We start from the raw sequence: 72,089 nt of genomic DNA, 5'->3' as shown, positions 1-72,089 counted from the left end.
GAGTATGTCCGAGGCTTCTATTCTTATTAAATTTCTTATAGCCTCTTCTTTGGTTTTGCTCCCCATACCCTGTAGTTCCAGGAGATTATTTTCATTATTTACCTTTGCTTTGGTGGGCTCCCTTGGAGTCTTGATGCTAGTTTCTGGCCATCTTCGGTTTTCTTGCTAAAAGCTTCTCCAATGTAGGTTGGCTGCCCTGCAACTTGTCCTTATATGTTTCATGCTCCCTTTTCTCCCGATCTGTTTTGCGCCCTCTTGTAGATCTCCTTACAGAGGCTTGGGAGTCTCCTATTTCTCCTTCCTCCTCCGAGTATTCTGATTCTTGGTCCTCTTCCTCAACTTCTTCTGGGGTTCCTTTTGAGCTTTCTGCAATGCCTGAGTCCTTGGAAAGGTTGGGCTGACCACCTTTCTATGGAGTGACTGATTTCTAGGCCATGACTTCATGGGTGTCCTCTGGTTGAGAGTTGAGGGGATCAAACCTGTTTTCTGGGGCAGTCTTAGACAGGATCTTCTGAGTAGGGCCCTGATGAGGATTGCCATTAGAACCTCCCGCCTTCTGAGCCTTAAAAGAAGTTTTAGTTTGTTTGACTTGATTCCAGCCATCCTCCTTCCCTTGCACAGATTCAATGTTGGACGGACAGCTTCTGGTGAAATGGCCATAAACATGGCATTTCCGGCATTTAAAGGGCAGCTATTCATAGTCTAGTTTCTGCATGTGTGTCCAGATTCCCACCTTGATTTTAATGGCCTCTGGAAGTCCCACCTCCAGATCTACCTCCACGCAGATCTTGGCACAATCATATTGATCCTCGTTATTCAATATTCGCTCGATCTATAAATTTCCCCAGGGCATTTTCTATGTGCATCAATGAATCCCAATTCCAGCAATGCACTGGAAGGTTTGGCAGCCTGACCCACACTAGGACAGCTTTGGGTACATCTACTGCTAGATCGAAGTCCGGAGTCCATTTGTTCAGATATAGACCCTGGGGGCCCATGAAGTAGGGGTCGTTTCGAAAGATCAGGTCTTTATCGTCCTTTGAGGTAAACTCGAAGAGGAAGAATCCTCGCCCTAGAAAGTAAGAGGTCACACTTTCTTGGATCAACGACGCCCAATTTCTTTTGACCCAATTCTTGGTGGATTTGGGAGATGGCCATAGTCCAGTGAACTGGCCAACAAGAGCTCGCTCGAACAAGGACAATGCAACCTGGATCAGGGTTTCCGGAGGGAGGGAGATCTCAGGAATATCGTCCAGTTTCTTGACGAATTTCGCAGCTTCGACATTCTTCTTCTTAGGGAGACCTTCCAGGAGGCGGTTAAAAGCCTCAGCTGATGAGATCGGCGAGGGGGGAGGGGAGATAGCCGCCTGGGGAGTGCCCAGCACCTCCATGGACACAAGCTCTGAGGAGAGCCTGCCAAACTCGATCCGGGCCTGCTCAAACCTCCATTGATCTGGCCGACCGCATGGCAGGGGGAAAGCTTCGTGCGAGCCCTCCCGCAGAGAGCTGGGCGGCGGAGTGCGGGCTTGCGCGCAGTCTGCAGGACGCGCGGGGAGCGGATCTGGGCAGAGCCGAGGGCGATCTCTCAGAGCCGCAGCAACAATTTTTTTTCCAACCACCAATTTCACTTCACTAACGTTTTGGATTTTTTTTAATTACTATTATTATTATTATTATTATTTTATATCTTAATTAATTATAAATTAAAATATTATTATTCTTAAACTACTCATTATAATTATATTATTTGATTTTAATAATCATTATTAAAATATTAATTTTCATAAACTCGCTGTTATATGATCTTTTAGTCTCTACATCACTCTCTATTTAAACTTGTGCCATAATCTGCATCTTCATCTAACCCTGATGATAAATCACACTCGCTCATCAAAACTACTATATGTTTTTACAAAAAACACTCTTCCAAATATGTTAAAAAATAATTAAAAAAATAAATTCGTAAATTAATTAACTTCCCCAGCATGGACGGATATCTACCAAAGACATATTAAAAAATTAAAAAGCAATTAATATCCATAGATTAAAGTTATATTAAATCATAGGACATAAATGTGATATTTACTACGTGTCCCACTAAAACATTAAATACATTTCTGAGAACAATATCTTCTACGAATCCAGTATAATAATTTTAAATTAAACCGTTTTCAAGGTTTTCCTCCCCATTTGGAAGGTCTATGACCTTTGATTAATTTACCATTTCGAGATCTTCACTCCATTTGAAGTATTTAAAGCCGATTTTGTTATCCACCATTGAAAAATATATTCAATAGGATAACCCATCCATCAGACACTTCGAAATGCGAAGAGTATATTACACGCTTCTCAATGTTGACTTTAAGTACCAAGGTTTAAATGTTGACTTTTAAGTCTAAAAATTGACATGTTTGAGGAAATGGTCTGTTTATGAGCTGGTACATTGGGTGGGCATAAAAGAATATAAAAGCACTAGTAACACAAATTCTATTCTTCTTCTCTTTTCCCTGTTTTTTTTAATATTTAAGAATATTTATTTATTTTTTAAAATATAAAATTTATCATAATTTATTTTTTAATTAATAATAAAGATTATTATTATTAATAGCTAATTTTTTTTTTTTTTTTCACATTACAATAAGTGTTTTGAACTATTTAATGTGGTTTATTATCATGATTAAAATAATTTATTATTTAATTTTTGTGATTCATATTGATTTTTTATTTTTAAAATTGTTTTCGATAAATTACACCAATAATGTTGTTTTTAAAAGAAAATCGTATTATTTAAAAAAAATTGATGGTGGTTTAGAAAAAATAATTTTTTATTTTTATTGGTCTTCTTTAAGTCTTACGCCTTGAACCTCTTTTGAAAACAAACACTTAAACAATAAAAAATAGTTTTAGATCTTACTTTAAAACCATAAATACATTTCAACTTAAATATTATCCATAATAAAGTAGATTCCCCTTATGACTTTCATGAAGGTTACTTACAATTAAATTATATCCTTTTTCAACCATAAATATATTTCAACTTAAATATTATCCATAATAAAATGGATTCCCCTTATGGCTTTCATTAAGGTTACTTACAATTAAATTATATGTTCTTTCATTACATGTAACTTTCATCTCATCAATCAAATCAAATACTATAATGCAATTTTCAAATCAAATCCTATAATGCAATTTAACAGGTTTTACCTAGAGATGTACACATTATTATTATATTTAAATGTTATTAAATGTTATTATTATATTTAAAATTTATTAAAAAACATTTAAAGGAGAAACAAAATTCATCTTAAGTATAAAAATGACTTAAAAAAACAACTATAATTACATTTTTAGGAAGTTTCAAATATATAATTTAATGATTGTTAAATATATATTTTTAAGAATATATGTTCAAATTTATAGTTAGGTAGAGTATGTACATCTTCATAAGCTTTAATAATCTAGGCCTTACCTCCCACAAACAAGTGGGTCTTTACACCAAAAGAGTTTGATAATGACCTTAAAATTAGATTATTATTACAAAAAAAAAATATATATAATAAATTATATTTTAAATGTAGTGTTTTTCCCAATAATTTAATTATGGAAAGTTTTCCTTTCATTTTGATGATAATATTTGAAATAAATCTTAATTTTAAATTGTACTCAACCAAAATAACAACTAGGTTTAAAGTTATTCTAATCATATTTCATATTTTAATCACTTAGCATTCTAAATGTAATATTAAGTTTTGTTGATGTGATTGGATTTTAAAGATTTTATTTTGTAGAGGATAATTGGAAGGAGACCCTTTTTTTTTCAAATACCTTTTTAGGATGAATTCAATTATGTGAATCTTCTTTTAGGTTGTTATGTGAATGTAAAAAGTAAAAATCATGCTTATTTGTGATCAAAAGAATACCTTAGAATTAATTTATAATGTGTATGTGTGTGTGATTTTAAAATGATTAGCCCACATTTAACTTATACAAACATAATTCAAGGAAACATGATTGAAGTGTAACACGAGTAAGTGGAAGTGCACTGCAAGTAAGTGTAACACTAATGCTCATAGGACATATGAGCACAATAGGCAAAGAGTGCTTGGGATGTTGACAACACCAAGAGTGTGGATGGACACAATAGACCAAGAGTACAATAAAAAGCATGTTTGGTGAGAATGCCCATACGGAATTCAAAATATATAAGAGCATATCAAAAAAAGTTAAGTGCAAAGAAGTTTGACAGAGTTGTCTTTATAGTTTTGGGATCCAAATATTCTTAATTCAAGGAAACATGATAGAAGTGTAACACAAGTAAGTGGAAGTACATTGCAAGTAAGTGTAACACTAATGCTCATGGGACATATGAGCACAATAGGCAAAGAGTGTTTGGGATGTTGACAACACTAAGAGTGTAGAGGGACACAATAGACCAAGAGTACAATAAAAAGTATGTTTGGTGAGAATGCCCATAAGGAATTCAAAATATATAAGAGCATGAAAAAAAGTTAAGTGCAAAGAAGTTTGAGAGGGTTGTCTTTATGGTTTTGGGATCTAAAGATTTTGAGGTTGATATTGGAGACAATAGGGTCTTTCTAGAGAGCAACACAAAAAAACTTTAAATTAGATGGTTGCTCGTCATATTCTAATTCTTGTTTCTACCTTTGAAGGTTCATTAGGGGAATCATATTTGAGTGGGTGACTAGAGTAAGGTGTAGATGGTTGGATGTAAAAGCTGGCCCTTTTGATGTTTTTTCTAACATGCCCATGGCCAAACTTTTTGGCAATGCCCTCCAACGAACTTGGCTTGGGCAAAATGAACTAAAAATCTAGGCTCGAGGGAAATGTGAAGGAAAGACCATTGTTTTCCATTTAATAATTATGTGCTAGGAGCCACGTTGGTCAACAAAAAGGTAGAGACTGCCTCTTCTTTAAATTCAATTGAGCTCTATATATTAACCAAGGTTAGGGTTTTCACATCTTCATTATGGGATAGTAACATTGTTAATCTCTGTGATACATCACAAGTAAGTTGTGGTTCCTTTATTCTTGTGCGAGGCAAATCATATTTAATCAGTTTTAATGTGGAGAGGGAATGGAGTCTACTTTCTAATGATTTGGAGGTGGTGAATATACCTTCCTTTGTTTTAAAGATAGCAATATTTCAATTTATGATTGAGGAGATAGATATTCAAGTGCATGTAACAAGGTTGCAATCAAGGTTTTTTCATGGAGTTGGTGTGTTTAAATGTGTTTGGGAGTGCATGGGGGCTATGCAAGATGAATGACATATGGATAATATGAATTATAATCTAATAAATGTTCCTCTATCACAAGCTGTAGAGGTTAAAACAAAGGCATCCTTATAAGGACCATTTATGTTGCAACATAATGGGTCATAAATCATGGAGAAAGGAATTTATACATTAATGACTTTTTGTTTTTAATTAAAAGGGAGAAGCATGGCAATTTAATGCTTGATACATGTTCAAAGTACGAGTAGAGACATAATTCATATTGAAGGTAGTAGGAAGGAGTGTTGGGTTCTAAGAGTTCTTAATGATTACGCACATTTTCAAAAAATTATTTGAAGTTATATTTTTATCAATAAAGCACTTGCCTTTTATTCTTAGGATAAAAAATGTGTTGAAATAGCAACAAGAAATGCTAAATATAGAAGTGCTAAAAATAGAACTGCCATAAATAGCATTTTGGGATACCTTCCTATTTTAGTTAGTCCCTGAACTAAAATAGAAAAGTAAAATTCGAATTTGGTCTTAGAAGTTGTTTGTAAAATAATTAATTACTTCATCTTGAGTTAATTAATTGTAGAAAATCAAACATGAAGTCTATGTGGGGACATGCAACAGTTATCCCATTGACTGAGGAATTTATCCCTCAGTTAAAGAGATAAGGATGAGTTGTAACATTGAGTTGTAATTAGTTAACTCAGTTAACTGAGTTAAGTCCAGTCAAATTAGTTCAAATAGTTTTTTGAACTAATTGTGAGTTCAGTTAGTTAATGCATGCATGCATGTAACTGCTGCACTTCAGATAACTGAATATTCTCTCATAAATAACTCATGCATGTTAGTTCAGACAGAGACCCAGTTGAGATCAAATGATGGGACAATGTACTATACGTTGCAGGAATATTCCATGGAGGATATCTCTTGCATGTAGAAGGAATTCATTCCTTGGAGATTGTGCAGTTACTTCTTCAGTTTAGCGAGTGTGTGATGAGGCCAATCACACAGGTGACATCATTGGACCCCAAGAAAAACTGCGCAAGGAAATAGGAGGCTTGGAGGGTTGAGGGAAGGCATATCTTGTGTCTATTCAGTCTGTGAGTTGTATTGTTTGATTGTAGAGAGAGCAGGATAGCTTGTGAGCTGATTCTTTTTGTAATCTGAACATATTTCCACTTGTATGATAATACAGAGATTGGGGTTTTAGGCTGAGGCTTTCCTCGGGTTATTTTTCTATGTTCATGTGTGATTGATTTCTCATTCTCAATTATATGTGTTCTAATTGATCTTGCTCATATTCGATTAAGCTTCCGCAAAGTTTGTTGTAGAAGTAGATCTTGTATTTTGCTTTAGTATATTGCATAATCTGTTGATCTACAGTGGGAATTTCTACATGGTATCAGAGAAAAGGTGATCAAAGCGAAGAACAGTATACAAGAAGGGAGAAGTTCAAAGTTTGAGGTTCCTGAATATAGAAATCGAGTTCTTATCACATCTCAATTTCACCAATGGAGTTCAACAGTTTAAGACTTGAGTATGCCTTTGATGGCAGCTTGAATTATATAGCCTGGAAGGATCGCATGGAAGCAGTATTAGAGGATAACGGTCTAAAGGACTTCATTGATCAAGAAGTCCCTAAGCCGGCAGCAGTTGATGCTACAGAATTGGCAGAATGGAAGAAATGTGTGGCTAGAGCAAGGAGAATCCTCCTGGAGGGAGTTCGAGACCACATTGTCTCGAGCCTCCATGGGCAGGAGACACCATTTTCAATGTGGAAAACATTGAAAGATCTATATCAGAACAACAACGATCAAAGGAAGTTGGTGCTGAAAGACAAGCTTCGAAAAATCAAGTGTGAAAAGGGCGACACGATCTCTACATATCTGAACATGCTCACCACCTACAAGGATGAGCTTGGAAGTGTAGGAATCGCGACAACAAATGATGACATGGTGAGTCTTGCACTCCTCGGTCTTCCTAAGAGCTGGCATAGCTACCAAGACTTAGTTAATGGAAGAGAAAAACTACCAGATTAGGAACGACTTTGGTCTGATCTGATGCCGGAGGAGATAAGAAGAAGCACCAGAGATGGATCCTCATCAAAGCAAAATGATGAGGAAAATCTAACCTTAACAGTAAGGCGAGGAAAGGGAAAGGGAAGGTGTCCCATCCCAAATCCGATTCTTCCCATGGTGGGAAGAAGTTTGAGAAATCGAAAGTGCGATGCTTTCATTGTCATGAAGTGGGCCATTCTGCTACGAATTGTCCACAGAAGAAATCCAAGAAGGGATCCTCGAAGGGATCTGATGGTGAGGCACTGGCCTCACAGTTTGAGTTGGATTTCTCTCTTATCGCATGCATGGTTTCATCCATGGTGGGATGTGTGTGGTACCTGGATAGTGGAGCTTCATTCCACATGTCAGGTGACAAGAATATTTTCAGTACCTTGGAGGAGAAGGATATCCAGATGCGGATCGAGATGGGCGATGATGGAAAGCACTGTGTTTCAGGTGAAGGTATGGTTGTGTTTTAGAGGGAGCATGGAGCTCCTCTCACCTTGACTAATGTAAAGTATGTAACAGGTCTGAAGAAGAATCGTGTGTCCATTGTTATGCTAGAAGATAAAGGCTATGATGTAGTATTTAGTAAAGGAAAGGTATTCCCGAGGCATTTCGGCATTGGACAGACCAAGTGAATCGGGATTTGAGTAAAGAATCTCTACACGCTGGAGGTAGACAACTGTGCTGCATTGAGTTCCAAAGCTGAGATGGTGCAGAGCCAAGATGTTGGCGAGCTATGGCATAGAAGATTGGGCCACTTGCACCATGGAGCCCTGAAGATCATGCAACAGATTTCTATCGAACTTCCCAAGGGAAAACTAGAGCAAACGAATACATGCAAAGGTTGAACCTTGGGTAAGTATGCAAAATATTCCTTTCCGGATCAAGACAGTAGAGCTGGAGCAATCCTGAAGCGAGTTCACTCAGATGTTTGTGGACCCTTCTCTACAGCCTCCACCGCTAAACAAAGGTACTATGTTATTTTTATTGATGATTTTTCTCATAGATGCTGGATCTACTTTATGAAAAAGAAGGATCAGACCTTCTTGAGGTTTTGTGAGTTTAAAGCCTTGGCAGAGAAAGAATCTGGAAAGAAAATAAAAGCCTTGTGTAGCGATAATGGTGGAGAGTATGTCTCCCAACAGTTTAAGGACTTTTGCGCTGCAGAAGGAATTAAACGGGAGTTGATGACACCCCATAACCCACAACAGAATGGGGTGGCTAAAAGGAAGAATAGATCGATTGTGGGAGAAGCTCGAGCGATGTTGCATGACCAAAGCCTACCACTGCATTTGTGGGCTGAGGCATGCAATACAATAGTATACTTGTAGAACAGAAGCCCGCACCATATACTGGGAATGAAGACACCTGTGGAGGCCTTTTCCGGGAAGCAACCAGATGTGAATCACTTTCGAATCTTTGGATCATCAATTTATTGTCATGTGACCAAAGATGTTCTGAAGAAGCTAGGTCCAACGACTAAGTTGGGAATACTTGTGGGGTACATTGATACACCTCACAACTATCGGGTGTACCTGCCTACCAGTCAGAGGACAGTGGTATGCAGGGATTTAAAGTTCAACGAGCAGAAAGCCATGTGAGTATCACTTGAGAGGGAGCTCAAGTTGCATGCAGAGGATGAACTTTTAGTTCCTAAGGAGGAGGAGCCTCAGATTGATGCAAAGCAACTGCATGCAGAGGATCCGGGAGTGGAGGCATCCACTCATGCTGAGACTTCCAGAGATGGGCGGAAACACTCAAGGGAAGCTGATAGGTTGATGTTGGATGCACGGGAGAATGTGGGATAGCCATCTTCTCAGTGCAGACAGAGGAGGTCGCTCGAGCGGTACACTAGGTACATGGCCCTAGTTGGGGAGTGTGTAGAGTCTGAACCTTCTTCATTCGAGGAGGCAGTGCAACAACCAGTTTGGGTTGATGCAATGGTAGAGGAATACAACTCTATCATTAGGAACAATGTGTGGGATGTTGTCCCAAGACCTCAGGACAAGTCAGTGGTTAGTTCCAGATGGCTTTACAAGGTAAAGCAGGCAGCTGATGGCAGTGTTGAGAAACATAAGGCAAAGTTTGTTGCCCGTGTTTTCTCACAGGTCGAGGGGATCGACTAGGATGAGACCTTTTCTCCTATAGCAAGGTACTCATCTATTAGATCAATGTTGGCACTATCAGCTCAGATGGGTTGGAAGATCCATCAGATGGATGTGAAGACATCATTCCTCAATGGGAAGATTGAGGAGGAGGTGTACATTGAGCAGCCAGAGGGTTTCGAAACCTTCGATCGTGCGTCGCATGTGTGCTGATTCAAGAGGGCTTTGTATGGGCTGAAGCAAGCACTCGTGCTTGGTACACTAGGATCGACAGTTATTTCACCGGGTTGGGCTTCACCAAGAGTGAAGCAGATGCGAACCTTTACCACATCATGGTAGAAGGTAAACCATTGATCATTGTTCTTTATGTCGATGATCTGATTTTGACAGGCGATGATCAGCTGATCCAGTCTTGCAAGGAGGACCTTGCAAGAGAGTTTGAGATGAAAGACATGGGTCTTATGCACTACTTTCTAGGCATGGAGGTATGGCAGAAAGATGGGGAAGTATTTGTGTCTCAAGGTAAGTATGCCAATGAGATACTCAGGCACTTTCACATGGAGAAGTGCAAGCCCATGCAGACTCCTCTAGCTGGGAACTAGAGGAAGGAGGATGTTATTTCAGGTGAGGTAGTAGCTGCTACTGTTTATCGGTAGCTTATGGGTTCACTTATGTATCTGGTGAACACACGACCAGACTTATGCTTTGCCGTGAACCAGCTGAGTCAAGCTATGGTTCAGCCTACCAAGCTGTTTTGGAAGGCAGCGAAGCATGTGCTGAGATACCTCAGAGCCACATCTCAGTTTGGATTGTGGTACATACGAACATAGGGAGTGAGGCTTCAGGGCTTCACAGATGCAGATTGGGCAGGGAATCCATTAGACCAGAAGAGAACTTCTGGAGGAATCTTCAACCTTGGTTCAGCTGTAGTTTCCTGGTACAGCAGGAAACAGAGGTCAGTTGCACTTAGCTCAGTAGAGGCTGAATACATGGTTGCTAGTCAGGCTGCATGTGAGGCCATTTGGATACGGAAGATTCTAGTGGGATTGTTTGGTCAGAGGATGGATCCAATTGTGATCTACTGCAATAATCAGAGTTGTATCAAACTCTTTGAGAATCTAGTTTTTCATGACAGGTCCAAGCACATTGATATCTGATATCACCATCTTCGAGATTGTGTGGTCAAGAGGATCATGTTGTTGTTGTATGTTTCGACTGAGGAACATGATGCAGATTTTTTGACTAAGGCATTGTAAAAATGCAAGTTCGAGTTCCACAGAGACATGATTGGGGTTACTGATAATCCATTTCTTATTGAGAGAGAGTGTTGAAAATAGCAAAAAGAAATGATAAATATAGAAGTGATAAAAATAACACTGCCATAAATAGCATTTCAGGATACCTTCCTATTTTAGTTAGTCCTTGAACTAAAATAGAGAAGTAAAATTCGAATTTGGTCTTAGCAGCTGTTTGTAAAATAATTAATTAATTCATCTTGAGTTAATTAGTTGTAGAAAATCAAACATGAAGTCTATGTGGGGACATGCAACAATTATCCCATTGATTGGGGAATTTATCCCTCGGTTAAAGAGATAAGGATGGGTTGTAATATTGAGTTGTAATTAGTTAGCTCAGTTAACTGAGTTAAGTCCAGTTAGATTAGTTCAAATAGTTTGTTGAACTAATTGTGAGTTCAGTTAGTTAATGCATGCATGCATGTAACTGCTGCACTTCAGATAACTGAATATTCTCTCATAAATAACTCATGCATGTCAGTTCAGATAGAGACCCAGTTGAGATCAGATGATGGGACAATGTACTATCAGTTGCAGGAATATTCCATGGAGGATATCTGTTGCATGTAGAATTAATTCATTCCTTGGAGATTGCACAGTTACTTATTCAATTTAGTGAGTGTATGATGAGGCAATTACATAGGTGGCATCATTGGACCCCAAGAAAAACTGCGCAAGGAAATAGGAGGGTTGGAGGGTTGAGGTAAGGCATATCTTGTGTCTATTCAGTCTGTGAGCTGTATTGTTTGATTGCAAAGAGAGCAGGATAGCTTGCGAGCTGATTCTTTTTGTAATCTGAACATATTTTCACTTGTATGATAATACAAAAATTGGGGTTTTAGGCTGAGGCTTTTCCCGGGTTATTCTTCTGTGTTCATGTGTGATTGATTTCTCATTCTCAGTTATATGTGTTCTAATTGATCTTGCTCATATTCGATTAAGCTTCCGCAAAGTTTGTTGTAAAAGTAGATCTTGTATTTTGCTTTAGTATATTGCATAATCTCTTGATCTATAGTGGGAATTTCTACAAAATGACTCAAACATATATATAGAAATATATGTGGACAATCATTTTTATATAAATAAATTTCTTTCTATTAAATGGATATCAGATTATATAATATCGAAATCTTTTTGTTTTGATTTAGAAACATAACTATATATCTATATAGACGGAGTGATAGATTCCAAATAAAATAAAAAATCACAAATTAACTAAAACCATAAAAAATATAAAAATATTATTAGTGTTTTATATAAGCCACCCTCCTTCCTTTCAATATTTTTTAACCCAACAAAATATCTTTATATAACTTATTAATATAATATACTTAGGTTAAAAAATTTCAAAATCAAATATTTAAAAATATTAATAATAACCCATTAGACTAGTCTTTTCATACTTTTTATCTAGTATAATTGTTTTTATTAATAATAAATTAAAATAAATATAATAAACTTGAACACACTATAGGTACCTAACTTATGCATACCTTACCAATTCACAAAGTTCCTGGTTTGACATCACATTGGGCCTTCGCCTAAGATAACGAGGATCATAATGTTAAAGTAGATCCTACTTCCATGTGATTTATCCTTACAATAAGTAACTTAATATTTGATTCTTTCTCATGATTATGATTATAATGTTGAGCTTTAAACCTGCAAGCATGTCGTGTCATGGGGTATTATATTTTTGATTTTCAGGTAATTGATTGTTGTCCAGTTGACCTTTAATTATTATGCGAAAGTTTTTTATTATTGATTACAATTTTTTTAATAAATATACATGTTTTAAAATAAATATTTGTAAACGTAATTTATCAATTTTATTAGGAAAATAAAATTTTAATATAAAATTGATACAATATAAAATTAAAAATAATTATGAAGCAATTTTTTCTTAGATATATTACATTAGTTTTTAGATTGACGTATTTTGAATCTTTATTAAGATTCTCCATCAGGGAAGAATGGAAAGAGAGATCAACATACCACACATTTGTAATAGAGATGTAACAAGAAGAGACAAAAAAATACTTCGGAATATAGGGATGGGATCCACGAGGTAGTGATCCTCCACACATCATTCCTATTAAGAGTATTAATTTTTTTTTCAATTTCGAGGCTTCCCTTAATTTACAATGATGAAAACGATCATTCCTAGCAAGGACATGAGAATCCTCTAAACAAATGTGGCATTTAGTATTTTCTGCATGTTTAGCTAAAGCAGAGGAACGAGTCCTACAATGTGTTACGTCAGCCGCATGTTCTTGAATCACTGATTTATGGACCAACCTGTTTCACCAATGTAGGGGTACCACAAGAACATGGAATCAAATAAACACCATCCATATTTCTAGGCTCCACCAGGTCTTTCATTGATTTTAGAGAGCCACAAATGGTTTTCCACCTTTAGTCCCTTGAAAACCATTCATGGCTCCGTAAAACCAGTCAAAGATCCGGTGGAGCCTAGAAACATGAAGGGTTTTTATTTGATTCCATGTTCTTATGGTACCCCCTACATTGGCGAAATAGGTTGGTCCACAAATCAAAGGTTCAAGAACACGTGGCTGACCTAAGACACTGTAGGACTCGCTCCTCTACTTTAGCTGAACATGCAGAAAATACTAAACACCACATTTGTTTAGAGGATTCCCAGGTCCTTGCTAGGATTGATCATTTTAAGGGAAGCCATCGAAATTGTAAAAAGTCTAATACACTTAATAGGGATGATGGATGGAGGATCAATAGCTCGTGGATCCCATCTCTACATTCCTTAGTTTTAAAATATTTTTTTAATCACATCCATATTTTCAGTTTTATTTATTTATCTATTGGTCCCATCCCATTGCATCTCTACTATAACTACCTGGTACATTGATCTCTCTTTCCATTCTTTTCCTGATGATGAACCTCATCCCATTGCATCTCTACTATAACTACGTGGTACATTGATCTCTCTTTCCATTCTTTTCTTGATGATGAACCTCATCCCATTGCATCTCTACTATAACTACGTGGTACATTGATCTTTCTTTTGATCTCTCTTTCCATTCTTTTCTTGATGATGAACCTCATCCCATTGCATCTCTACTATAACTACGTGGTACATTGATCTTTCTTTCCATTCTTTTCGTGATGATGAACCTTAGTAAGGGTTCGAAACCATCTCTACTATAACTACGTGGTACATTGATCTCTCTTTCCATTCTTTTCCTGACGATGAACCTCATCCCATTACATCTCTACTATAACTAAGTGTAACTAAGTGGTACATTGATCTCTCTTTCCATTATTGGAAATATTAAATTAAAATATTAAGTTTTTTTTATTGAAATATAATATAATTAGTAATATTGTGATTTCTTGTTATTTATTTATATAAAATATAATTTTAAATATATAAATAAATTTTACACTTTAAAAAACTCTTCAACTTTACAAATTAAGTAAATAACTTAAATTTATGATTTTTTTTTTTTTTACTAAATTTTAAATTAAATCAACTATAAAAAAAACCTAAGATAAGCTATTTCATCCGTTAAGTAAACTAAACGAAAAAAATTTAATGAATAAATTATTAAGTGGATAATATGATTAGAAAAATTAATGGCAATGGATTATGATATTGACCTGTATATATGCTTCCATGTGGCATTTATGGCTTAATGTTTGCACAAATTGATTTCATTTGTTGTGTAGTTGGTACTACCTTTTCGGTGTTCGCAGAAAAGGTGGTTACAGTTTTGAAATTTGAGGCCTCCCTTCCATAATTTTGAGATTATATTTTTTATTCTTTACCAATTATATATATATATATATTTTGAAGCAAGTACGAGAAATATTTCTTTGTTAGGTAGACAGTCAGTAGCGAGAAATATTTATTTGTTGGATAGACAGCCGGGAGTAGTATTTTACACGCTGAGAATCACCGCGGTTTAGTGAGCTCATCTACCGCCACTTTGGAAAATTTTTCGTCTCACGCGCTTAATTTCAGGTCTGGGAGTCGGCACTCAAATTTGGTCATGTAACCATCACATCACCGACTCAGAAAAGAATCCAACCCGCAAATTGATACTGAATGAATGGCCATTGCGCTCCAATCATTGTTCATGTTGATATTTGGAGAGGAGCCAGTGTCATGCAATAAATTACTGTAATCCATATCCAAGATAACACGGAAGATTGTCCCAGAAATACCAGGAAAAACTTGATGTCATCCCAATAAATATAAAACGGCAGTAGAAGTAGGAACAGCTCTGCTGTTTGCAGGTTTAGAAACTAGACAAATAAAACAAAGTACTCTTCCTGTTACCTCTGTAAGAAGAAGAAGAAGAACAATGAAGGAAGGAGAAGTGGTAAAAGAGAAGGAGAATTTTCTCTTGGGCAAAGGGAGGTACAAATTCTGGGCACTGGCCATAATCATCCTTTTGGCATTCTGGTCCATGCTCTCAGGCAGTGCAAGCCTCAAATGGTCTGCTGGGAACCTCATGCTCTTTAGTGACGAGCTTGACAAAAGATTGCTGGATGACTTTGATGTTTTGGTAAGTTATAGTTGCTTTATTTTCCATATTTATTCACAGATCTATGCTCAAGCCAAGTTTAGTCTCATGGATCTTGAGCTTTCAAGCACTTGTGTATGTATGTAACAAAATTCATACAGTTGGGTATGAGTGGTAACATGATTACGATTATTGGGTTTTGCTGTAAAACGAGTCTCGGTAGAGTTTAGCTGAAGGGGTTTATTGATATTGAGTACAGCAGCGTATAAATGATAAATCTCGTTGAACCTCATCGTAGTTACAGGTTTTGGTGTTTTTTGTCATGCAAATTTAAGCACAATGTACTTGACTTTGGTAGTGAAATTGATATGGGATTTCCGTGTGATGGGGGTGGCAGGAGATAGAGGCCAGGGAGAAGATAGTTCGTCATATGTGGGATATATACATACACAACCCTCGTCTGAAACTGAGCAGTTTCTGGCAAGAAGCATTTCAGGCTGCATATGAAGAACTGGAGAACGAAGCTCCAGGAGTCAGGGACCATGCCTTTTCAGAGATCGCCAAGATGTCTCTCAGATTGGTTGAGAAGGACCCAGTGCCTCCGAAAATGGTATGTTTTTCAATCACCTAGTCAGGCTTTTGTACTCTGATTCAATGCTTTCTGTTCATGGGTATCTCCTTGTTTTTGGTGATAGAGATGTTTGTTAGGGCATCTCTCCATACATTGTAAGATTAATCGGTAAGTTAACATTGGTATGCTGAGTGGATGACCTGATGCAATGCGACTAAGTCACTGTGAGAACATGGGTGCCCTTAACAAGCACGGAATTATTTTTGAGCCCTGAGCTTTGCCAGGGCAAAATCGGAATAAAAGGAAATAAAAAACGAAAACACACTACTTACCCAAATTTAGCAGAACTCAGTTTCTAGGAAGTGGCCCTTAGAGTGGTCAATGTTGACATGGTATTTTTCAGTAATGCTATATCCACGCTTTCTTGACTCTTCTTTCTATTTCTTATGCATCGTTGCTACTCTTTGTCATTCACCGTGCACATCTCAAAGGCAAACTGTGTAGTATGCACAAGGCAATCCCTAAGTGTTCAACCTGGTTGTTGGTAAAGATGGTAATATATTATCACTTGGACCTTCCGTGGGGACTTCTTACGGACCCTTGCATGCTATGTCTCATCGTGTTTTCATTTGCGATTATTCAACAAGGCCATGGTTTCTTCAGCCTTTCTGTGGCAGTTCTTCTCTATTTGGCCTGTGGCTGCAGGGATCTTTCTTTATTTGGTTTATACCGAAGTGTTTTCAGTTAAAATTCACAAGACCGGTTTCTACAGCAAAAATTTGTTCAAACCTGTAATTTGTTTCAGTTATAAGGCTCTGATAAGTTCAGAGGATTTATCTTTTGTTCATCTCAATGTATGTAATATATCTACTGTTTCTTGTGCTGCTTTATGAAGGATCTGGTTGAAGTTTTTTTCTAAAGTGTTTTGAGCTTCTTTCTTTTCAATGATGCATGTATACTTTCTAAAATGAAAAATATTATTCTTCAAATGTCTGAATCAATTGATCCATGGGTTTTAAAATTTTACAGCTACTGCTGTCTGATACAGTCATGAGACAGAAGGTATAAATGTTACGAATCAATGTTTTCTAATCAACAGATTACGATAATGCTTCATTGTCCCATGTAATATAGGTTGTTGTATCAACTCTAAGAACATGATGACAATGTGAATATAACTAATTGGTACTTTGGAGATAAGGCTGTAGTTGTTGGATGGGTGACCTTTGAGAAGTAGAGCTGATGTGTGGTTCAAGATGCATTAGACGAAATTTTCGTAGTTAGTTGTATTCACTGCAGAGTAAGATGGAGGTACAGTAGTATTATGATGTATGGCCTCTTAGAAGGAGTGGGTTAATGTGATGTACATGGTATCCTAGTAGTTCATTGATATTTTTTTCCCATTCACATGATCCTCTTATTCAAATGTAAGATTGGTAAGCAGGGTGAACCTGTTCTTGGACATCAATAGATTTGCTTATGGCATCCTTGAGGTTATCAATAGTATTCTTCAATTGGTGTTCTCCTCTCAATCGGGCATGTAGGTTAGATGGATATGGAGGATGAAAGAAACCTTGGAGGTAAAATAAACTTGCCCAAGTAAAGATTTTTTGTTTAGTTAGAGTAATGTGAAAAGGTCTTGACAATTATCTAGTTATTTATCCAAGGTTTCTTTTTTTTTCATGGCCTTTATAATTTTTTTCCTTGGTTTTAAATACTACATTTTTTTTCTTTTATTATTGTTTGTAAAGAAACAATACCAAGGGCTTGACAAGTATCATTGAATATCACTAGTGACTATCGAGTACTGTTGCTAGCATATTATGATAGGATATGCGCACAACTAGTATACTATTGAACTATTGTTGGACTATAGTGAGGTAAACACATTAAAATAACAAATAGATGTTAGTCATGGTAATAAGTTAAGATAATTTAAAATAAATGACCACAAAAGTAGGAGGTTATTGGGACTAAGACAATACATTTAGAGTAGCTACAAAGTGGGAGTGCAAAAGCATCTCTTAGATCAAAGCATAAAAACATGAAGATCTAAGTCCATATCTGGAAACAAAGTGCTAAATGTGTGGCGAAGAGAGAATATAGGATAAGGTGTAGGTATAATAAATATTATAGGGTTTGAAATCTTAGTGTCGGGCAAAGGAGAGGATGTCAAGGCTTGTTGGAAATGGTTGTCAAGGATGATTGGAAGGGCCACAAAGTAGGCTTGTCATTAGAGTCATCAAGCACTATGAAAAGGTTGATGTATTGGCAGATGATATCCTTCAAGGAGTGACCTAGGTTTAGGGGGCTTGGTTGCATGATCCTAGGGCAGCGCAAGAGCGAGGAAGAGCAACTCTCCTAACATAGAAAACTACGGGGAAGCATTTATGGATAGAAACCTAGTTGCTTGATTGAACCTAGGCAATAGTGTGTTGGGTGGGGGAACCCACCTCTACATATGTGTGAAATTTTAATATTGTTGCAACTATTGATTCTTCTTCTTCTATCAATTTGATTATATATCTTCTGCAATTTGTTTGCAGCAAATGCTGAATAAAATACTATTGCAACTTCACAGAAAATAAATAAACCATAGGAACTGAGAAACTATTGCACACACACAAATAATGAACACCAAAATTTTTGGACATGTCCCTGGAAAAACCCCAATGCAGGGAAAACTAGTTTTGCAAATGAGTATTTTATTTATTCTTCAGCAAAATTCAATGATTGAATAATTACAATTATTTGTCGTAAATTAGCAAACCTCCAAAAATGTATTTTTGTCACTTTTGAAAGTCGATCTGACCTCCTGGAGACAACTCGGCCCCTCTAATTCAATTCAGCTTCGCTTTGGTTCACTGAATCAAATCACACGTGCGGCCCTGGCAACTCGGCCCTCTTTGGTAAACTCGTATTGGCTGAAAATAAACTCGGCCTCCTCTGGAATTCAGCTTCTCTTGGTAAACTTGGCTTCCTTTGTGCAAATCGATCACTTTGACAAATTTCTCCTTGCTCCTTCAACTTGGCCTCTTTGAAGCAATTTGCATTGTTGGAAACTCATCTTCTCTTTGCAGATAAAATCGATCTCCCTCTAACTTTGGGAAACTAGTAATCGCCATGAAGAATTCCCTCTGGCAACTCTCCCTTCAATCATTGTTGATCTTGTTCTACTAGTGCACTCACGCTATCATTGCGCCCTTGCTATCTCTGCAAATTTGTGTCTCGATGTGATCTCCAAATGCCGATTGATTTTCTCTTATAATCTCTCGTTGACGAATCAATGACCAAGATCTAATCACAATCAATGGCTAAAATCATCTCGACCCCATCACATGACTTTTCTAGAAGAATAGAAGAAAATTGATTTACCTCAATTAATTTCGTTTAATTAAGCCATTTCCCTAAGTTAGACTTACGAAAAATATTAACTTGGCTAATTAATTCTAATTAAGATAATTTTCCTTAGATGTTTTTTTGGGTATTGGAGAAAATTAACCCACTGTGTTCCTTATCCTCATGGACACCATCTGAGACTAGAACACCTATTCGAGCTACATAAACTAACAATATGTTCATAACCGATTCCTGCTGGTTTGTGGTCTATGCCTTGTCATTTGGAATGAAAGCTCCTCATGGTTCTCAAGGAGTTTGGTTGACCCCCTTAGGGGGGTTGAGAAGAAGTATGAGGTCTCATCAATGTGGAAGTATCATGGGTTTGTACTTGTTGCTTATTCCCAATTGCACAGGCAACTGAGAAGTATGAGGTGATTCTCCAAAAATCCTCTAGTTGAGATGTGGCATGTAAGATGAGTGTTTGAGCACTTCTCTTATGAAGAGAGTGATGCATCTTTGGTTGCGGTAGGGAAAAAGAGTGGAGAAGAAGTTGCCTAATTCTTAAAAGAAGCAATAGTATCAAGATAGATCTCATAGTAGATGGGACATCAAGAAATGAGTTTTCTTAGTTTTGGGCTCCTATGGTAGTAAAGCTTATGAATCCTGCTCAACCACAGAATGTGGTTGTCAGTGTCTACTCGAGCTCTATGAGAGACCACCCAAAACCGACCTAGGGGAATCCTAAGGGCATGCATTTAGTGTTTGCACATATTTGGGGCATTGAACAAGAAGGCCATCACTTAACTCCAAAAAGTGTTCAAAATAGAAGGTCATCTTAAGGCAAAGACCCTTAATAGGTATTGTCTAGGTGATCTAAATACTAATGTAAATGTCCCCTTTGATTACTTTGTTCAAGTCCCGCTTAGATGAATGGAGATGCCTTGTTGCGTCTAGTGAATGCTTGAAAGGGGGAGATTGGTTGAAGAAACAACCATAGATTGAAAGAGTTGAGAAGCCTTTAAGAATCAAATGTGGGCATGCCTTGGGGGGCTAGTCGAGGTGATGGCCTTGGAAGAACAAAGTCCTTGATAGGGATATCAATACCTCCTAAAGGTCGAATTCCCAAGGATCTAAATTCTATGAAGGAATGAGACTAAATGAAAGATGATCTCCACACAAATTGGATGGTCCATGAACTCTCCTCTAGTAATGCATTGGGGGTAGTTTACTTTCATTGGACAATGTGCTTGAGATGGACGTGCTTAGTTCTAGCCCAATTGGTCTGACTGAGTCAACCTTGGTTCCTAGATCTTCAAGCCATAAAGGATTGTAGGTCCAATGATTGTGTCCAAGAGGTGCATTTTGGAAAACATATCTTGGAAATTGTTTTGAAATCATCGTCTCTTGAGAAGGGTAACAGAGTCATACTCCTTGTTGAGTAAAGTTTGGAGGGCCTATCACATGTTGAAAGATAACCCCACAAACTAGACCCCAAATAAGTGTAAGCCATAGTTATGTCTATCTCTTCCCCCCAAAAGTAGAACTGAAAGTTAGAATTGAAAGATAACCCCACAAACTAGACCCCAAATAAGTGTAAGCCATAGTTATGTCTATCTCTTCCCCCCAAAAGTAGAACTGAAAGTTAGAGATAACATTCTTTGTTGTTTTGAAGATAGTAACCTTGTAATTATCTAGGTTAACTGTTAACTGTAGAAGGCAGTAAATGTTGGAAAGGACACTGACTTGTCTCTATAGACCCCTAGGTGAGGAGACCAAAAGGATCAAGTCTTCAGTTATCAAGGACATTAACACATGGTGTAGAAGACAACCATCCCTGTACTTAAGATGCTCATGGAGGAAGGACTCCATCTCATCAATGTAGATCCCATAGAGGATTAATGAGAGGGGGCATCCTTGCTTGACTCCAATGGTGCATTGGACGAAATCATAATTGGTGTGGGTTGTATGTTTATGACCAAGATCCGACTCATAAAGTTTCTTGATAACAACTAACATGGTTTCTAAAATGTCGATGTCGTTGAGCCCTTGAAACAAGGCTTCTATTGGATCATGTGAAAAGCCTTTTGAAAGTCTACAAAATAGCAAAATACTCTTGAGGACTGATAATAGCCCTCCTCAATAATGGCATCGAGTGTGAAGATATGATTAGTGGTTTGGTAATCCTAGTAAAAGCTTGCTTGTCCTCCAGCCTTAAGGTGCCTCCTCTCAAGCTCATTTGAAACCCATAAATAAACTATATTGTAGAGCTTGGAAAATGTGTGCCCCACCATGATGGTTCAATAGTTATTTAGATTTGAGTTGGCCTTTGATATCAGGATCGAGTGGATGATGTATCAAGACTAACTTGGCGGAAAACAAAATAGATAACATGATGATACAAGTCAACCATATGGGAGTAGAGGAAGTGGATGCCATGCTTGATCTACTAAGCTTGGAAGCCTCATTAGCTAGCCTGCTAGTGTTCATAACTTTGATCGCTCTCTCTGCTCTCTTGATGTCATAGATAAATTTTAAAATATGGCAAGAGGGGGTAAGATGTGAAACAATCATACAAGTAGGGATCTATGTGGGGACATGATAAAGGAGGGTATCTATATGAAAAAACATGGATTGAGGTTCTAAGTTTGGGGGGGGGATGTATTATGCTTAGTGATAAATGTGCACTAGAAGGCTTTGGGGGGATGGTGAAGGGTTACACAAAGCTCACGTTTCTACTTAGAAAGGAAATCATGCTTTTTCTTTTAGAGGCAATGATAGTATTTATGAAGGTGGGGAAAAGAGTGGGGGTTGTGACTAAAGGTGAAACAAAGATGCTTATTATAAAGTTTGCTTTCCTTGTCGAATTGGTAATTCACGGGGAAAAGCTAGGAGTATGGGTGATGGGCCTTCTAATTACCTTTCTAATTGCTTAGAGAGATAGCCAAAAGACTGTTCATTCAATTGCAACCTAGGGTTTGTAGGGAACTTGCAAACTGTCGGGCGCCATCTATGCTAGTATAATTGTGTATGTGTCTGAAGTTGTAGTAACAAAATGATTGTCATAGTTCAAGATATAAAGATGCTTTTACAAGTCACTGTTTAATTGTAATATCCCTAGAGAATTTTTGCCCTTAGGGTTATAAGAACATAAGATAAATTGTACTAATTTCATAGTATTTCTTTCAATTCTAGGCATAGATGATATAGAATACACAATAATGTAATCAAGCAGTAGATTTCACAATGCGTCAATAACTCACATTAGATTTCAATTTTACAACCACTCTTACTGCTATTACACTAGCATACTTGGTTGTATAACATCCATAATAGTGGCAATCCCTCTACTACAAACACTAGCAATTTATATATGATTACAACATTAGTCAAGTACTCCTAGTAATAAATGCGACTCATTAACCAATTCACAGAACTGTTTGTATCCGTGGTGTCTCAAGAGACATATTAACAGTGACATTTACAAACTTTGCTATTTCAGTGATGCCCTAACAATCCTTTTTGTCTTGTTGTCTTCAGTTGCATGTTTGGATGCTTTGTTTGGTGCTAAGTTACTCTATTGAACCTTGTTGTTCAAGGGCTTATGCTACACCCTAAATCTTCTTCGTTGCCTTAGGATTGTTCCGCCATCCAAACAAAGCCTCAGGAGGAAGTTTGCAACTTCCTTCAATTCCGTAAAATATTTCTACTGCTATAAGTGAATTCTTGAAATTATTGCTGTCACAAAGGGGTGACCCATTGTCCAAATTTACCTTCAAAACCCTGTGCTATGCTAGGTAAATGCTTGGAAAGTGCCACTGTCTCAGATGGTGGACTTGGGAGGGGATTCACCGCTTCTGAGGTTGGTTCATAGCCCTAACAGAGGCCTCATGAACCCTTGCTACCACATAATTGTTTTGATGCCACAATTAATCTTCAAGACCATGTGTTGAATTGCCTCATTGCCCTAGATATTAGCCACACAAATCGTAGAGTGCCTTTTCAAGTCAATTACCCACAAAATTTTCCGTTGCTTGCGAAAACCAAATGAGAAGTGCCTCATAAAATTATGCCAAACAGATGTGAGAAAGAGAGGGAATTAGCTAGGGTGGAATCTTTCACCACTGAAACCAATCAAAAGAAAAAGGGGTCTTTAAACCGTCAGAGCCTTAGCTCACAAAACAAAAACATCCAATTAACCATGATGAGAAAATGGTTCTCCTCTCTTGTTTATAGATTTCCTTTTGGGTCTCTTCTCCTATTTTTAATGAGGGGTTAACAAGTTTTCCTCCATTTTGCCTCAAATTTAGATTCTTTCACAAGTTTTTCTTCAATTATTTACCAAATGTTACCCAAATAAAATTGAATAATGGCCCCCCCCTTTATAATTGATTACAGCCTATGGGGTTGGATAGGCTACATCGTCCTCCCTTGGGCAATTAATTAGAAGAGGACATTATAGTAATATGAATTAGACCTTGAATCCAATCCACACTTGTAGGAATGTAAAGGCACAATGTCCAATCTATGTTGTAAGAAAGTAAATCTCACTTGTAGGAAAGTAAATCACTCTTGCTGGAAAGTAAATCTCACCAACATCTAAGGGTGACTTGCTCAAGTATTAAAATGATCTTGGTTGTTGTAACTAATATGTAATTGCATGTGCAATGAAATGCATTCAATCACAAACCATTAATTCACACTTGTTTATAAAGGAAACATAACCATAAACCAAATGCTTGACAAAATAATCAATCCAAACTTATAGTAGAAAGTTAAGGGTGAGGTGTAATTTTGAGCACACATACCCCATACAACTTCTCTAGACATCACTTATTACAATTTATTTTCAGAATTTATTCAATTTTTTGGCCTGCGAGAAATTAAAAAATTAAAAAATTGACCTCTAAACCTAATAAAATTCCACGAATTTTTTTGTGTGATCTAGTATGGTAATATACAATGACCCTAGACACTAGGACTCACCCAAGGCCTCACCATCAAGTCGCACTCCGACTTTGGGGTTATGCTTGGAGGAAAAAACTCAATTAATTATTAAGTCCTCATAAGGAGATGATAATTAACCAAGTGAAAAAAACCTCCCAGAGTAATACTCACTTGATGACAAGGTCCTAGGCTACCCATGCCTGTTACATGACTTGACTCCTCATACTAGCATCACTTTTACATTGTCCCCACAGGGATTGTGGAATTTGAGTACAACAAAAAATGATAAGAAGAAGAAGTAGAGTTGAAAAACTCTGGTAATATGATGATCTCTGATGGTACAAGTAGCCTTTGGTACATCCTTGGGCATGGAGTCTTCAAAAAATCTTTAGGTGCCACTCTAGTGGTCAACAGGGCCAACCTTGTTTGAGCTGTAGTTGGTTCACTTGTTTACCTTGAAGAAAAAAGGGGTTGTCTTATTGATGACGTTTGTTGCTATTATTGGGGGTTGATGTCTCTGCATTGTGAGGATCTTGCAAGCTTGGCATGACATATTTGGAGGAGCTTATTATTTCCATGTTCACTTCGAACCCTCACAGCCACCATTGAAGGAAGACTTGGGGATTTCTTCTTGCATAATGGGTAGAAGAGATCCACCATTTGGGGGTTTCAGAGGCTAAGCATGCACCGTGGGAGCCCACTTGCCCACTTTGGAGGACACTTAGAGAATGTACTTGCTGATTTCATGGAGGAAAGAGGCCCTTGGCCTTTAGAGGCCATATGTGGTATCTTGAAGCCCCCTCTTTCCAACATTTGTTGATGTATCCTTCTTTGGGATGTGGATTATTGTACATGTGGATTGTATAAGCCCGTTCTTTTGTATTATAAAATTGATTAATTGGAGAAGAGGGATTTTTGCGCATAAGCTAGATTAGAGGTTTTTACTTGAGAAATTAATATTTTAGTGTAAAGCAAGTTGAGTATCTCCTATAGATATGCACTTCCTCATCATTTTCTAATGGTTGGGTTGGGGGAGAAATCCCTTTCCAAATTTGGAAAATTCTAAAATTTTGTTAGATTTCTCATCTTGGATTTGGTGCTATGATGGGCATTGGGACACTAATGCACATCATTGAGGAGGTATTTTGTGGATGAATTTTGTAGTTTCTTTATGATTCCCGGCTAGGGTTTATGCTTGGGCAATGATTTCTTGAGTAAGTGGACTCTCTTAAGTCTTGTGGATTTATTTGTTGAATGTATTAAGTGCAAATATGCATCTCTAGTGGTGAGGGTGAATTCCCTTTGTATTGTTCTTGGATAGATCCTATCTTGTAAACCCTAGGAAGAGTTCTAGTGGAGAACCTTCCCTTGAATTTATTTTAGAGCTTGTCAAAGCAATAGGAGGTTCCACTACGGTTAGTGGTTGACAACCCTAGTCACCACCCTTCTAAAGGATATATATATATGAAAAGACACTAATCTCTGGTCTTTCCATCAACTTTCATACCCTAAAATTTGTTCAGAACCATTCCGCTAGGTTTACTTTTCATATCACTTCAAAACTCTTTGCTTAAAACCCTAGCAACCTTGACATAGGGAAACCCCTCTTGAGCCAAAGGAGAGCTGGCCTAATGTGAGAAGAGGGTTGGTGAGGTGACAGTGACCCCTTTTTGAGGTACGCTTGGATCACACTTGAACTTTCAAACTTTATCCCAAGAAGTGCGTGTTTGTGTGATAATATCACAGACTAAAAGGAGAGGAGTGGATTATGTTTCAACTTTCTATATATTTTGATGTATAAACTAGTAGTATATTCCTACATGAAGAACTTGGCGAGTAAGGGGAAGGAGATTTGGGTTTGCATGACTTAAAAGTAAATAAAGACATCACTGCCTTTAGAATTGGAGATACATCATCAACGCAACCACCTTTTCTCAAATTTTTATGGTACTCGTGAACTAGCATATCACTGTGTTCAAAAGTTGGATTTCACAGTGGAAAATCACAGGTGAAGCAGAAATTAAGGGAAGATTGTTTTTAACCTTATTAGGAGTAGCAATCCGTTGGTAATGGTACATTTTCACATCAAAATCCCTCATTGAATTAGTTACAAAAAGTTATGTGGGATAGATTATGGATATCAGAGGACACCCTGCCCATTTCATCAGCACCAACAAGTGATATGGTAATTGCTTGATGATTGGTACAAACTACACTAGATGAATGTAAATCTTTTTTTTACAGAAATGGTCACTATTCTATTATAAAGGTGGTTCCGACCAAACTGTCCAACAATTTAATACAAAATTAAAGGGTGACTGTATCTTGAAGACTTGAGAGCTCTTCAGGATTTAACAAAAATGCTTTTAGTATGCACCATTCTTAAAGTTCTATCTGTACAATTGACTATGTGGTTTGCATATAGCCCAATGTTGTGAAAATCACGATCGGGATAAAATCAGCAAGGGTCCAAAAAAGGAAAAAATCATTAAAATTGGTAAAAATCGGCAGAACATCGGCAACATAAAAAAATATAAAAATATATAAAAATACTCTTTTTTTTTTTAATAAATTTTTTCAAGTATCTAAAGCATCCACGATTTTTTGGTGATTTTTACTGTTTTATCGTGATTTTTACGATTTTTATCGCGATTTTTTCATTTTGGAAAAAGTCTTGGCGAATTTTCACGATTTTTACGAATTTTTGGCGATTTTTTCATTTTGGAAAAAATCACCAATTAAATCACCATTCCAAAAAAATCACGATTTAATCACGATTTTCGCAACACTTATTATAGCCTTACATGTTGTCCTAACAAAAATACTAACATTCAAAACATGAGAAAAATTCAATGATTTTTGGGCTCATACTCCCGGGTGATATTTTGCTTGCTGCCTGCCACTGTGAGAGAGTTGTCTGAGGATTGCTTGCCTGCTTGCTCACTGGTTTGCTGTACGCTGTCTTATTCCATAATTTCCATCTGGCCCTAGTTAAGAGAGCCTACTGAGAGAGTCGGAGTCCTTGATTATTTTAAGTCTTGATAACCTTGTTGTTGCTCCAGTTCCAGTTTAAGTACTCAATCTTTCATACTTAAACTTTCTCCTCTTCTTCCTCCAATCTATCACTATTGCTTTGTTTTGTTATGCCTAGCATTATGGTGATCACTTACCTTTGTATCACCTTCATCTCTTTAGAATTTTAATGCTCCCAGTTCTTCATCTAGCCCTCCCACTTCCTTACATACAAGGAAAGGCATTCTTGAGCATTGCATAATACCTCTCACACCTCTGAACTTCTCTTATTAGCTCAGAATTTTCATAGAAGATACACTTGTTCAGATGACCAGGTGGATTGGCTGTTTTGTTGGCCTGAATCTTGTGCAGATAGAGATTGTTGCTTCATCCTTTAGGTGAATATACCTACATCCAAAAAAGAAAAAGGCTTCCAAGTGTTTAGATAAAGAATTGACCTTTGGCAAGGCAACCAACTTCCAAACTTGTGAGAGATTCTAGACTTCCATTGAAAGTGAAAACTTCCACTCTGATGTGAAATTACAGATGATGGAGCTTTACCCAGAACTCTGGTTCTGATGGTGGAGGATTACAGTGAGGTTGGTGGAATTAAACTCTCACAGAATAAACATTATAATACATACTCCCATCCATCGCGTCATGATAGTATTCGTCCAGGTTTCATCACACGAAATGAGATATGTAATTGCACAACAGTTTAGACCCAAATAAGGCATTTAATGCAGTGGGTTCAAATTTACACTTCTCCAATGTTTGAAGTGGTGTGGTTGGTGCTTATAACTTCAATTAAATATCATGGGAGGTGACATATTGACAAACCCTCCTGTTTTTCCATATTGTTCCTATTTGAAGGTTGTAAGCTTCATTAGCCATTTTGTTTGCAGAGGTATTGAGCCCCTGCAAAACATGAACAAATTTCATGTATTGAAAACCTTCTATTAGTCTTTGGACTTTGAAGACTTTTCTTCCTAGCTGTGCATCTTGAGGTAACATTGAGTAACCATATGATGGGCTATTGCCATGAAGTCCCCAACCACTCTTATCGTTTTAACTCCCAATTGCTTCATAATTAATCCTGCTTGCCAAAGAGCCAATGTTTTGGCTTTATTTTTGGTGGTCTTTTCTATTCCCTAAACAAAAATTGTTTGTTGATTTCCTCTGTGGTTAAGGATGACACCTTTACACCTGCCACCTTTTGGTTACCTTTTGGTGCCCCATTGAAGAATAGAGTGTATTGCTGCCTGTCTGTTAAAATTGGCAACCAGGGCAAAACTTTATGTGGGTCATCTTATTCATGGCTAATAATATTTTTATTAGATTCCTCTCATCGAGAGGTGTAGGATTGATATAAAGATCATCCAATTCCGATAAGTATTCATGGAGATATGAATTTATTTTGATTATGGAATTATTATCAAGCCGACCTACAACTCATGTAGGGTCAGAAGCCCAACAGTCGCATCTATTCACCCACCAACGTTGTGTATAAATATAAGAGGACTTTTCCTCATTTGGATTCACTCATCTCATCACATCTCTCTCTCTCTACTGCGCAGATATGAGTCTCTTCTCTACTACGCTGAAATGGGTCTCTCTCTCTCACACATGTGAAGCCGGAAGCTGTTGAATTTGAAGCTGCAACTGCAGAAGTAAAAATTGACTTGCGTGGCCTAGAAGATCTCCTCTTTGGAACTGCGCTATAGGTTCATCTGAACCTCCTTTGAAAGCCGCAACTTTTGGTGGTGGAATGAAGTCAATCCGACGAACGGTTTGCAAGATATCGACTGCCCTAGTTTGAAGCTGGAAACTGCTGAAACTAAAGCTGCAACTGCAGAAGTAAAGATTGAATTGCGTGGCCTGGAAGATCTCCTCATCTGAACTGCGCTGTAGGTTCATCTAAACCTCCTCTGGAAGCCGAAACGTTTGGTGGTGGAATGAAGTCAATCCGACTGTCGGTTTGTGAGATATGGTCTGCCCTAGTTTGATAATGAAGCCGCTAATGCTGATGCTACTGATCTAGGGTTTGCTACTGCTGATATGAATCAGATTTATTGTACTATTTCTCTCTGTTGAATTATTGAAGATAAAAGAAGATTTGATCAAAGGGTTTCCCCACACATTGTGGGGTTTGTCCCTGGCTAGCCGCCACATCTTGTGTCTCTTGTCTTGGCTTGTTTTCTGTCGATCGTTTAATGTTCTATCTGCACTTTACTTTATGTACATGTGATTGCTAATCGGTGGAATATAATAAGAAAAAGAAGTAAACTGTTATAAGCATAGAACATACCATAACTTAACATGGTATCAGAGCTGAGGTGAAGACAAAGCCCAAGCAAGAGCAAGAGCAATCATTGAAGAGAATATTGGCAAGGTTATCCTAAAAGAACTATGGGGTCCTAAACACTCTTTCCTGCCGAAGACAAGATCCGTGAGAAAGCTGACTATCACGGATGGAAGATGTCTATCGATCTAATCCTTGAAGATCAAGGAGTGCTGGACCATGTAAGAGGCAATATTGTTGAGCCTTCATCAAATGCATCTGTTGCTGCCTGGAAAAAGTGGAAAAATGGAGAAGTCAAAACAAAGAAGATCATCCGGGACTCTATCGACAAGCGCTTGGTGGCCTACATCTCTGATCTAGACACCTCCAAGGAAATCTACGACAGACTGGTGAGTTTATTTAAAGTTAATGATGCAAATCAAGTTTTGTTTCTTAGAAATAAGTTGAGGGAAATCAAGAAGGGTAAAGATGAAAGTATGCAAGCATACTTCTTAAGAATCAGCGAGATCAAGAACGATCTCCTATCTATTGGGGAAACCATTATTGACAGAGAAATGGCACTCACAACTCTCGGAGGATTACCATCTGAATGGTATGTGTTTAGGACTACTCTTCTGAACAATAATGTAATTCCTAGTTTCGAGGAATTAATGGCTAGATGCATTCAAGAACAAACAAGGGTAGAAGAGCAGGAAATGCCCTTGCCTAAAGGTCCTCCTGCTGCTTTTTCTTCTCAAGCTAAGAAAAGAAATAATTCTGGGTCTAAATCGAAAAGAAAGGCTCGATTTAAGGGTGGAAGAAAAGGACGATGTTTCATTTGCAATAAAGCAGGTCACTATGCAAGGGAATGCCCTGATAGAAAGGACTCTCACCGTGACAATGATCAAAATCCCTCTCATGGTAATCGAAGGAATGGAAATTTAAACATCAAAGGAAAAAGGAATGCGGGAAATCAAGGAAGAGGGCAACCATTCAAGAAGGCTAGAAATTCCAGGTATGAATCTAACACTATTGACGATAAGCAGGCTGAATATTATCTACCAGCTGCTCTATCAACCTCCGCTCCTTCGGACTCAATGGGAATTTGGCTCATTGATAGTGGTGCCTCAAGACACTTCACTGGTTACAAAGAAGTACTCTATAATCTGGTAGAGAAAGAAACTAACCTGGAAATTGTCCTTGGAGATGACATGAAATACCCAGTGAAAGGTGTAGGCAATGTTTCTCTTAAACTGAATCAAGGTAATATGATTCACTTACAAGATGTATTATATGTACCTGATCTCAAAAATAACCTGGTATCCATCTCGGCAATGGAAGACAAAGGCTATAAGGTAACCTTCAGCGATGGTAAGGTACGCATATGGAAAAATAATGTTAAAGATGCTTTCACTCTTGGGTTTCGAGTTGATTCTTTATATCAAGTCGGTGGAAGTCCGCTAGGTGTCATGTCTTGTGACACATCGCTTCAGTTCGAACTTTGGCATCGGAGCTTTGCCCACCTTCATTACAAAGCTCTACCCGATGTAAGACAGATGGTAACAGGGATGCCTGAATTCCAAGTAGAGAAAGAAGGTGTATGTCCGGGATGTGCCGAAGGAAAGCTCAAGAGGGGACCATTCCCTTCAAGTCAAAGCAAGACCTCTGATATATTACAACTAGTTCACTCAGACATATCAGGTATGATGCCTGTGAACTCCTTGGGAGGATACTCATATTGTCTCACTTTTACAGATGACCATTCTCGAAAGACCTGGATATACTTCTTGAAAAAGAAGGATGAAGTGTTCCCTTGGTTTCGACACTTCATAGCCCTAATCGAGAATCAAACCGAAAAGAAGATCAAGATCTTAAGAATTGACAATGGGACTGAATATGAATCTAATGAGTTCCATGATTTTTGTAAAGAGGCTGGCATCAAGAGGGAGACTACTACACCATATACTCCTGAACAAAATGGTGTGGCAGAAAAGAAGAACCGCACAATTATGGAAGCTGTCCGGGCCATGCTACATGATCAAAGTCTTCCTAAGTTTCTATGGGCTGAAGCTGCAATCACTGCCGTATATGTACAAAATTGATGCCCTCATCAAGCATTAGGTTCCAAGACTCCTGAAGAAAAATTCACCGGTAAGAAATATGATGTTTCTCATTTTAAAATTTTTAGAAGCCCTGTATACTTTCATGTGCCGAAAGAGAAAAGAAATAAATTGGGAGCATCTGGAAAGAAGGGAATTTTCGTGGGCTATGGTGAAAATACTAAAGGCTATAGAATCTATGTAGCCGGTCAGAGGGAAGTCATAATTAGTCATGATGTCACCTTTGACGAAGATATGCCTCTTAGCAAGGTGATCAATCTTCCAACTTTGAGGAGCTCTCAAGAAGCCGACACCAGGGAACCGAAAGAAAAGGATGATGAATCAATGCCTGATGTAGAAGAACCCATGGATCCGATTGATCCTCCTCCATATGAGCCTTCCTCTTCTAGGAAGAGGCCTTCATGGCTTAAGGGGTTACTTGATGATGCTGAAGGACATGCTGCACCCCGAGGAACCTTTCGTGAAAGTAAGAAACCTCATAGGTATCAAGGATACCTGACCATCATGAGCACGATCATACAAAATGAGCCTTCTTCATTCTCAGATGCCGTCAAGCATCAAGTATGGAAGGATGATATGACTGAAGAATATGAGTCTATCATAAAGAATGATGTTTGGGAAGTAGTTCCCAGACCCCAGGACAAGACTGTTGTTACTTCCAAATGGCTTTACAAGATAAAGCATGCAGCAGATGGAAGCACGGAAAAGTATAAGGCTCATTTTGTTGCTCGAGGTTTCTCCCAAAAGGAAGGTATAGACTATGATGAGATATTTGCACCTGTTGCCAGATATACGACCATCCACTCGATCATAGCCCTTGCCGCTTCACAAGAATGGAACCTACATGAGATGGATGTCAAGACTGCGTTCTTGCATGGCTCGATCAAAGAAGAGGTCTATGTGGAGCAACCCGAAGGATTTGAGATTTATGATCGAAAATCTCATGTATGCAGGTTGAATAAAGCTCTCTATGGGCTGAAGCAAGCACCCCGAGCATGGTATGAGAGGATCGATAGCTACTTGATGAAGCTGGGATTCACTAGGAGTGAAGCCGATCCTAACCTTTACTTTAAGGTTGAAGATGACAAGCCTCTCATACTGGTGTTGTATGTGGATGACCTCTTTCTAATAGGTGCAGACCCTCTCATTCACAAATGTAAGAGGGAGCTGGCCTCTGAATTTGAAATGAAAGACCTAGGACTCATGCACTACTTCCTAGGACTTGAAGTGTGGCAAAAACCAGGAGAAATTTTCCTATCTCAAGGAAAATATGTGGTGAAGATATTGGAAAGATTCGGAATGGTGGACTGCAAGCCGGTAACTACTCCGATGGAGCTTGACTTCAAGAAGTTAAGCAGTAGTGCTGCTGGACCTGTTTTACGAAATGCTACCGAGTATCGGCAACTCGTCGGAGCATTAATGTTCTTAGTAAACTCCCGTCCAGATATATGCTTTGCAATCAACACGTTGAGCCAGCATATGGTTGAACCCCACCACATACACTGGATTTGTGCCAAGAATCTGTTGAGATATCTTTGTGGCACTATCCCTTATGGGTTAAGATACATTGCCAGAGATGTGAGACTATTTGGATACACAGATGCTGACTGGGCAGGCAATGTGGAGGACCGTAAGAGCACTTCCAGGTGTTGTTTCTCCTTGGGATCTACTTCGATATCCTGGATGAGCAGGAAACAAAAGTCGGTGGCTTTGAGCACCACCGAAGCAGAGTATATCGCTGCTAGCATGGCTTCTTGTGAGGAAGTTTGGTTGCGAAAGCTCTTCAGTGAGTTGTTTGGATTCACATTGGATACCACTGTGATCCTTTGTGACAACCAAAGTGGGATTCGTTTGTCAGAGAATCCCGTATTCCATGATCGCTCCAAGCATATTGATATCAGATACCATTATATTCGAGATATGGTGCAACGGGGAGCTATAAGGCTCCATCATATCGGTACAGATGAACAGGTCGCCGACATTCTGACAAAACCCCTTGGGAAAGTAAAATTTCTGACTTTTCGTGAACAACTTGGAGTTGTTCAAAGACCCTCCAATGAGGGTCATGTATGATGCATTGAGCTCTGAGAGGTCCAGGGGCGTGCGGGGTGCTTCTTGGAGCAGCATATGACCACAGGATTATTCACTATCCCCTGGTGGTATACATGTACACCCCATGGCGACATTGTAGCAGGATTGATGTGTTCTCCTGTGAGGCTTGGATTGATGTGTTCTCCATGGTAGCTTGGATTGATGTGTTCTCCATGGAAATTATAGCAGGATTGATGTGTTCTCCTGTGAGGCCTGGATTGATGTGTTCTCCATGGCAATTGTAGCAGGATTGATGTGTTCTCCTGTGAGGCCTGGATTGATGTGTTCTCCATGGCAATTGTAGCAGGATTGATGTGTTCTCCTGTGAGGACAGGATTGATTAGTTCTCCTGTCGAGCCATCCTACCCATGCAGTCTGGGACTCATGGGAAGTACCTCTCATCTGATCAATGAGCAGGGAAATGAAGTTAGGGACCATAGTAGTACCGATGGACACATCGTTGTAACTACCGCACTCCCTAAGCTAGGATGACCTCCATTGATCTGGGATCAATGATACTGGTCTGGGACCAGTGGTAGGAGTTGTACCATAATATGACGCTGACTTCGGGTCAGTTGAGGCTGGTCTGGGATCAGTGGTACATACTCTGAGACTGAATTTGAGTCAGTGGAGGATGATATTGGTCTAGGACCATTGGAGTTGTACTCACTATGACGCTGACTTTGGGTTGGTTGAGACTGGTCTGGGACCAGTGGTACATACTCTGAGACTGACTTTTGAGTCAGTATGATACATCCTCTATCATTTTCTTCTTCTTCATAATTCAGACAAAAGCAGAGTAGAACAGAACAATGCAAGAGCAGAGCAGAACAGAACAAAACAGTACAGATCAGTGCAGGGCAGAACAAGACAAAGCAGAACAGGAAAAATAGAGTAGAGCAAGGCAAGGGTCAGGCTATACAAGGCAGTGCATTTGATGGATGAATAGTAACGACCGATAGACAGATTGCAGATGAAGTTCTCCATGGTTGAGAGGGAGTGTTAAAATTGGTAACCAGGGCAAAACTTCATGTGGGTCATCTTATTCATGGCTAATAATATTTTTATTAGATTCCTCTCATCGAGAGGTGTAGGATTGATATAAAGATCATCCAATTCCGATAAGTATTCATGGAGATATGAATTTATTTTGATTATGGAATTATTATCAAGCTGACCTACAACTCATGTAGGGTCAGAAGCCCAACAGTCGCATCTATTCACCCACCAACGTTGTGTATAAATATAAGAGGACTTTTCCTCATTTGGATTCACTCATCTCATCACATCTCTCTCTCTCTACTGCGCAGATATGAGTCTCTTCTCTACTACGCTGAAATGGGTCTCTCTCTCTCACACATGTGAAGCCGGAAGCTGTTGAATTTGAAGCTGCAACTGCAGAAGTAAAAATTGACTTGCGTGGCCTAGAAGATCTCCTCTTTGGAACTGCGCTATAGGTTCATCTGAACCTCCTTTGAAAGCCGCAACTTTTGGTGGTGGAATGAAGTCAATCCGACGAACGGTTTGCAAGATATCGACTGCCCTAGTTTGAAGCTGGAAACTGCTGAAACTAAAGCTGCAACTGCAGAAGTAAAGATTGAATTGCGTGGCCTGGAAGATCTCCTCATCTGAACTGCGCTGTAGGTTCATCTAAACCTCCTCTGGAAGCCGAAACGTTTGGTGGTGGAATGAAGTCAATCCGACTGTCGGTTTGTGAGATATGGTCTGCCCTAGTTTGATAATGAAGCCGCTAATGCTGATGCTACTGATCTAGGGTTTGCTACTGCTGATATGAATCAGATTTATTGTACTATTTCTCTCTGTTGAATTATTGAAGATAAAAGAAGATTTGATCAAAGGGTTTCCCCACACATTGTGGGGTTTGTCCCTGGCTAGCCGCCACATCTTGTGTCTCTTGTCTTGGCTTGTTTTCTGTCGATCGTTTAATGTTCTATCTGCACTTTACTTTATGTACATGTGATTGCTAATCGGTGGAATATAATAAGAAAAAGAAGTAAACTGTTATAAGCATAGAACATACCATAACTTAACACTGTCTAATATCCATCTATGCAAATCTTCTTTGACCATACTTAATTTCCATGCTACATAGTTTTTGGGCCTAATTGCCTGAATTTTGAGAGGTTTTGCCCTGTCAAGGGCATATCCTTCAACCAAGGCATTTCCTTGGCTTCTAAAGCAGCTCTGCTTTGCTTTGTCTACTTGTAACAAATTGCCTTAGAGAGGAGGCCACGAGCTTGTGATGGCACTCTCCTAGGGTATTTGGTTCCTGTTAAAAGATCATCTCTTTCTAGACAACCAAATCTTCCAAGATAAAAACAAAGTAGTTGCATTCAAGACTCTCTCTTAGAAGCTTGTTCTAAAAGGTTCTTGGATAAAATTTATTCCAATTCGGAACATATCCTTCTAGTTTTGAGGCATGGCCACTTCTCTAGATCTGCAAGGGCATTGCTCCATGCTTTCCTAGTAAATTCACATTCCATGAAAAGATGGAGATGGTGAGGATTCTTCATTTTATACATAGACAACATAGAGAGGGACCATGTATTCTTCTTTTTAACAGATTTTCATTTGTTAATATCTTCCCATACCTCGATTTTTGGTAGACTTTTTCCATCCCAAATCACCTTCCAAATTGCTGATCTTGGGAGTCAATCCCTTTCTTGTATCTAGATTTTGTATCCTTCTTTGACAGTGTAAGGATTTCTAGTTCGGCCCCAACCTTTGTTGTCTGGAATGTTTTTGCTCAATGGCAATGCTCCCTTAAGATAATACATCACAATGTCCTATTGACCTTTTAATTGGTCTGCATAATTATACCATTTAGAAATGTTTGATAAAAATTCAAGGTTTTGTTTCTCCATCTATTCTCTCCATCAATCTCCTGGATTTGATTTAGAGGTGGTTGTCAAGGCTTTTTTCCTCCTATAAGCATATTTGCTGGCCGTTTCTAAGAATCCAGGAGTCATTCTTGAATCAGATGGGCTGAGGCGTTGTGCAGTTTCTATATGCAGATCCTCTCACCTTTGAAGTTGCTTATCTAGGCTTCTTAGATGGGTGGCATGCAAGTATCTTTTATGGGTTACTAATTTCCACGATAGTTTTTACCTTGACACTACCCGTCATGAGATTCTTGTGCCCATAGCCAAATTCATTAGTTACAGGTTTTTGAGAACGATGCCTCTTTGATCTAGTTGAGTTGTAATGGTGCTCCAATTTAAAAGGTGTTTTTTTTCTTCTTATTCTTTGTTTTGACCCCTTGCCATAAAATTTTTTGGACAACTCTTCCAGTGAGTTGCATAATACTTGTTGGGCTAGCATGATTGAGCCTTGGAATCGAGGAAAAGAAGATAGCACCAATTTGATTAGTACCACTCCTCTTGTTGGATTGAGCCAGTAGCCCCCCACTGTTGCCTTTTCTTCTGGAACTTTTGGATGATTGAGAGCCAGTCTTTTGCCTTTGAATACCCTGAAATGATTAGAATCCCTGAGTATTTTAATGATGCCCAATTTTGAATGCATAGGAACTTGATGACCTAGGAGATGGAATTCATCAAAAGAGGATTGGAGTGCAACCCATAAATGTTGCTTTTTCTTTTGTTTATACATCCTCTTGAAGTGTTTGTAAAGAGATCAAGTACTATGAATTTCTCAGCGATTTGGACCAAAGCTCCTCTCAAGAGAAGGGTATCATCTGCAAACTATGAATGACTTTTTCCTTTGACCCCACAGAGTATGTATATGCCTTGAATATTGCTGGCTAGTCTTTCACGCTCTAACTTTTTGTTGAGAGAGTTTGCCATTATAGTATGTAGAAGAGGAGGTAGAGGGTATCCCTAGATCAAGTCTCTTTTGCTTTGAAGAAGGAGATGGGTCTACCATTGATGAAGGGGCTATCCATGAACCTCTTATGAATGCTTTAATTCATCTTAGGAAAGAATGTGCAAGACCAAACATTTTTAGGACAAGGAATGAAAATAAACAATGTACCTGATCAAATGAATTGGTCATCCCTATTTTTATTACCATCCCTTTTTCTCTTCTACTTCTTCTAGAATGAATTGTGTCTTGATTTGGAAGGATGTTGTCTACAGTCTGCCTTTTTTGAATGAATTCCTTTTGATTTTTAGAGATAATTTTTGGGAGAATCTTCTTCACTGGATTGGCAGTGATTTTTTTTTCGATAATTTATGCGATATATTGCAAAAGGATATCAGACAGAGCCCGGAGAAGGAAGAAGGATTTGATTATTTGGGAATTTAAGCAAGGGAAGATGAATAAGTATTTCTGCTTAATTTAAGTTTCCTTCTTGTTGACCTTAACGTTTTACATAGATCAGACTTTATCTTGTTCAAGCAGGCACAGTAAAAAAAAGAGCAAATCCATCCAACCCAAGTGCCCTGTCAAGTTCCAACCCCCATATGGCAGCTATAACTTCCTCCTCCTCAGTCTCTCTTTCAAGATCCCATTTTTCGAAGGCATATACTAGGCATCGGATTCCCTAGAGCATGAAGTTGATGGATTCTGATGCTACTTCTTATATAAACTCTTTGAAGTGCATAAATGCTTTTTTTTTAATGTCTATGAAGTCTGTTATTTTATATCCATTCTCCTTCTGTATTCCGCTTAGATGATTCCTTGTGGAAAAATGAGGTATTGCTATCTCCAGTGTTTAACCACAGACTTTCTCTAGTGTTCCTACTCCCGCCTGAATGCTTGATGGTGTTTGCTGTATAGATTTCTTTCCTCATGAAGATGCTATTGCGTCACCTGTTACTGTTCTAGATTAGATAACTGTTGTTGAATCACTTTTTTCTTTGTCATTGGATCTTGAATGTGCTTGCTTGTCCATGCTTTTAGTGCTAGCTTAGTTGCCTTTAACTTTGATTCCCATATAAAGCATGGAGACCCTTCCATCTTGAGTATCTAGGTTTCTGATATTAGATTAGATAATTTCTGATTAGACAGGGGCTGCTTCAGGGGGGCTTCTTCTTAACAGTTTGCCACTGATCTTCTTTTTAGGATGAGATTGGGGGGGGGTCACCTTCTTGCTAGCTTTAGTGAAATGCTTGTATTCATGGTGGAGTTTACATTTGATTTAAGTTTTGAAGATGCTTTTGGTTGCCTAGGCTGGAATGTATTTCTTCATGTAGACCTCTTTCTAGATTCTCCTTTCTAGATTCTCCTCGACACATATTCTTGCTTAGATTTGTTATATTTTCCTAGGCCTGTTGCCTTTAAGGACTCTTCATTCCAGCAATGCAAAAGCTAGATGAGGTAGTCTTAACTCATATTGGCATTGTTAATGGCATATCAATTTCTGGGTTCAAGTTTGGAGTCCATTTGTTTAGATACATAACTCTTGTTCCCATGAAATATGGTCGATTCTTCAAGATTAGAACTTGATCGTCATTAAGCTCAAAGAGAAAGGCATAAAAGGCTCGACCATAGAAGTAACAAGAAAGCTTGCCTTCCATCAATACCTTTAGACTTTTTTTAATCCAAGAATCCATTATCTCTAGAGTTCCAAATTTTAATGAATTGCCTAATGAGGCTTCTTTCAACAAGAGCCAAGGCTTAATGGTGAGGAATTGAGGTTGGTAGCTTGACTTAAAGGATTTGCCTTCTTAACAAAATGGGAGAATTGAGCCTTGGGTGGGGTGGGGTGGGAGTGGGGGTGGCCGGTCCCCTCTCGTATTGATCTCTGGGAGGGCCTACAGGTAGAATAAAGCAAGAGGGAATGCAACTATGGTGGAGTAGCATGGCTAGGGCTAATGAAAAGTGTGGTTGTTGATGGATGAATGTCTTTATCATTGAGATGACCCCCTTAAACATTGCTTTTGGATTGCTAGCGTTAGTATTTTTATAGGATTACTTTCTCAAGTGCAAGTTGTAATATAGTGTGAATATGAACGCTACCGCCAACAACAAACATGTTCAAGGACTTAGCATGAAGGTTGTAGATCAATTACTAATCTAGCAAGTAATTCCAACATCATAATGGCATTGGGTGTAAAGTTGTAGATCAACAAACAAAAGAATTGAGAAGAAATTAATTGTTTTATAGTACTGAGCTCAGTACACAATAAATCATGATAAATTTGCATACACAATATAAACTAAATATGCACATGGAGCACCACTCCAAAAAGGTATTATTGTTATGAGTTACACAACAACTCATGTATTAGGGAAAAGCTTCAAATAACTTAAATACATCCCAATACAATAATCATAGTCCAGTGTGTATAATAATAACCCAATTGACCTCTATATATGCCCATTTTCACTAATTTCTCGTGTAGGTTGACACCTAGGTTGAATTATTATTCACATATAAATTGTGGAGGAGGTGTGGTGGGTGGGTGGGTGGTGGGTGAGGAATTGAGGTTTGCCCACATGAGGTCCCCTCCCAGATCCATCTTTGGGAGGGCCTACAGGTTGCAGAAAGAAAGAGGGAGCGCAACTATGGTGGAGTAGCATGGTTAAGGCTAAGGCAAAGTGTGGCAATTGATGGATGAATATAGATCTTTATCATTGAGATGGGCCCTTTAACTTTGTGTTTGGATTGCTGAGTTTCAGGATTTGTCTAGGACAGTGTTGTGAAAATCGCGATAAATTGAAATTATCGCGATTATTATAGGAACTTATTGCCATAATTTTTTTTTAGCCAATTTTTATGAAATTATCACGATAAATTCGAATTTATCGCGATAACAATCGAAATTATCGTGGGGGTCTCTGGCAGCAAGGTTTTATAATGTTTTTTTTGGTTTTTTAAGGGATACTAAATGTCTGAAATGCAAATTTTTTGAAAGAAACAAATAATTTTTGAGTGGGGCAGCTTAATGATCAAGTCTAGGCCCTAGTATTGATATGCTATTCATGGTAATGTTTTCTTAAAGTAAAAGTGACATTCTCCTTAATCTTCATTTTCATCCTTTTACTTAAATATTTAACATTACCATGAAATGACTCAGGATGTTTGAGAGTGGTTCCGGCCTCATTGGATTTCATATGGAGAAAGTAGAATTTTAGATTTCATTCAAAATCCAGCAGACTTATCAGTTTTTCAGGATTTCAGGATTGGGAGATTGTAATGTTTCCAGGTGACACCACCTGCCCGGGCTACCCCTGTCACCAGTAGAGGACATGGTCTACCTCCTATAGCTCCTACTTCTAGTTCTTCAGCTTCTAGAGCATAGCAGACTCCACTGCCAACTCCACCAGCACTAGCATCTACATCTAGAAAGGGAAAGCTGTGGCATTTTCTCGCAAGAGGGACAGAGGAAATCAATAGGATTAGACTTTAGTTACTTTCTTCATTTTATTGTATATGACATTATGACATGATAAGATACATTCTTATGTTTTTTGTTGATATTTTGAGGCTGAGTTGGGACTCAGGAGTCAGGACTTACTATTTGGGACATGATTCAATGTTATGTGTGATTTTAGCACTAGAAATGATATTAAACATCTTATATATTAGTTCTTTTATCATATTTATGTGTCAATGTATTTATTTTATGTTGTAGATGGTTTAGATATTAAAAAAATTGAAAAAAATGAATATTTTTGTACCAAACGATTTTTTCTTGATTATATCCCGATAATTACGATATTTTCCGATTTTTTCCTCGCGCCGATGTTATCTCGATAACGATTAATGCAACATTGGTCTAGGATTACTTTCTCATATGCAAGTTGCAATATAGGGTGAATATGAATGCTATCACCAACAATGAATGTTCAACAACTTAGCGTGAAGGTTGTAGATGAATTGCTGATTTAGCAAGTAAGTCCAATATCTTAATGGCATTGGGTGTAAAGTTGTAAATCAACAAACAAAAGAATTGAGAAGATTGTTACTCATAAGCCCAATACACAATAAAGCATGATAAACTTGCATACACACAATGTTTACCAAATATGCATGTGCAGCACAACTCCAAAAAAGTATTATTGTTATGAGTTCCACAGTAACTCATGTATTAGGAAAAGACTTCAAATAACCTAGATACTTCATATAAATTGTGGAGGAGGTGTGGTAGGTGGGTGGGTGGGTAGTGGGGTGAGGAATTGAGGTTTGCCCACATGAGGTCCCCTCCCAGATCCATCTTTGGGAGGGCCTACAGGTTGCAGAAAGCAAGAGGGAGTGCAACTATGGTGGAGTAGCATGGTTAAGGCTAAGGCAAAGTGTGGCAGTTGATGGATGAATATCGATCTTTATCATTGAGATGGGCCCTTTAACTTTGTGTTTGGATTGCTGAGTTTTAGGATTTGTTTAGGATTACTTTCTCATATGCAAGTTGCAATATAGGGTGAATATGAATGCTATCACCAACAATGAATGTTCAACAACTTAGCGTGAAGGTTGTAGATGAATTGCTGATTTAGCAAGTAACTCCAATATCATAATGGCATTGGGTGTAAAGTTGTAAATCAACAAACAAAAGAATTGAGAAGATTGTTACTCATGAGCCCAATACACAATAAAGCATGATAAACTTGCATACGCACAATGTTTACCAAATATGCATGTGCAACACAACTCCAAAAAAGTATTATTGTTATGAGTTCCACAGTAACTCATGTATTAGGAAAAGACTTCAAATAACCTAGATACATCCCAATACAATAATCATAGGCCAATGTGTACAATAATGACCTAATTGACCTCTATATATACCCATTTTCACTAATTGCTCATGTAGGCCGACAACTAGGTCGATGTATTATTCACATATACATGTGACTCGTCATACGAAATATCTTCACACATAGTTTTGAAATACATGTATCAAAATCAAACTAGAAAACTTGAAAAATGCAATATAGGTCATAGGCCAAATGTGGTTCCCACTAGAATGCGATGCTCGAGGATAAATCTAATATGAACATGCAAATGTGGTAGTAATGACACCTTAATTGTGGTGTGTCATTTATGAGGTCGAGATTTATTATCGCAAAATATTGCACCTTAGTGCAAAGCCTCACCAAACAATCTAGATTGAGAGAAACAATGGGAGAGTTACCACTATCACCTCAGCAACTACTCCCCTCGTTTATGTGGTCAGATACAATCCCCACAAGGGAGGCTCTATCGTAGATCTTAGAGATCAAGTAACCCAAGTATACTTTAAGCTAATGCCCCCTAAGTTTTCTACACCAAGATTCGCCCAAGGACAAGTATTTAATGATTAGGGTTTCAAATGATATAAGGTATAATTTCAAGAGAGTGAGTTCAAAGGTCCCTGAAGTGACAAAATTGAGAATTGTTTGTGCTTTCAATATAAAATATACAACTGTATTGTAAATAATATTTTATTAATAAGATGAAATGTACAAGGATGATTGCATGTTACAATGAGGGCCTGCTTTATATACCTAGGCAGGTGTCCCTTCCTCACTGGGCATGTCTTTTTAGACATGCCTTTTCATTTAACTAATGACTATTAAAATAATCATTATTTTGATTATTTATTTTTTGCATTTATTTGTATTTACTTTTATTTTATATAAATTATATTCACAACATTGCTCCCTTAGTCGAAAATCTTTGTCCTCAAAGCTTGTAGTTGTCAATTTCCTCAGGTTGCATACGTCATTTTGGCATATGTAATTCGTTAATCATCTCAGCATATATAACTTGTCAGTCTAACTTCCTTGGAGTTGAGGTTTATTCTTTTTTCTAATATATATATATATATATATATATATTTTATATGTTTTTATTTTTTTAACTAAATATGTTGTTTCTAATTAAATAATAATAATTGTAATAATGATATGTATAATTATGTAATTAAATTATCCTGTTAATTGATTATATAATTAAATTATATGATTATTAATTAACTATATGAAAGAATTTATATAATTATATAATTGTTTAACTTATAACTTAATCAACATATATATATATATGTATGTATGTATGTATAACTTTTCTACTATTAATTGGAATGTCGTCGATCAACAAATGGTGACATGGGTGACGGTCAAGAGGCAACAAAAAGTGGTCGAGAAGGATTGTTAGGGAAAACATGCAGAGGACAGTCAAAAGACAGATGGGTGGCTCAAGCGCGATGCGATTTGGACCGAACAGTGGTTGTAGAACCTGACAGCTAGGGACAGGATGTTGAGGGTCAAGGTGTTTGACCTCAAGGGAATGAATGTGGGTGAGCGATGTCGGCAGGGTATGCAGTGGATGGGAGGAAGAGACAAGCGGTTGGACTGTTGATCCAGGTGGATATTGGTGGCCACCTGCCAAATCCACTTGAACCCCCACCATTGTTTCTTTTAGCATTTCAGTTTCCTTAATTGTAGCCCAGTTTACTATTTTTAGCTATTTTTTGGGTCTTGAACTTTTGGAGCCGTTTTGAGGCCCTAAACGACATTTTTTGGGAAAACTGGGAGCAACATGGTTCCATGGACTGATGTTGCTCTTCCCAAAGTTGTAGTTCTCGGTAGATCTTTCTAACGAGATACTGTGCGCGTCAAACGGAGATCGTATGTCAAAGTTATGACCTTGGGAAGTTGATGTACCAATTTACCCAAACGGGGCCCATAGTTTGGCGTTTCATCTTCTAAGGTTAGGTTTTGGGATGTTAAGGGTTTTCCATTGTTTCTCAACAATAAATAGGCCTTCGAGCCTCGTTGTAACACAATTCAGAGGCATGTAGCTGCCACATCTCTTCTCAGAGATGAGCTACCATCGCCCTAGCTGGTTTATTTCCAATTTTGTTTGTAAGCATATTTCAGTATTTTACATTAATGAAATGAAGTATTATTTCTACTGCATCTTTGTGTTTATGGTTATCTCTGTAATTTGTTGTGTTCCTGTTTAAATCTGGATCAGTGGTATCAGAGTGGTCTGCTTTTTCTTTGTTTTTCTTTGCATGTCCCCAATGAGGTCGGGATATAAGGAGTTAGGGCTTGAACTAGTCGAACCTTTGCAAGACCAGCGTCGCAAATCTTGACAGCCTCCCATGGCAGATGAAAAGAAAGACGAGGGGGCAGGAGATCCTATCAAAATCTTGCTCGAAGAAGCTCTCGAGCGACAAAGGAACGCGATGATGGACAACTTTGCCCAGATCCTTTAGCGGCTACCCAAGGGCGACACATCGGCTTCCAACAACTACTCTGGAAACGCCACATCGTTTAAGGTACAAGTTAATTTTGAAATCCCCATATTTGAGGGTCAGATAGACGTAGATGCCATCGATAAATGGTTAAATTTGCTAGAGGGTTATTTTTCTGTTCATGATTTTTCTAGTCGAGAAAAGATTATTTTCTCTCTTCTCAAAGCAGCCCCCTACTTCAAGGACTGGTGGGAAACCTACTGCGAGCAGAAGGATGAAAGTACAGGCTCACTGTTTTTAGTCGCACCCATTTTGGATTCATTCCAAGATGCCATCAAGGGGCAGTACTACCCTGTCGGAAGCTATGAGGATCAATATATAAAGTGGACCACGCTACGACAGGGAAGGGACCAAGACGTCCTAGAGTTTACCAATATTTTCCATACCCTTCACACTAAGTTGGGTATCAAGGATTCAGAGCAGCATTTGATACTCAAATACTGCGGCTGCCTGCACAAGTACATCTAGGAAGAAATAAAATTCTTGAACATCCCCTTGCTCGGCATGGCATACTGATATGTCGTCAAGGTCGAGCAAAAGTTTAAACAGAAGAAGCGAGACTTTGGATTTGCAAGTCCGAAGCAAGGGAAAGGTGCCCTCAAACCGCAGAACAAAGGACAAAGCCAAGGCGGGGTGGCCCAAGACAACCTGCCAAAGCTGCAAGCAAATAACAACGTTGTGAAGCCGAAAAAGGACACAGGGAAGTGGTATGAGTTCCATAAGAGCTCCACTCACAACACAAGTGAGTGTCGGGCCAAACAGTCACTAGTGGCCGAGCTAAAGGTTTCAGAATCAAATGCATGTTCCAACTCTGAGTCAGAACCCGACAAGGGGAATGACAAAGGGAAGCAGATTATCGATGCGGAGCCCAACACCAACGTTGCCACCACGAAGATCCAGAAGGAGGAACCCGAAGATCCAGAGGAGGAGCGTCTCTTCCACTCCCAGATGTGGGTAAAGGGCTCCCCGCTATAGTTCATTGTCGACAGCGGGAGCCAAAAGAACTTCATTTTGGCAGAGGTCGTGAAGTGGCTGGGCTTACCAACCACATCACATCCACAACCGTACAGCATCGGGTGTCTTCACCAAAGACGAGATCTTCGCGTGAGCCAGCAGTGTCGCCTTCCATACAACACCAAGCCCTTCACGGATGAGGTATTGTGTGACATTGCTCTCCTTGAAGTTTGTGATGTATTATTAGGACAACCTTACTTGTGGAAGTGACATGCTGTGTATGAATCAAGGCCCCGTGCTGTTATTATTACTTTGGGAAATAAGTTGTACAGGATACTGGAGGTAGCACCGCCTACCGCCATCTCTTTGATTACTGCAAAACAATGCAGTAAGCTCGTTTCCAAAACCTTGAAATTTGTTTTCCTGATGATATGCCCTCAAGGAAAGAAGAAGATGGTGGCCATGACCTCCAGACAGGGCCCCTCCGCACGACAACTACAGATGGATAAGGTCGTGGAGGAGTACGAGGATATCTTCACCTCCCCCGCAGGGGTTCCTCTACACTGTCAGGTCAAGCACTCCATTGATCTAACCCCAGGTGCATTGCTGCCCAGTGGACCAATCTATCGGCGCTCTGTTATGGACAATGATGAAATCAAGAGGCAGATTCAAGAGCTGCTACAGAAAGGTCACATTCGTCCAAGTTCATCGCCCTGTGGGAGCCCAATCGTGTTGGTACAGAAGAAGGATGGGACTTAGAGACTTTGTATTGACTACTGGGCACTGAACAAGATCACTGTCCGTAATAGCTACCCGATCCCACGGATTGATGACCTCTTGGACCAATTGAAGGGGGCAAAATATTTCAGCAAGATCGATTTGAAGTCAGAATATCACCAGGTACCAATCGAACCCTCTGATGTGTGGAACACTGCCTTCAAAGCTAAGGAGAGCCTTTTCGAATGGTTGGTTATGCCTTTCAGATTGACGAATGCTCCTGCAACCTTCATGAGGCTAATGGATGACATCTTGCTACCATCCACCAACTCATTTGTAGTGGTATACTTGGATGGCATCCTGATCTTCAGCCAGAGTTGGGAAGAGCACCTCCACCACATCCGACAGGTTCTCCAAACACTGTGGCAACACAAGTTATGTGCCAATTTGGAGAAATGCACTTTTGGCATGACCCATGTTCAGTATCTGGGATACATTATTGATGAACAGGGGGTACATGTGGATCCATCCAAGATCCAAGTCATTCGAGATTGGCCATATCCAACCACTCTGAGGGAGCTCTGTAGCTTTCTAGGTCTTGCCAAGTTCTACCGCAGGTTCCTGTTGGGATTTTCTCATATCACTTGGCCCTTGAATCAAGTCACCAAGGAGGAGCGAAAGCGAAATTCTTTTGGTCTGATTCTCAACAGAAGGCATTCATAGAGTTGAAAGATCGCCTCTGCGCAGCACCAGTGCTCGCATTACCAGACTTGCAACAACCATTTGAGGTCGAGACAGATGCCTCTGACTATGCTATTGGGGCAGTGCTCACTCAACACAGGCATCCAGTAGCATATCAAAGTGAGACACTTTCAGACACAGTCCAGAAGTATCCCATTTATGACAAAGAGATGTATTTCATTGTGCAAGCCTATCGACAATGGAAGCATTACATTTTGGGGAAGGAAACGGTCATCCACACAGACCACCGACCCCTACAATTCATACAGACCCAAGGGAAATTGCAAAATGATCGCCATCATAAGTGGTCCACATACCTGCAACAGTTCCATTTGAATATTAAGTATAAGAAGGGTAGCACCAATAATGTTGCAGATTGCCTCAGTCGACCACCGATCATGGCGTTAACCATTGTGCTCAACTCTTGTGGGCTTGAGACTTCTGATTGGCCACTTCTCTACAAAAGCGACCCAGAGTTCGGCCACACATACCAAATACTCTTGGAGGGTCAGCATGTTCCAGATTTTCACCTGCAGGATGTCCTGTTATGCCACCCGGGTCACCTTTGTGTTCCTTCAAGTGAGCGTGCCAAGATGATTTGGGAAGCACACTACAATCGAGTTGCTGGACATTTCGGGGTCGAGAAAACAGTGGCAGTACTGCAGAAGTATTTCTATTGGCCGAATCTTCGATAGGATTTCAGGAAGTACATCAGATCATGCACTGCCTGCGCCATTGCCAAACCGACTATCAAAAAGCAAGGCCTCTATACCTTGCTGCCTACCCTTAGTCAACCTTGGGAATCCATCTCCATGGATTACATGTCAGACCTTCCTTCCACTAAGCATGGAAACCACTGTGTTTTTGTGGTTGTCGACAGGTTCTCGAAGATGGCCATTATGGTTGCCTGCAAGAAGAATATCACTGTAGAAGCCATTGCTAAACTCTTCTTTGAACGAGTGTGGGTACACTTTGGGATCCCATAATCTATTATCTCAGATTGGGACAGTAGGTTCCTCAGTACATTTTGGTCCAGTCTCTGGTCGATGCTCAACACCAAACTCACTAAGTCCACAGCTTTCCATCCTCAAACTGATGCCCAGATAGAGGTTGTCAACAAGATGATCGTACGCATTCTGCGCATGTACAACTCAAAGCATCCACGCACGTGGGACGAGAGCCTCCCCTATGTTTAGCACAACTACAATCAGGCTTTGCACAGCTCGACTGGCCACAACTCTTTTCAGGTGGGTTTGAGATTCCAGCCACTATGTCCCATTGATGTGGCCATGCCATTTGCAGCTACTCACGCAGATTCGGCTCATGTCCAGTCCGAAACAGATAAGGCAAACAACTTCATTGAGCACATCAAATATATTCGCCAGTAGGTCCATGAAATTTTGGAGAAATCAAATGCCAAGTACAAGCAGCGACATGATCAACATTGGGTGCCACACAAGTTTCAGGTGGGCGACAAAGTCTGGTTGCATTTGCAAAAGGAACGCCTTACCGGAGCCTATCAGAAACTCATTTTCCTTACACCATTACCAAGGCTGTGGGAGACAATGCATTTGAGCTTAACATTCCCCCATTCCTTGCCCTGCACCCAGTGTTTAATGTGGACCGCCTTCGGCCATACTTTCCACCATTACTAGAGACATCCGACATTACAGAACAACTCACACCCACAGAGTTAAATCCAGATTGCATGGAGCAAGCTGCAGCTGATCGGATCATGGACACACAGATCAAACACACTCGCCAACAAAATATCCAATTGTATCGAGTTGTCAAAGTAGGCCAATTCCTTCACCAGGGCAAGTGGCTCACCAGGGACCAAGTTCAACAGAAGTTTCCTCATCTCATGGAGGAATTCAACGCAATGGGGACCATTGCTTCCTAAGGGGGGAGGAATGATACAGGTGGATATTGGTGGCCATCTGCCAAACCCACTTGGACCCTCACCATTGTTTCTTTCAGCTTTTCAGTTTCCTTAATTGTAGCCCAGTTTACTATTTTTAGCAGTTTTCCGGGTCCTGAACTTTCGGAGCCGTTTTGAGGCCCTAAACGACATTTTTTGGGAAAACTAGGAGCAACATGGGTCCGTGGATTGATGTTGCTTTTCCCAAAGTTGTAGTTCTCGGATAGAACTTTCTAACGAGATACTGTGCACGTCAAACGGAGATTGCATGCCAAAGTTACGACCCGGGAAGTTGATGTACCAATTTACCCAAACGGGGCCCGCAGTTTGGCGTTTCATCTTCTAGGGTTAGGTTTTGGGATGTTAAGGGTTTTCCATTGTTTCTCAACAATAAGTAGGCCTTCGAGCCTCATTGTAACACAGTTCAAAGGCATGTAGCTACCACATCTCTTCTCAGAGATGAGCTACTATCGCCCTAACTGGTTTATTTCCAATTCTGTTTTTAAGCATATTTCAGTGTTTTACATTAATGAAGTGAAGTATTATTTCCGCTGCATCTCTGTGTTTATGGTTATCTCTGTAATTTGTTGCGTTCTTGTTTAAATCCGGATCAACTATTGCGAGGGGCAGTATGCAGGAACATGCCATTGGAGGGTGCTGTGGAAAATGAGTGGCTGCTTTTAGATTTTTTGTGCCTTGACTTCTCATCTCTGTGTTTTATATGGCTGATTTCATAATCTCTACTGGTGGGTAATCCATCTTTATAGATTTTTTCAACGCTGGTTACAAAATCTATACTTTGGGGTATTTCAACACTATAGTTTTTGTGTACACTTATTTCAGATGCATCTCCATTATTTTGAGTTCTTACCTCCTCATCTGCAACAACAATTTTGCTGATCTCATTGCTTGTTTTAGATTTTTTGTGTCTTGATTTCTCATGTCTATAACATTTATGGCTGATTTTAGAGTCTCTGCTAGTGGACTTTCCCTCTCCATAACTATTATGACTGTTGGAACTTTCAGAATCTATGCTTCTGGGTACTTCAACACTATAGATGTGATGCAGGCTTATCTCAGATGCCTCTCCATCATGCTTGTTTATATTGTACTGTTTAAACACCTTATCATCTGCAATAACAGTTTTGTTGATCTTATGCCAGTGTTAGATTTGTGCGTCTCAGTCTCTCATCTCTTAAATTTTTATGAGTGATTTCAGACACTCTGCCAGTGGGTATTTCATCACGACTAATTTGATTGGTGGTTTCCAAATCTCTGCTTCTAGGCATTTCAAAGCTATAGCTCTCATGCGGGCTGGTTTGAAAAGCCTCTCCATCTTGTTCACTCATAATACACTGTTCTATCTCCATGTCATCTGCAATTTCGCTTATCTTGTGGTTGGTTTTAATATCTGTCTGTTTCAGTTTCCCATATCTATAATTTTTATAGTTGATTTCCAAGACTGTGCTGGTGGGGTATTGCATCTCTATAACTATTTTGAATTTTGGTTTTAGAATCTCTGCTTCTAGGTATTTCTGGACTACAACTTTTTTTGCAGTATGATATCGGGTCCTCCTTGTTCACTCATTGTGTACTGTTTTATCTCATTATCATCTGCAACAACATTTTTGCTGATCTTGTGTCTGGTTTTAGATTCTCTGTGTCTTGCATTCTTATCCCTGTTACTTTTATCGCTGATGTCAGTGTCCCTGATCATGGGTATTCCATCTATACAGGTTTTCGATTGCTTGTTTCAAAATCTATGCCTCTGGGTAATTCAAGAATCAAGACTGTAGCCTTCAGGCAGGCTGATTTCAGATGCCTTATCCCCATCATATTCACCAATAGTGGACTGTTTTAACTTTTTCCTCATCATCTGCAATAATTTCCCAACTAGCAGGCTCATCTTTATCATCTTCTTCAACAATTTTTTAGCTAGGAATCTCATCTTCTTTGACATTAATGCCAACATCTATTGTAGGTGTTGAATTTGATGTTTTGAAAGCCTTTAATGATTTTGCAAATGATTTTTTTATTTGTTGTATTGCTTCTCTAATTTCATTCAACAGTTTAGATTTATGATATTCACTTAATTCCATGATTTGAGGACCTAAACTTAATGGCAAATTTTGCAGCGGATAACGTACAAAGGCTCGCGTGGCTCTGATACCACTGAAGCAACAAAACTGAGAATTGTGCGTGCTTTTAATATAAAACACACAACTGTATTGTAAATAATATTTTATTAATAAGATGAAATGTACAAGGATAATTGCATGTTACAATGAGGGCTTGCTTTATATACCTAGGCAGGCGTCCGTTCATCACTGGGCATGTCTTTTTAGACATGCCTTTTCATTTAACTAATGACTATATATACCTAGGCAGGGGTCCCTTCATCACTAGGCAGGTATTTTTAGACATGCCTTTTCATTTAACTAATGACTATTAAAATAATCATTATATTGATTATTTACTATTTGCATTTATTTGTATTTACTTTTATTTTATATAAATTATATTCACAACAGTGTCTGTGACTAAATCTAGAGCGCATAGTTTGACCAATAGCAACACAACTAGGTTCTTAAACACATGCAATCAAGAAATTACACTTAGCTGTTATAAACTAGGATTTCAATACTAAATAACCAATTTACAGTGTGCAAAGATTTTATAACAAGAAAACAACCTTAAAATTTATTTTAAGTGTAAAATTAGGGATGATCAATGAGTAAATAAGAGAATAAATTACAACAATTTTCAGTGGCTGAAAACACATAATAGTAATATAAACCTTAGATGTCAACCCTAATTTATGGCTGAAAAGTGCATGCAAAATGATATTTTTACCTTTCAAAATGAAGATTTGCGAAGTCTAACCCTAGCACAATAAGATCCATGACAAATAATGTTGAAAAATGATGATTTTGCTATAGCAAAGCCTTAATTTACCCTAGAAAACGTAAAATGTGAAAATTTAGTGTTTTATTTGATTTATTCATGGGATTGGCACAAGAGATAAGACTTTCTCAATCAAGGGATAATGGAGTCTAGGGATAAAAATCTATGGAAGGAAATTGATGGAAGTGATTTCAAAGAGAATTAGGAAGATAAACTTGTGTTCCTCACACCCTTAAACCCTAGCTTCCTTCTATGTTCTTTGGAGATTTAATGGGAGGAAACTAATCCTACGTTCGTCAAGAGAAACTTGATGAAAATCCATAGTTTTAAAAAATGATTGGCATGAACCGGAAGTCGGTCAAACCCTGGCAAAAAACTTGGTTTAAGGGCTAACTTTGCCAAAAAACCACAAAAACTGGACCAAATCGTTTGGTTTATGATGAAATTGACTGGTTTGTGGTCAAACCAGCCGGTTCCGTCATAAACCGGCTGGTTCATTGCCAAGGCCGTGACAGACGGTGACAGAGCCACATAGACTCTTTTTGGAAGCTTCTTGGGTGTTTTGGAGGGAAAGTAAGGGTTGTTTCCCTCCAAAAACACCCTCTCGAAGCTTTTAAAAAGAGATCACCCCCTCATTTGCCTCACACATCTCATTCAGAGTTTTTGTAAGTTTGATTGGGAGTTTGGAGAGTGTTGAGTTTTTGCTGGAGTAGTCATCTTGGATGCTTGGAGTTGGACTTGGAGTTATTTTGGAGATAGTTTAGAGCTATTAGTAGAGTTGGCATCTTTAAGAGGAGGCTAAGGAAGCTAGTTTGCATTTCCAAGTAAAGATTTTCACTTGAAAAATTCCTCATTTCACTGTTGTCCATGTATTAATGTTTTGTGTTCTATGCTATCAAATTTTGTAGGATACACATGCATTTTTTTCCCTTAAATATATCCTAGGTTTTCCATTTTTCTTAGCTGCATTTTTTTTAAATGGCAGATTTTGCTGCAAATTTTAATTATTTCAAGCTAACATGTCTCCAAAAGCCAAGGACACTGCATGGGCTCATTGTGATGTGATTGATGGAAAAATGATATGCAAATTTTGCAATAAATCTATTGGAGGTGGGGGTATTCTCAGATTGAAACAACACTTGGCTGGGATAAGAGGCCAAGTAAAGCCATGTGAAGCACCAAAGGAAGTGTTAGGTCTTGTTAGGGCAGAATACCTTGCCAAGTTTGAAAAGTTTGAGGAGAATAAGGCTAGGGAGAAGGCCATCCAAGAAGAAATTTCAAGGAAGAGGGAATTATTACAAGCCATGAAAGAGAGTGGGTATGATGATTATGAGATTCAAGACTCCTCTTCTATCCCTTCCACCAATGACCCCTTTCACTATGTTCCTCTTGCTCTTGGCCAACAATCTAAAGGAACAAAGAGAACAAACATCTAGAGTTATTTCTCATCCTTTGCCACCACTGCCTCTGCTAATCCCACTTCCTCCCAGCCAAGTCGTCAACCCACTTTGGATGAACATTGGAAAAAGCAATGCAAAGAATCTTCTTATCAATACATTGCTAGATGGTGGTATGATGCGGATATCACATTTAATGTTGCTCGCTCACCTTATTACCAAGCTATGTGGGACTCTGTTATAGCTACAGGAAAGGGCTTTAAAGGCCCAACTTTGCATGATTTGAGGGAAGCTCTTTTGCAAAAGGAGATTTCTTCCATTGATGAGTATTTGGCTGAGTATAGGGAGTCATGGCTCAAACAAGTTGTTCCATCATGTCATATGGATGGATCGATAGAAAGAACTGCACTATCATTAATTTCCTTCTTTCTTCCCCTCAAGGAACCATGTTTTTGAGATCAATTAATGCATTTGATAAGGTGAAAGATGCAACCCTTCTATTTGAGCTTTTGGATGAGATTATTCAGGAAGTGGGGGATCAAAATGTTTTGCAGGGCATTACAGATAATGCCTCAAACTATGTTCTTGCTGGAAAGATGCTTGAGTCCAAATATAAGACTATATTTTGGACTCCATGGGTTGTGCATTGCATAGACCTCATGCTTGAGGACATAGGCAAAGTGGAGTGGGTAAAAAACACTATAGAGCATGCCAAGTGCATTACAAAATACATCTACAACCACTCATGGATATTGAGCCTAATGAGGAAAAACACTAGGGGCAAAGAGCTTGTTAGGCCTGCAATTACGAGATTTGCAACTCACTTCCTCATGTTGCAATGTCTCAATTCTCAACAAAAATACCTGTAGAAATGTTTTATTCTAATGATTGGATTGAATCTCGGTGGGCTCATAGACAAGATGGTAACCAAAAAGAAAGTTTTTGACAATTATTTTTTGAAAAGTTCTACAAAGCTTGTGAAAATTACCGAGCCCCTTGTTAAGGTGCTTAAGGATGGTGGATCGGGAAAAATTGGCCATGGGCTACATTTATGAGGCTATGGATCAAGCAAAGGAGCAGATATGAGCAACCTACAAGGATAAGTTAGCTAAATATGGCCGTATATGGGAGATAATTGATAACAGATGGAACAATCAAATCCATTGTCCTATACATGCAATTGGGTATTTTTTGAACCCAAAGTATCATTATAAAGCTCTGCTAGGAGATATGTAGGTTGGGGAGGTCAGAGAAGGATTGGTTGATTGCTTGGAGTGCATGGTCCCTAACCATGTAGACCAGTTGGAAATACATAAACAACTTACTCGTTTCAGTATGGCAACTGGTAGCTTTGGCAAAAACTTGGCAAAGATAGCAAGAGATGCGGATCAACCAGGTAAGCAATTCTAATTTGTTTTTCTTTTCAAGTTAAATTATTTACAAATTCACAATTCAAATTATCTCTAAATACTTGTAATTTGTAAATAAGTAATGAAATGAACCAAGTTACTATTAATGTCTTTTTCTTTGCAGTGCATTGGTGGGAGTCATATGGCGACGAATGTCCTCAATTGTAAAAGTTTGTAGTTAGAGTCCTCAGCCAAACTTGCAGTGCTTTAGGTTGTGAGCGCAATTGGTCTGTTTTTGAGCGAATACACACGAAGAAGAGAAATCGTTTGGAACAAAAACGGTTAAATTATCTTGTCTTCGTGCAATACAACTTTCGACTAAGGTGCAACCAAATGATGAACAAAAGACCTGATCGAGATCCCATTGTGTTGGAATATATTGGTCCGACATCGGAATGGGTGGAGGAGACTGAAAATTCCGAGTTTGATGTTGATTTTGATATTGACATGGTGTTAGGGGGGGATGAAGCAGATTTGCTAGTGCCATTAGAACTAGGATTAGTAGCCACATCAAGCAAAGGCAAACAACCAATGGAAGGCACTAGTCGTGCAGCTTGACCAACTCGTGCTTCCATTAGGTCCACTTCTATTGTTATTGGTGGCAGTGTTACTATTGAGGTTGCAGATGAGGCTGAGGCAGCCTCAAACTCTAATCCAGATGATGTTTATGTAGTTCTTGTTGATGATGATTGATCATGTGTAGACTTGTAGTCTTGTAGTAGGCCAATGGCCTCATAGCTTGTAGCATTGTTTTTGGACTTTATAGGCCATTTAGAGCTTCATTGCTTATGTATTTTGTCGATGATATGTATTGCACTCGATACCATTTTGATATATTTACCTTTACATGGTATATAGATGAGAAAAAATTGCATATTTTGTCTCTATTGGCTTGGAATCATGGTTTTAAATCTTAAAAATAGTTGTTTTTTTGTTTTAATTATATTATTATTAAAAATTAATTATTTAATGTATTTTTTAAAAATCGGTTCCTTGAGATTTGACCAGTTTCGTTTTAACCGTTTCCAGTTTGAAACCTGATTTATTAGCTGGACCAATCAAGTAACTGGTTCTTGTTTTTAAAACTATGTGAAAGGAGGTTTCAGAGCCATAAAACATCAACTAAATTTTGGTGAATATTTCATTAAATTGTCGGTCATCAACAAGTACAAGATGAAAGAAGATAATTTATATGAAAATCAACACATAGCATTAAAGAATCACCAATAATCATCCAAGAGAGAGAATCATCCAACAAAATATCCTGAACAAGAAGTTTGCTCCATAATGCGCAAGAGAGAAAACAAATAGCTACTATATATGATCTCCATGTTTGACCACGATTCTAAGAATATTGACCTCCCTTTACTTATATGGGGGCATCCAAGTCAAATTTTTATAATTTTAGCCTAAAGGCCCTAAAATAATATTAAATTGTAATTACAAGTTGGCTAGGTCACAAATTGCTCCACCAAAGATAGTGAAATATTTGATAAAACATAAAAATGAGCCTCAATTAGCCCACACATGTGAGTTGAAATCCCTCCGAGGGTGACATCATCCCGAAAGAGGCGTGTGTCTTCATTAAAGTGCAATGAATGTGTTGAAAATGCAACAAGAAAATCTCAATTTGACTTTTCTTGGTCAAACTAGAGAAAATTCGAATTTCTATTTTAGCAAAAAACTGGAGGTGGTTAACTAAGGTGACATGGCACTTGTCAGTTAATTCGAGTTGGGGAAGCTTGAGTTCAATTTAATATGATTGATTGCTAATTTGTAGCAATCTATTTCAGTTAATTTGAGTTATTGTCACTTAAACTAGTTCTAACCGTCAGAAGAACTAGTGGAGGTCAAGTTGTGGAAGTGGAACTTCAACCACACTCAGTGATCAACCAATTAATTGATCAATCAACCCAAAATAATTGTTGCATGCAGAGAATTCGAGTTACCCAATTGAGATAGAGATTCCAAGGCAGTGTACTATTAGTTGTAGCATATACCAATGTGTACAGGTGGTCATGCAATCAGAGGAAGGACCTAGAGGAATTCATGCAATTCAATAGTGGGAAATTGCGAAATAATAGGGGTTAATTTCCTGCAGGAACAACACAAGGAAATAGGAGCTTGGAGGGCTTGAAAATTGGCTAAGTGTTGGCCAGAGTCAATCAGTCAAGCAGAGGGATAGACTATACACTTGCAAGTTGTGCTCATGTTTGAGAAAACATATGTATTTCATCTCTATTCTTTGAATAATGCAATACAAATAGGAAGGGCTTTTGAGTAGTTGCTTTCCCTTAGATAATTCTCTGTGCATGTGTGATGTTTCATTTTGCATGTCTATAATTTGTGTTCTAGATGGTGAATTAACTTCTGCATATCAGTAGAGTAGCTTTGAGTCTTGTGATTTAGTAAATTTCATGAGCATTTTCAAATCTACACATTAATTTCTACATGGTATCAGAGCAGGATTCTCTGTAGAGCAGAGGTTTCAAATTTGTCATTGCAGGAGGTTTGAATTTGAAGATCAACGTGGCAAGATTTCTTCAGCGCTGACAAGATGGCTTCAATGGACTAAGGCTAGAGTATGCCTTGGAAGGCACCTCAAATTTTGTTGCATGGAAGGACCGCATGGAGGCAATATTGGATGACAATGGGTTGCTAGAATACATCAAGACAGATGTTGCAAAACCCCAAGCATCTGATGCTCAAAACCTTGCTCAGTGGAAGAAAGATGTAGCCAAGGCGAGGAGAATCATATTGGAGGGAGTATGGGATCATATTGTCTCGAATCTCCATGGAAAAGAAACTCCGTTCGCAATGTGGAAGGCACTGGAAAAATTGTTCGAGAATTTTAGTGACCATAAGAAGCTGGCACTCGAGGACAAACTTCGAAGTATCAAGATGCAAAAGAATGACATAGTTTCGTAGTATCTGAGCAAGTTTACACCATGTCCTGGTGAACTTGGCGGGGTCGGTTGTAATGTCCTTGAAGAAGACTTGGTAGCTCTAGCCCTTTTGGGCCTTCCCAAGAGTTGACATACCTATCAAGATTCGGTGAATGGTAAGGAGAAACTACCGAGCTGGGAGCGCTTATGGTCTGACCTAGTACAGGTTGAAATAAGGCGGAATACCAGAGACGTGACTTCATCCAAGGGCGAGGATGATGAGAATTGTGCCTTGGATGGAAAGGCAAAGTAGGGGAAAGGGAAGAAATCCCAATCCAAAGCATAATCTAGTCAAGGGGGCAAGAATAAAGACTTGTCCAAAATCAAGTGCTTTCATTGTCATGAATTCGGGCACTATGCCATGAAGTGTCCACACAAGAAGACAAGCAAGAAGACCTCAGGAGGAGCAGCAGGTGAAGCCTTGGCTTCACAGTTCGAGCTTGATTTTACTCTCATTGCATGCATGGCCAACATAGTGATGGGAAGCGTGTTGTACTTGGACAACGGTGTGTCATTCCATATGACGGGGAATAAAGACTTTTTCAGTGATTTGGAGGAGAAAGATCTCCAGATGCACATCGAGATGGGAGATGATGGAAGGTACAACGTGATCGGGATTGGTACAGTCACCTTTTAGAGGGAGTCAGGCTCCCCTCTTAGACTCAAGGATGTGATGTTTGTTTCGGGTCTAAAGAAGAATCTTGTCTTCGTTGCAGTTTTGGAAGATTGTGGTTATGATGTGATCTTCAGCAAAGGAAAGACATTCCTGAGACACATAGCCACAAGATAGGTGAAGCAGATCAAGGTTCGTGTGAAGAACTTGTACAAGCTAGATGTGGAGGATTGGCCTGCATTGAGCACAAAGGTGGAGATGGTGCAAAGCTGTAATGTCGATGAACTTTGGCCATTTGCATCATGGCGCTTTGAAGATCATGTAGCAGATAACCATAGGCCTTCCCAGAGGAGCACCAGAGCAGTTAGATACATGCAAAGGATATACCTTGGGGAAGTACACAAAAGCCACTTTCCATGATTGAAACAACAAAGCACTTATAGTCCTTGAAAGGATCCACTCTGATGTCTATGCACCTTTCTCGACAGCTTCCATTGCTAGGCAAAAATATTTTATCATTTTTATTGATGACTTCTCACGAAAGTGCTGGATCTTCTTCATGCGGAAGAAGGATGAGACTTTCTCCAAGTTCTTAGAATTCAAAGCACCGGTTTGGAAAGAAACGGGCAAGAAGGTGAAGGCTTTCAGGAGCGATAATGGAGGTGAGTACGTGTCGAATGAGTTTAAAATTTTATGTGTAAAAGAAGGCATTTGACGAGAGTTGACAACACCCCACAACCCACAACAGAATGGGGTGGCTGAGAGGAAGAATTGCAACACTGTGGGAGCAGCGAGGGCAATGTTGCATGACCAAAGCCTACATATGCACTTGTGCGTTGAAGCATGCAACATAATGGTCTATTTGCAGAACAAGAGTCCTCATTGGATTCTTGACATGATTACACTGGAGGAGGCTTTCTCGGGGAGGAAGCCGGATGTGTCACACTTTAGGATTTTTGGAGCCTCTATTTACTGCCATGTCTCCAAAGAATCAAGGAAGAAGCTAGAGTTGACAACAAAATTGGGGGTATTTGTGGGTTACACAAAAACTCCCCACAACCTCTGTGTGTACTTGCCATCCCTCAGAATCACAATTGTGCGAAGGGATGTAAAATTTGATGAAGACAAAGCCATGCGGTGCTCTGTAGAGAGGGAATTTCAGATCCCACTAGAGGAGGAGATTTTAGCTCCAAAGGAGGAATCTTAGGATGTTGTGGAGCAACCACAAGTTGAGGAGCAGAGAGTGGAGACAACCACTCAAGCAAAACCATCTAGAGAAAGTAGGAAGAGAACCAGGGAAGCTAAGAGACTTGTAAGTTGTGTAGGATGCCAGGGAGAATGTGGGTGCTCCTTCAAATCAACGCAGGCAAAGAAGGTCACTAGATCGGTACATGGGCTACATGGCTCTAATGACTGAGCCATCTTCTTTCGAGGAAGCAGTAGAGCAACCTGTATGGGTTGATGCGATGGTGGAGGAGTACAAATCCATTGTAAATAACAGTGTTGGGAAGTGGTCCCAAGACTAGTAGAAAAATCAGTTGGGGGTTCGAGATGGATCTTCAAGGTGAAGCATGCAGTAGACAGAAGTATAGAAAATTACAAGGCCATATTTGTGGTCAAGGGGTACTCTTAGGTGGAGGGGATTGACTATGAGGCTACCTTTGCTCCTGTAGCAAGGTACTCATCCATCAGATCAATCCTTGCTTTGGCTGCACAGATGGGGTGGAAGATCCACCGGATGGATGTGAAAATAACATTCCTCAATGGAATTATTGAGGAGGAGGTGTATGTTGAGCAATCAGAAGGCTTCGAGACTTTTGATCGAGAGTCTCATGTGTGCAAACTCAAGTGAGAATTATACGGTCTCAAGCAAGCACCCCGTACTTGGTACACCAGGATCGATGGCTATCTCACTAGTTTGGGCTTCACCAAAAGTGAAGTGGATGCAAAACTCCATCATATTTTGGTAGAAGGTAAATTTTTGATTATTGTCTTATATGTTGATGACTTGATTTTGATTGGTGATGAGTAGCTGATCAGATCTTGCAAGGAGGACTTTGCAAGAGAGTTTGAGATGAAGGACATGGGTCTCATGCATTACTTCCTTGGATTGGAAGTTATGACAAGGTGAGGGGGAATTGTTGTCTCTCAGGGCAAATATGCCAATGAGATACTTCATAAGTTTCGCATGGACAGATGTAAACCCATGGAGACTCCTTTAGCAACCAATTGGAGGATAGGGGATGCCACTTCAGGTGAAGAAGTGGATGCTACTATCTACCGACAGTTGGTGGGTTCACTCATGTATCTTGTGAACACACGACCAAATATGTGCTTTGCAGTCAACTAGTTGAGCCAAGCTATGGTTAGGCCAACCAAACTGTTTTGGAGGGCAGCTAAGCATGTTCTACGGTACCTCAAAGGCATTGCCCAGTTTGGACTATGGTACAAATGAAAAAAGGGAGTGAAGTTGTGTGGCTTCATAGATGTAGATTGGGTGGGGAGTCCAACAAACCATAAGAGTACATTAGGTGGAATTTTCAGTGTTGGATCTGCAACGACTTTCTTGGTACAACAGGAAGCAAAGATCTGTGGCACTCAACTCGGCAAAAGCAAAATACATGGTTGCAAGTCAAGCAACATGTGAGGCGATTTGGATGAGAAAGATACTTGTTGGCTTGTTTGGTCATATGATGGATCCAACTGTGATTTACTGTGATAATCAGAGTTGCATCAAACTCTCTGAAAATCCTGTTTTTCATGATCAATCCAAGCATATTGATATCCGGTATCACCATCTACGGGATTGTGTGCAGAGGCAGATTATGTTGTTGCAGTACATTCCGACAGAGGAACAAGATGCTGATATTTTGACAAAGGCCTTGTCAAGAGGGAAGTTTGAGTTCCATAGGTGCAAGATAGGGGTGGTTGATAATCCCTTTCTTACTGAGAGGGAGTGTTGAAAATGCAGCAAGAAAATCTCAGTTTGACTTTGCCTTGGTCAAACTAGAGAAAATTCAAATTTTTATTTCAACATAAATCTTGGAGGTAGTTAACTAAGGTGACATGGCACTTGTCACTCAATTAACTTAGTTAATTCAAGTTGGGGAAGCTTGAGTTTAGTTCAGTATGATTGATTGCTAATTTGTAGCAATCTGTTTCAATTAATTTGAGTTATTGTTAGTTAAACTAGTTCTAACTGTCAAAAGAACTAGTGGAGGTCAAGTTGTGGAAGTGGAACTTCAACCACACTCAGTGATCAACCAATTAACTGATCAATCAACCCAAAATAATTGTTGCATGCAGAGAATTCAAGTTACTTTGTTGAGATGGAGATTCCAAGGCAGCGTATTATTAGTTGTAACATATTCCAATGTGTAAAGGTGGTGCATGCAGTTAGAGGAAGGACCTAGAGGAATTGTGCAATTCAATAGTGGGAAATTCCTAAATAATAGGGGCTAATTTCCTGAAGGAAAAACGAAAGGGAATAAGAGCTTGGAGGACTTGAAAATTGTCTAAGTGTTGGCTAGAGTCAGTTAGTCAGGCAAAGGGATATAGACTATACACTTGCAGGTTGTGCTCAAGCTTGAGAAAGCATATGTATTTCATCTCTATTCTATGATTGCAATATAGATAGGAAGGAGTTTTAAGCAGTTGCTTTCCCCTAGATAAATCTCCGTGCACGTGTGATGTTTCCTTTTGCATGTCTACGATTTGTGTTATAGATGGTGAATTAACTTCTGTAAATCAGTAGAGTAGCTTCGAGTCTTGTGATTTAGTAAATTTCATGAGCACTTTCAAATCTACACATTAATTTCTACATAATGGCTCCAAGGGGTGCATCTTGTCCTCAAATGTTACTTTTCATCAAATAGTGCTAAAACATCAAGCAAAGCCTCGTCAACTCCAATGTCCTCCACTAGCATCCCCATGTCATCAATCCAAGCATCATGAAGGGGGTGTCATAGTGCTAGGGCATGACATCATCTTGGAGAAGTTTACCATCCGCTTTAGAAGGGTTCTACGTCATGATCATCATCATAAATGTCCTAAAAAATAGGGCAACGTCCATCAAGTGCAATGCCAACCTCGGGGCATCCTGTCAACTTTGATGTACATAATCTCTCATGGTAACACCTTGGCTCTTTAGGGCAATGTTCAAGGCCTTAGAGGTAGGTGAGAGTGTCATCAATTGTGCTCAAGCATCCCAACACCAATGCTCATCAATAGGTGTCTAATGTCCTCTATCAAAGTGCCCAGTTCCGTCATCAAGTGGGTAGGATGTCCTCTTTGAAGTGTTGGAGAGGCATCAGGAAATCCCTTAAGGGATGACAACGGTACCTGGGAGAAGAAGACCTAACACATAGTCACATAATCCAGTGAGATCAACATCACAGGTGCAAGAATTATAAAAGTATCAAAGTGGGTCATATTCAATGAAAAGGAGCATCAAAGTACTTTACACAAGCATCATACTCAAATATCTTGCTTAGACATGGGAGGGTTATTAGAAGGCTTTATTAGGTGCTACCAACCCCAATGGGAGGAATAGTTCCTAGGTTGACCCTTTTAGAAGATGGGTGTGAAAATGTGTCATGAATTGGGATTTACTTCGTGGATGATGCCACTGCCTTGTATTGGGCTATGAAGTTCACAACATCCTTGAGTGTTATGATGTGAAGAGGGAGAAATCCTGGGACTTCAATTACCCCTTTCCTCGACCTATTTTTACCACCCCTTTTGTGTGCCCTTTTCATCATTATTTTGCATATATATGGCTTCAGTTGCAAGCTTTCATTCATCATTGACCCCTTAAAGATGAAATGGTTCCTTGTTCATCAGGGTTTAGATAATCAAAGTTTCTTTCATTTAAATATCTTATGCATTAGCTAGGAACTTGGTGAGGGCTAATTAGGGGGTAGATCTCAGGCTAGGATTTTGTGCATCTACTTTCTTTTTTCCTTGCCAATTTTTTGCATTTTAAAATTTGGCACATGCTTTTTTCTTTTTTCTTTTTGCTACATCAACCTCTTAGGGAAAAGTTTCTAGGTCCCTACTCAAAGGATGAGAAAACAAGGAACCAATACTAACAATAAATAACAATCAACCCGAAGATGGGATGCGGATACAATGGGGAAGATGGAAAGTGTTAAGAATGGAAACCATGGAATGCTACCGTCATCAAAGTCTCCTATTTGTTCCCCTCATAGGCTGTGAAAGAAAGGCCTCGACGAAGGTGATAACCACCGAGGTGAAGCAAAGGAACAAATGTATAATCAAAAGCACCTAATTCAACATGTTATCCATACCATAATGTCCTTAAACATTAAATGAAAGCACTTGAAAACAAAAATGGTTAATGTATCTAATAATAGATGAACCACCTTCATTGGATGAGAAGGCTAGATGAAAGAAAGCACTAACCCTAGAGTGGATGAGAATCATATGAGGTTGGCTTTTTGTGGATCATGATAGGGTTGTTGGCTGGTAGGCTGAAACAATAGGAGAAAATTATTCTCCTAGGTTTCCCACGTGAGTGAGTAACAAGACCTACAATATGAAGAACTATGCATCGAATTTAAAAGATGATTGATATTGTAAAGGATGAAGTGAAAAGTCGCAGGGCAGATACAATCAAGGACCAAGGAAAATATAAAAACTGAGGTATGCTATGAACTATTTGTTATAGTTTTTGGCAATTCCTTTAGATGGGTTTCTATTGTGAACATGAATTAAAATGCAATAGAGGGGGGTGTGTCTTGAATGTGGACCTAAAGATCATGAATTGGAAAATGTTGGGTATGTGTTATATTCTTTGCACGATTAGCCCCTCACGCTTTTGCGTTTGTTTTTGGCAGTTTTTGTCAAGCAATTATTGTTGTTAGTAGTTTTCGGGTGCATGGTGGTTTTGCCCATGGCTTGGTAGATCCGATTAGAGGAACTATGATTATATTCTAATCTATGGTTATTGGATTGAGGTTTATAAATTGCTGCACCATGTATATAATGTAATGCGACATTGTAAAGAAGCAAAATGAAAAATCAATCTGGTTTTCCTGGGTTTGGGTTCCAGGAAAAAAATATTTGTGTATATTTTATGTGATCCCCATGGTATCTTTTCTGTTAGTTTTAAGAATTTGTTTGCATTTATTATCTGGAAAAGGTTAAAACCTACGAAAAGCTTCCCACAAGATTCCAAAAGTAAATTGCAAAGAACAAATCCGGTCATAGTCATTCTAGATGAAGGGGTTCAACATGTTTTTCTTCTTGTTCATTGTGCAAAATTGTAGACTTGAAGTTGAAACTTGAAAGGTTGTAGGAAATATTAGTGTTCCACGAGGACACATTCCCAGGGTGGGGTGCATGCACCCACGCTTCCCATGCACCTGGGACGGGGGGGACACTTGGGGAAATGTTCCCCATGTTCCCTTTCTGGGGAGATGTGGGGAGACGCAGAGGGGAACATTTCCCTAGTGTGGGGGATGTGTTTTCCCAAAAGGGGTTCTTGTGGGCATCCCCTCTCTGAAAGGGCTAGGCGTTCCCCCTTTATTTTGCTCAAAAATAACAATTTATGAGTAGGGAAGCTTAATATTCAACCCTAGGGCCTTATGTAATTAATGATAATGTTAAATAAGTAAAAGAATGCAAATGAAAGATAAGGGAGAATGCCACTTTTTTGTACTTAAATTTTTAACATTACCATTGATTGACTCGGGATGTTTGAGAGTGGTTATGGAGAAAATAGAATTTTAGATCCCATTCAAAATCCACTAGACTTAATAATATTTCAGGAATGGGGGGATTGCAATGTTTCCATTGGATTCTCTCATGTACTTGTTTGGAACTAGCATTTAATCAAGAACGCCAAGTCTAGAAGCACCCCTTTTGAGGGGGGATGTGTCCCCTTCAATTTTGCCTAATAACCCTTGAAATTTTATTTTATTTTTATAATAAAAAAACTAAAAAGAAAAATACATAACAAATATCTGAACCTAATCTAATTTACAATCCCTAACTCACTCATTCGACTTACCAAGCTTACCTCTACTCGACTTACCCTGTAGTGCTATCTAACTTACCGGTTAATTGTTTCCTCTCCTCCCCCACGATGTTCCTTCAATGCTCATTGCCCATTTTTAATTTTTAGTTTTAACATTTGAGTCTTGACTTTAGATATTGATGACCTTAGATTGATTCTTTGACTCAACACTCTTTACTATTTTTGAGTTTGAGTTATATCAATTTACTATTCCAATTTTTAGACTTTAGCTTCTATTAAGTCTATTTTACTTAGTACTAATTAGATTATAGAATGATGAATTTAAATTTTAAATCAATTTAGAATCTAAGATGATGGATTTAACTTTTAAATCAATGTAAATTCTAGAATGATGAATATGGATCAATGTATTTCATTATTGAATCTCGTGGTGTATGGATGAATGATGTATGTGTCTTTATGAATGGTGTGTATGGATCAATGTATTCCATTATTTAATTTCCCTAAAATTTGAGGGTACTCCCAAATGCCCCCCTTGTGCGTCTCGGAGTCTTGGTGGAACATTGGAAAATATATCTTGCATTGAAGAATTTTCAGTTCTTGTGATTGGAAATCTGTTTTTAGCAATTGAACATCATTATACATGAAACAACGAAAGAGAGAAATTATTGAGAGATCTAGGAGTTTTTTTTATTCTTTGTTAGGTAGTTGAATGTGGTTCACAGACACCGGAGATCAGTGTAGATCCTCCCGAAGGGATCACTTTAAATCCTCCAACCTATTTGACTAGCCTAACCCAAGAGTGTTGAGGATAGACCTCGTGTCCTCTCATTGTGAAAATTTCACCACCGAAATTCTTTTTTTTTTTTTTTCTCTGCAAAGACTAAGATCTATTAACTTAAAATAAAAATAATTTTACAAGTAATCGAGGCCTCAGAAGAGAATTCATGAGGGCTCTCTACATAGCAAGTTTGCCCCAGAATGGAAGGATTCTGGGCATATATGCTACAAAAAACTACATGACAGAAATACATTTCAGAGAAGGACCAGTAGATCAGAAGACTGTGCATGAGTACAAGAGGGCTAATATCCATAGTGAGTCTGACTGTAAAAACGTTGCCACTGCCCTGGAAATGACCAAAAGCGTCAAGATGATGGAATTGAGTCATGACTATATTCAATGAAACCTGGATGCGTTCATCTGCTTGACAACCAAAAAGCAAAAACGAGACAAAACAGAGCCAGGTGGCCTTAGGCTTCCATATCCCCGCCAGGAGTCTTTTCTTCTGCTGGACAGTCGCTACCCAAACACAGATCGTCATTGCCGGCCTTATCGTCCTCTGGGATTAACATGGGGTGATTAGTATCATTCAGAATTCCATCCCCGGCAACAGGGAGAGTATCTACATGGGGCGGAATGATTCTTGGACTGTCAATTTGACCTGGTTGATCAACCAAATCTTTCTCCTGGCTTCCCACTGTCAAATGCTGCTCGCTGCTCTGAGAGGGCTCCGGAGCTATGCAGGCCAGAGGATGGATCTGGTTTTCTTCTTCCGAGAGGATGATGGTGATATGGGCAGAAATCAGAGGCCTGTTGAGATTGCTTTGGAATTTAAAATGGGTGGTTTGAAAAGCACTATTCGGGATTGGCCTACGAGCAGGGCTAGGAGATTGCACATTCGCCTGAGAGGGAGGGAGATTAACGGGAGATTGTTCAGGGTTCTCAGAACTGCTGGCTGTAGGGCGAGAGCCATTACCATGACGCCCTCTGGGTCGTTTCCTGCCACCTTGGCGGACCATATTGAGGAGCATAGGGAGGGCCACAGAATCAACAAAACAAGCAAAGAGGGCAATTGAGAGTCAGAATGATTGAGCCAGAGAACAGGAAATACACACTGAGAGGGTCTGAGAAGGAGGTGAGAACCGCTTACCCCTGAAACGAGCCTGAGACCTGCGGAGCACGCCTCTGTAAACGGAGAACTTCTCGCCACCCGAAACCTTCGTAAGCCAGAACTCAGAGCAAGAAGAATGAATACTAACCATGAGAGGGATGAGCCGGGATGCCTTGAATATAACATTCCTTGCCATGCTTCGAACAGAGCACACCATAAATGCCCAGATACCGCCATATCCATCGTAATGCTGTCTATCAGTTTTACATGAGGTGAGGTTCTGGGGAGCCCCGCTGCTCTGCAGCATGCGGTACTCGCATTTAACAGTTGGCTTGTAAACCATTTATGACACCTGTGTCACCCGCATCCGGGGCACCACCGAAATTCTTATTGCAACAACTGGAATGAATTATTCTAATTGATAAATTAATTATTCAGTTTATTGCTACGACAACAACGAATTAATCACTACAATCTTCACAGATAAAAATATTGCGGAAGATAAACTGGAAATTGAGAAAATACTGGCGCGCACACAATAAATTTGACACAGTTATTATTGGACAAAAGTCCCCGGAAAAACCCAACTTGGGAAAATCGGTGCAGCAACTAAGGGTTTTTATTATTAAGCAGCAGTGAGAAATTTTGAGTATAATTGATGGATACCCAACTGGCTATCCAATCAACAAGTATCTGACAAAAGTAATTAGAGATAAAATTGTCTCACTCCACAAGCAATCTTGACATTAGCTCCTCCAGAAAAATTGGCCATCCAAACACTTGGGCAGGCCCTCTACATAGTCCTTGTGTTTCCTTTCACACATTTGGCTTTGTTCAACCTCTGATTCAACTGTCTTGCTCGACTCTGCTGCTGGAAGTGACTCTCTGTGCCCCTGGAAGACTTTCCTAGCCTCTGGAAGCTAAATCAACTTCCTCTCCAGCTAAATCAAATTGCTTTATTGAAGCTTCTGCATAGCCCTTGCGCAACTTCTGTGTGGAATGCCTTTGTCACCTGCTGCTACCTCCCTGGATCTGGAATTCTTCCTCCAGACCCCTTGTCTCTGCCCCTCTTTGTCTCTGCTTCCCTTCTCTGGCTCGAACTCTTCTGACAACTGCTCTCTGGAAAGTCGAACTACCTAAGAAAATTGATCTCTTGTGCCTCAAGTGTGTTTCTCCATCTACTCATCAACTTCTTCTTATAATCTTTTGTTGGGACTCCAACGACCAAGATTAAAACTTAATCAAGGGCTAAGATTATTTCCTAGTTGATTCGTGTGAGTTTATAGATGATTCACACCTTTCTCAATTAATACTGATTAATTAATCCCTTTTCTTAAGTTTAGACTTAGGAAATATTGAAAAATAGGCTAATGATCTAATTGAGACACTTCTAGGTGGAATTTCTAGCGATTTTTGGGTTATGGAGAACTCGTGTTTTACTCTCTCCACAAAGTTTCGAGAATAGAACACGTCTGATGCTACCCCACTTGGGAAAATTGGTGCAGTAGCTGAGGGTTTTTATTATTAAGTAGCAGTGAGAAATTTTGAGTACAATCTATGGATGCCCAACTGACTATCCAATCAACAAGTACCCGACAAAAGTAATTAGAGAGAATTATCTCACTCCACAAGCAATCTTGGTGTTGGCTCCTCTAGAAAAATTGGTCATCCAAACCCTTGGATAGGCCCTCTGCGCAGTCCCTGCACTGTGTCTCGCACATGTGGCTTTGTTTAGCCTCTGATCAAGCCGTCTTGCCTGACTCTGCTGTTGGAAGTGACTCTCCGGGCCTCTGGACACTGAATCAACTTCATCTCAAGCGAAATTGAACTGCTCTGCTGAAGCTTCTGCGCAACCCTTGCGCAACTTCTGCATGGAATATTTCTGTCATCTGTTGTTGCCTCTCTGGATCTGGAAATCTTCCTCTGAACTCACTGCCTTTGCCCCTCTCTGTCTCTGTGTCCCTTCTCTGGCTCAAACTCTTCCGACTGTTGTTCTCTGAAAAGTTGAACTACCCAAGGAAATCGATCTCTTGTGTCTCAAGTGTGTTTCTCCATCTACCCATCGACTTCATATAATCTTCTGTTAGAACTCCAATGGCTAAGATTAAAACTTAATCAAGGGCTAAGATTATTTCTTAGTCGATACGTGTGAGTTTCTAGATGATTCACATCTTTCTCAATATACTGATTAATTAACCCCTTTTCCTATTTTTAGCTTAGGAAATATTTAAAAATAAACAAATAATCTAATTGAGACACTTCGAGGTGGAATTTCCAGAAACAATTTTTGGGTTATGGAGAACTCCTGTGTTTTAGCCTCTCCACAAAATTTCGAGACTAGAACACCTCCAATGCTAAAAAAACTAACCATTAGTGAGGTGCTTATACAACGAGACTCAACCAATTGAGCTAACCCTTGGGGCTAAGAGATCAGGGAGTTTAAGTTGCTAAGGAAAATGAGAAACCTCTTTATTGTTATGAGGGGAGGAAATAACAGCAGACATGACGTTTTCTTTTTTGTTGTTGGGATGTGTTTCATTATGACAATGTTTACACTACCATTTTCACATTCTGTCGCTGATCTATGGATAATTTTTCCATGTCCATACTGCTTTCATTTTCTTACGACCTTTCACTTGCTTGCTGATATAAAACATCTTCCTTGACAACTTTTTTTGTTTCTGATAACTGCCTTGGGTGTTCCAATGGTTGGTGTGCTAGAACAGATCCCAAACTTATTGCTACTACAGTGAGCCTGTGCTCGATTAGGTATTTTCTTTTATATTTTTAGTGATTTAACACACATGGATATGTTAACTACCGTGAAATGAAGGCAGTGCTACAATAGCAAAGACACACGATGGAATACAAGGCACACAAATTTTACCTTGGAGAAAATTTATGTTGTTAAAGAACCATTCCTTTCTCTTAATCGATAGAGAGTACAAGTCAATAAAGAGATCATTAGGCTTGCTGCGTAGCTATGAGATACTATTGTCTGCTAACCTATAGAAGGTTCTTTCTTCTCTGCTCTGCCAGCTCTCTTCCTCCTTTTGGCTGTTGCTCTGCTATGGAACATGAAATTGTTATGTAGGTGCTGAATCCCTTTCCCTCTTTTCAGCTAGGGTTTCAACACTCTTTCTTGGCGGCTAAGGTGAGGCTTTTGGAATTTTGTGATATTGTAGAAGTCTCTGGTGAATCCCATATGTTACTAACTCTGCACGTGTGAATCATGGTGAGCTGATGTCGCTTCCACATGGACCTGTGGGCAATAATTCAATGGCTACCTTTGCTTGTGGCATAACTTTTATGGACTCCATTTGAGGAAATGAGCTTCCATGAGAGAGCTGCTCAACCTGTAGAATGGTGTGAGGACCTCCAAGACATATGTCCGCAAGGTCAGAGACCCAAAATTTTACTGTTAGGACTCTGAACTGGAGGATTTTTAGTTCTGGTCCAGCAGTGTGCTTTTCAGGATCTGACCCCAAGTGCTCCATTAGTGCCCTTAAAACAACAGTATCCATGTAGATTCCTCTTGGATCAGTGTGTTTAGTTTTACACTTTTAAAGGAATCAGGATAGCCCTTTTCTGGTCGTCTTTCAAATTTCTCCGTTGGCAAGAGCAAATAAAGCTTTCTGCTTATTTACTTGTTGGCCCTCACTATATCTTGTAATTTTGCTGCTGATTTTACGATCACAGTGTGACCTCTTTGCTGCTTTATGCTTTTCAAGAAATCATGCATGAAATTATTAGCCATTAGCATTTTATTTTTAGATTTTTAGAGAGTTTACATCTTTTCAGCTGCTCACTAGAGATGAACATTTGCAATTTCTAACTTTTATCTTCAATTTATGTACTGTGCCAATGCATTTCAGAAAGCGGAGAATGAAAGCAAGATAGTGGCAAGCAGAAAAGTCAAACCATATCAGTATACAAGAACAAAAAAAGTGGGCGGATAATTCTTCCTAAAAAAGTTGGTCTCTGCCAATCTTGCTGAATATCCCGGTCATTTGTAACTACTTGTATCATCAAGTGACCTTTGGGCTTCAAATCCAAAATCGGCTTAGTTATTTTGTTTTATCTATATTGCTCTCCAAGTGAAAAAATTCACTCAAATGGTGCAAATGTCCATTTTTGTTCAATATTAATAGCAACATTCTATCCTTTCTGCTGTCTATAAATGAGAAAGTAATTCTCAATATATATTAAATTTTAGGTAAATCGTGATCACATTCTCGATTGAATTATATATATATATATATATATAAGAGTAGGGATGAAGATGTTCATTACCTTTAACGAAGACCCCCCTGGCAATAAAACTAGACTATCTGGGTGTACCCAAAAAATATGATATGGAGTTTCCGATGCTTACCAAAAACATGCAGGCAACGATTTGTATTTCATTCTCAGTTTCCAATACTAAATAATTTGCTTAATTCTGATTTTACCTTTGGATAGTAGGTTCCTGTTTTGGTGTCTCTCGTATGAATTGAGATTCTAAGATTAGTTTTCTTGCTGAACTGACCAACGAAAAACATAATTTGAAGTTGCAAATGTCTAAGATAACTCATGAGGAATATGTATGCATTTCTTCTTCAGAGCTTCACTGGTTGGGTACCTACAAAGAGCATCTGTCTTAGCTGGAAATTTATTGAAAAAAATTGTTCATTTCGTGCGTGCTACATTTTCAGACGATTTTTCATCCTGTGAGGAAGGATGGCGAAAACAATATGTCTAAGGGTTGGGTCAGGAAAAATAAATTCAGTTTTGAAGTCCATGTATTCACTTAGAAACAAACTCATTTTTTTTTTTAAATTGTAGAAACTCTCATAGCCCAACTACAAAGTAAG

The 72,089-nt window shown here is 39.0% G+C and overlaps 1 protein-coding gene across 1 annotated transcript; it reads left to right on the top strand.

Annotated features, from left to right (window-relative positions):
• Positions 1-14,631: 14,631 nt before the first annotated feature.
• LOC149258688 (uncharacterized) lies at positions 14,632-71,686 on the top strand. The gene is made up of 3 exons (XM_089415804.1): positions 14,632-15,259; positions 15,615-15,827; positions 71,112-71,686. Exons 1-3 carry the CDS (start codon positions 15,056-15,058, stop codon positions 71,193-71,195), a joined length of 501 nt encoding a protein of 166 aa, XP_089271930.1. The 5' UTR covers positions 14,632-15,055; the 3' UTR covers positions 71,196-71,686.
• The last annotated feature ends 403 nt before the right edge of the window (positions 71,687-72,089 follow it).

This window comes from Pinus tabuliformis, chromosome 6, assembly GCF_031772625.1.
Source record: "Pinus tabuliformis cultivar Carrire ecotype Pingquan chromosome 6, CPIR1, whole genome shotgun sequence".
NCBI classification, from domain to species: Eukaryota; Viridiplantae; Streptophyta; class Pinopsida; order Pinales; family Pinaceae; genus Pinus; species Pinus tabuliformis.
This window is presented reverse-complemented; position numbering and strand designations above follow the sequence as displayed.

Coding starts and splice junctions, on each gene's coding strand:
- LOC149258688 (XM_089415804.1), top strand. CDS start 15,056: ATGAAGGAAGGAGAAGTGGTAAAAGAGAAGGAGAATTTTCTCTTGGGC. Junction 15,260..15,614: donor TGGATGACTTTGATGTTTTG/GTAAGTTATAGT, acceptor TGGGGGTGGCAG/GAGATAGAGGCCAGGGAGAA. Junction 15,828..71,111: donor ACCCAGTGCCTCCGAAAATG/GTATGTTTTTCA, acceptor AATGCATTTCAG/AAAGCGGAGAATGAAAGCAA.